Genomic DNA, 72,089 nt, shown 5'->3' with positions numbered 1-72,089 from the left:
CGCTGGTGACGTAGCATTTTTAAGGTTCCCCGTCCTTTGACCTTGAATTTGACCTTGACGTTTGACCTTGATGAAAATGGTTTTCGATGTGCGGCTAGAACTTTGCACGTGCTACATTTTGGTGCCAAAATTTTGAAAATCGGACAATATTTAGTGGCACTTTTTCAGTTCCCCGTCCTTTGACCTTGAATTTGACCTTGAAGTTTGACCTTGATGAAAATGGTTTTCGATGTGCGGCTAGAACTTTGCACGCGCTACATTTTGGTGCCAAAATTTTGAAAATCGGACAATATTTAGTGGCACTTTTTCAGTTCCCCGTCCTTTGACCTTGAATTTGACCTTGAAGTTTGACCTTGATGAAAATGGTTTTCGATGTGCGGCTAGAACTTTGCACGCGCTACATTTTGGTGCCGAAATTTTGAAAATCGGACAATATTTAGTGGCACTTTTTCAGTTCCCCGTCCTTTGACCTTGAATTTGACCTTGAAGTTTGACCTTGATGAAAATGGTTTTCGATGTGCGGCTAGAACTTTGCACGCGCTACATTTTGGTCCCAAAATTTTGAAAATCGGACAATATTTAGTGGCACTTTTTCAGTTCCCCGTCCTTTGACCTTGAATTTGACCTTGAAGTTTGACCTTGATGAAAATGGTTTTCGATGTGCGACTAGAACTTTGCACGCGCTACATTTTGGTGCCAAAATTTTGAAAATCGGACAATATTTAGTGGCACTTTTTCAGTTCCCCGTCCTTTGACCTTGAATTTGACCTTGAATTTTGACCTTGATGAAAATGGTTTTCGTTGTGCGGCTAGAACTTTGCACGCGCTACATTTTGGTGGCAAAATTTTGAAAATCGGACAATATTTAGTGGCACTTTTTCAGTTCCCCGTCCTTTGACCTTGAATTTGACCTTGAAGTTTGACCTTGTTGAAAATGGTTTTCGATGTGCGGCTAGAACTTTGCACGCGCTACATTTTGGTGCCAAAATTTTGAAAATCGGACAATATTTAGTGGCACTTTTTCAGTTCCCCGTCCTTTGACCTTGAATTTGACCTTGAAGTTTGACCTTGATGAAAATGGTTTTCGATGTGCGGCTAGAACTTTGCACGCGCTACATTTTGGTGCCAAAATTTTGAAAATCGGACAATATTTAGTGGCACTTTTTCAGTTCCCCGTCCTTTGACCTTGAATTTGACCTTGAAGGTCAAGGTTTAGGGGTGAATAGGTTCGATTTTCGTGATCCTCATGGTCCAATTGACCCTGGACGAGGTTTTGGCTAAAATCGGTGCTCGTCGCTGGAAAAGTCGCTGGTGACGTAGCATTTTTAAGGTTCCCCGTCCTTTGACCTTGAATTTGACCTTGACGTTTGACCTTGATGAAAATGGTTTTCGATGTGCGGCTAGAACTTTGCACGTGCTACATTTTGGTGCCAAAATTTTGAAAATCGGACAATATTTAGTGGCACTTTTTCAGTTCCCCGTCCTTTGACCTTGAATTTGACCTTGAAGTTTGACCTTGATGAAAATGGTTTTCGATGTGCGGCTAGAACTTTGCACGCGCTACATTTTGGTGCCAAAATTTTGAAAATCGGACAATATTTAGTGGCACTTTTTCAGTTCCCCGTCCTTTGACCTTGAATTTGACCTTGAAGTTTGACCTTGATGAAAATGGTTTTCGATGTGCGGCTAGAACTTTGCACGCGCTACATTTTGGTGCCAAAATTTTGAAAATCGGACAATATTTAGTGGCACTTTTTCAGTTCCCCGTCCTTTGACCTTGAATTTGACCTTGAAGTTTGACCTTGATGAAAATGGTTTTCGATATGCGGCTAGAACTTTGCACGCGCTACATTTTGGTGCCAAAATTTTGAAAATCGGACAATATTTAGTGGCACTTTTTCAGTTCCCCGTCCTTTGACCTTGAATTTGACCTTGAAGTTTGACCTTGATGAAAATGGTTTTCGATGTGCGGCTAGAACTTTGCACGCGCTACATTTTGGTGCCAAAATTTTGAAAATCGGACAATATTTAGTAGCACTTTTTCAGTTCCCCGTCCTTTGACCTTGAATTTGACCTTGAAGTTTGACCTTGATGAAAATGGTTTTCGATGTGCGGCTAGAACTTTGCACGCGCTACATTTTGGTGCCAAAATTTTGAAAATCGGACAATATTTAGTGGCACTTTTTCAGTTCCCCGTCCTTTGACCTTGAATTTGACCTTGAAGTTTGACCTTGATGAAAATGGTTTTTGATATGCGGCTAGAACTTTGCACGCGCTACATTTTGGTGCCAAAATTTTGAAAATCGGACAATATTTAGTGGCACTTTTTCAGTTCCCGTCCTTTGACCTTGAATTTGACCTTGAAGTTTGACCTTGATGAAAATGGTTTTCGATGTGCGGCTAGAACTTTGCACGCGCTACATTTTGGTGCCAAAATTTTGAAAATCGGACAATATTTAGTGGCACTTTTTCAGTTCCCCGTCCTTTGACCTTGAATTTGACCTTGAAGTTTGACCTTGATGAAAATGGTTTTCGATATGCGGCTAGAACTTTGCACGCGCTACATTTTGGTCCCAAAATTTTGAAAATCGGACAATATTTAGTGGCACTTTTTCAGTTCCCCGTCCTTTGACCTTGAATTTGACCTTGAAGTTTGACCTTGATGAAAATGGTTTTCGATGTGCGGCTAGAACTTTGCACGCGCTACATTTTGGTGCCAGAATTTTGAAAATCGGACAATATTTAGTGGCACTTTTTCAGTTCCCCGTCCTTTGACCTTGAATTTGACCTTGAAGTTTGACCTTGATGAAAATGGTTTCCGATGTGCGGCTAGAACTTTGCACGCGCTACATTTTGGTGCCAAAATTTTGAAAATCGGACAATATTTAGTGGCACTTTTTCAGTTCCCCGTCCTTTGACCTTGAATTTGACCTTGAAGTTTGACCTTGATGAAAATGGTTTTCGATGTGCGGCTAGAACTTTGCACGCGCTACATTTTGGTGCCAAAATTTTGAAAATCGGACAATATTTAGTGGCACTTTTTCAGTTCCCCGTCCTTTGACCTTGAATTTGACCTTGAAGTTTGACCTTGATGAAAATGGTTTTCGATGTGCGGCTAGAACTTTGCACGCGCTACATTTTGGTGCCAAAATTTTGAAAATCGGACAATATTTAGTGGCACTTTTTCAGTTCCCCGTCCTTTGACCTTGAATTTGACCTTGAAGTTTGACCTTGATGAAAATGGTTTTCGATGTGCGGCTAGAACTTTGCACGCGCTACATTTTGGTGCCAAAATTTTGAAAATCGGACAATATTTAGTGGCACTTTTTCAGTTCCCCGTCCTTTGACCTTGAATTTGACCTTGAAGTTTGACCTTGATGAAAATGGTTTTCGATATGCGGCTAGAACTTTGCACGCGCTACATTTTGGTGCCAAAATTTTGAAAATCGGACAATATTTAGTGGCACTTTTTCAGTTCCCCGTCCTTTGACCTTGAATTTGACCTTGAAGTTTGACCTTGATGAAAATGGTTTTCGATGTGCGGCTAGAACTTTGCACGCGCTACATTTTGGTGCCAAAATTTTGAAAATCGGACAATATTTAGTAGCACTTTTTCAGTTCCCCGTCCTTTGACCTTGAATTTGACCTTGAAGTTTGACCTTGATGAAAATGGTTTTCGATGTGCGGCTAGAACTTTGCACGCGCTACATTTTGGTGCCAAAATTTTGAAAATCGGACAATATTTAGTGGCACTTTTTCAGTTCCCCGTCCTTTGACCTTGAATTTGACCTTGAAGTTTGACCTTGATGAAAATGGTTTTTGATATGCGGCTAGAACTTTGCACGCGCTACATTTTGGTGCCAAAATTTTGAAAATCGGACAATATTTAGTGGCACTTTTTCAGTTCCCGTCCTTTGACCTTGAATTTGACCTTGAAGTTTGACCTTGATGAAAATGGTTTTCGATGTGCGGCTAGAACTTTGCACGCGCTACATTTTGGTGCCAAAATTTTGAAAATCGGACAATATTTAGTGGCACTTTTTCAGTTCCCCGTCCTTTGACCTTGAATTTGACCTTGAAGTTTGACCTTGATGAAAATGGTTTTCGATATGCGGCTAGAACTTTGCACGCGCTACATTTTGGTCCCAAAATTTTGAAAATCGGACAATATTTAGTGGCACTTTTTCAGTTCCCCGTCCTTTGACCTTGAATTTGACCTTGAAGTTTGACCTTGATGAAAATGGTTTTCGATGTGCGGCTAGAACTTTGCACGCGCTACATTTTGGTGCCAGAATTTTGAAAATCGGACAATATTTAGTGGCACTTTTTCAGTTCCCCGTCCTTTGACCTTGAATTTGACCTTGAAGTTTGACCTTGATGAAAATGGTTTCCGATGTGCGGCTAGAACTTTGCACGCGCTACATTTTGGTGCCAAAATTTTGAAAATCGGACAATATTTAGTGGCACTTTTTCAGTTCCCCGTCCTTTGACCTTGAATTTGACCTTGAAGTTTGACCTTGATGAAAATGGTTTTCGATGTGCGGCTAGAACTTTGCACGCGCTACATTTTGGTGCCAAAATTTTGAAAATCGGACAATATTTAGTGGCACTTTTTCAGTTCCCCGTCCTTTGACCTTGAATTTGACCTTGAAGTTTGACCTTGATGAAAATGGTTTTCGATGTGCGGCTAGAACTTTGCACGCGCTACATTTTGGTGCCAAAATTTTGAAAATCGGACAATATTTAGTGGCACTTTTTCAGTTCCCCGTCCTTTGACCTTGAATTTGACCTTGAAGTTTGACCTTGATGAAAATGGTTTTCGATGTGCGGCTAGAACTTTGCACGCGCTACATTTTGGTGCCAAAATTTTGAAAATCGGACAATATTTAGTGGCACTTTTTCAGTTCCCCGTCCTTTGACCTTGAATTTGACCTTGAAGGTCAAGGTTTAGGGGTGAATAGGTTCGATTTTCGTGATCCTCATGGTCCATTTGACCTTGGACGAGGTTTTGGCTAAAATCGGTGCTCGTCGCTGGAAAAGTCGCTGGCGACGTCGCCAACTTCACGGACATCCTCAGAGGTCAGTGTGGGGCCCTAAAAGGCCGGCATGGGCCGGCGTTGGACACCAGAGACCAGCGGCGGAGGGCCCTCAAAGGCCAAGATGGGCCCCCAGAGGCCGATGCGGGCTCTTAGAGGCCGGCATCGGGTCTTCAGAATCCAGTGCGGGGCCCTCAGAGACACTTAAAGTCTAGTCTTGGGGACTCGAGAGACAGAAATGAGGCCACCAGAGGCCGGTGTGAGGCTCTCAGACGCCGGTTGGGCCCTTGAGGCCGGTGTAGGGGCCCTCAAAGGCCAGTGGAGGGCCCTCAGAGGTCAATGTGGGGCCTCAGCGGTCAATGTGGACGCTTGACCGCCACTGAAGGGCCCTCAGAGGTCAGTGTAGGACCCTCAAAGACTGGTATGGGAGCTGTTAATAACTGGCGTGGGTTTCTCGAGCCTCGTGACAATCGAATACGGGCCAGGGCCCCATACGGCCATGGGGGCCCATCGGTTGTTTGGGGGGGGGGCCAAATGATATGATGGCCCCCCCTGATTTGGCTTTGGGGGGGGGCCATGGCCCTGATGGCCCCCCCCCTGCGACCGCCACTGAGGCACTCAGAGTTGGGGGTGTGAAACCCTCAGAGACACCGGTGTGGGCCCTTATAGGCGCCGACGAGGGCCCCACAGTTGCCGTTATGGGGCCCTCAGAAAAATAAGTGTGGGACCATCACAGGCGGGAAATGCCCCTAGAATTGGCCTCTCATAAGCCAGTAAGACCTCTCAGAGGCCAGTAACGGGCCTTTGGAGACCACCGAGGTGCCCTTAAAAGCCGCAAGAGGCCCTCAGAAGCTGGCGTGGGACCCTTATGGAGATCTTAGTGTGGTTATTTAGGGCCCATGAGGTGATCTAACGAGCTCCATGGGCCCTTCTGAGTAGTAATATGGCCATCGTTAACCTTCAGCGGTCAAATGGCGCCGCAGGGCCCCTCGGACCCGAGGGTCCCTTTGAACCCGATGGGGGGGGGGGGTACGTGTCCCCCTAGACCCCTAGCTATGCCACTGTTTCATATGCATCATGTCAGGTATTTTAGGCTCGCCCCCCAACTTCAAAATCGTTCCCGGGCCCCTGCCTCGAATGACCTTTGGTTGACTTTGACACATGAAAAGTCCTTTGTGATGATTTCGTAGCCGCTGATAACGATTCTGGCATCCATTTTGCTCGAAGCATTCATTTAAGAGCCTCAGGATGGGAAAACATGTCTTAATTACTAGATGCCGGCAGCGCTCTTGCGTTGCCTTGGGCCAGAATTGGATGAACGGAACTGAGGGCACACACCGGGCAAAACCACCGAAACCCAGACTGAGCTCGGACTGAACCTGAAACCAACCGAAGCATCCCAAAAATGCTTAAAAGCACGTGAGATTGGTGTGGATATCTACAGGGTGTCCCATAAGTTCGTTTTCACCTAAATTTTACGTTTATAGGCTCTCTTGTTTAAAGGCACGCTGAAATTAGTTCGTAACTGAGCTTACGTGGTTGCCATGGCTGGTAGCAATATGCTCCACAGTAACTAATTTCTGTAGACAAAATAGCTTTTGCTAGAGAGCCCGCTTCCTACAGAGACGGCTAACGCCGCAACATAGAGGTCTCCGATACGGGTACGTCTTAGTATTTAGTCAGCACGTGACCATTCTCGACGATTAAGGGTGATTGAGGCCTACCAGTCTGTAGCCAATGTCCATCGCTAACTGGACGCACAGCCAGCAAGTGACGGCGATGATTTGTCGGGAGTCAATCACGGTGAATGAACATGAGTAGGAGAATGAGTGGGAATAGGAGATATGCGACAGACGGTCCGAGAACGAACGTTTTGCTGATGCTTTTGATACGGGGACCGTCAAAAACAGGCGTACTATAACCGCTTATCATGAATGTTGCACTGCTCTTCTGTTCCCTTTTCAACATCAGCCAAATTTTGTGGGGGCAAAAACATAGTCTTGCCCCCACGGCCTCCTGCCAGTGGGGGCAGTCTGCCCCCACTGCCCCCACGGTGGCGCCGCCCTTGCCACCCATTAGAGCTAGAGCGCTAAAAATGGCACCAATAGACTCGAAATATATTTTTATGACGAAATTTATGACGAAAATATTTTTCCCCCCCACCGCCTCAGGCGATGGGGGTAAAACTCTTGTGGCACCTCCCAGCCCTCCCAGTCGTTTGGCCACAACCGAGAATTTCGGCTTCCCCGTAGTTCGACATTGCCCCACTTTCCCCTACCTGCCGATGACGTACTGACATAGAAATAAACGAACCTACCTGTACTAGTACTTAGTACCTTGACCTATACCTAAACAATAAAAAATTTAATTAAAAATTGCAAAGAAATAATTTTGTGTCGGAAATTTGATTGGTTAAAATTTGGCATGCTCAAAGTTTTTTTTTGTCATTTGTGTTTGCGACAATACTTACACAAATATGACGCGTCAAACACGTGCGAGACACATATGCGCGTGCGCACGCGCAATACCGCGCGAGACGAATTTTGTGGTGCTTGGGTGATGCTGTGTTGCTGAGGCTTTGCTACGCGCCGTACGCGCCCTAACCCACGAAGAAGAAGATGTGTTGCTGAGCTAGGAAAAGTACCTACCTACCTACCTAATTCAGTTTGCATTGCTAGTTACCGTGCTAGTTGAATATAAGTCAAGGCCCTACATGGATAAGCATGGAGTGGAGCTCTTCTGACAATCTATCTCAATCTTGATCTTGATCAGAGTTGAGCCGAGCTGAACGACAGGGCATCACAAGGTCAGTTTTTTGCTGTTTTTCCTGACTCAGTTTTTGGCAAACCTGGAATTGGTGAACAGTGAATGGTAATTGATAATATCTGAGATGATAAGGTGACTTAATGAATACATTTACTGGTAGTCACTAGTTATCTGTGATTAAGTAGGCTTCACACTTGTTTTGCAATCAAAAGAGGTGCTTCACCTCAACCTGGGCCCTGTTTCACCGGTGATAGCAGCATGCTGCTTTTACAGTATTACACGTGTCAAATTGGATTTCCATGGAAACATCAACAAACCATGACAACAACATCATCAAACCGTGCGATGTCATCAAATATTCCTGCTAACATCTTGACGGCTATGCGATCAAACAAATGTATCAAACGCCATTCAACGAGAGCAACTCTGTTGACTGTTCCAAACGTAGCTATGAAAAAGCTCACAGATTACATGAAACATCATTATTGTGACATCACATTATGTCAGCTCGCGCAATTTGATACCAGCGTGCTGCTATCATCAGTGAAACAGGGCCCTGAAGGCAGTAGATGTAGGTTGCGGGTTTGTGAGGGTAGGTTGAGGCTAGGCAAAAGTTTTCATTAAGTCAGTATGACTTCAAAGTTAAATTTTGCATATTAAATTTTGCATATTATATTTTAGAGCTTTATTCGACATCCTGAATCAAAAAATGATGCATTTCCTAAAAGAGAACACCTGAACTAAAACCTGTGTCATGCCTCAACAGACGTCATGCCCCACGTTATCAACCGATGAACAAGACAAATGGAAAAGATTGCTGGTGTAGTGCTGCCATATGTGGAAAAATGATAGGATTCTCGGAAAAACGTTTGCTGTTATTTCTTCGTTACAGTTAGGTTACCAATACTGTACGGTAGGTTACCGTAAAGTGGGGCTATTTGAGACAGTGGGGCTATTTGAGACAGTATTTAAAATCGCTATAAAATGAAGAGCGTTTGATTTTTATGTGATATTTTTGCTCAGGAAGGTGTGGAATCGAGCAGTAAATCGCCTTAGCAAAAATTAAGCATAAATTTCCAACAGTTTTTACTTTATAACAATTTTAAATACTGTCTCAAATAGCCCCACTGCCTCAAATAGCCCCACCTTACGGTATAGGTTGAAGGTTGGGTCATGTTAGGTTAGTTTTGGTTCGGTTAGAAAGAAGCATTTCTGGATATAGCACCGCTTTATGGTTGCCAAAACAAGTGCGACGCCTGTTTTATGTCTACCCATTTACCTTTCTAAATAAAGGTACATTTTCTATTGTCTGGACATTTTTGTTCATTGTTCATGCCATATAACTTGAAAATGTTAAAATAGATTGTGCTACTGTATGCATGTACTGGTAGCCATGATTTAGGCATCATACTTGCTTTTGCAACCAAGGAAAGGTGCTATACCCAGAGATGCTTCTTTCTAACCAAGCTAAAACTAACCTAACCTGACCTAACATGCAAACTATAGTTGTCATTTGTCAGCCTACCACCTACAACCATCTTCCAGGTATAGTGCCTCTCCTTGGTTGCAAAAAGAAGTGTGATGCCTGCTTTATGAATACCCATGCATGTATGCATGTGTGTATGATGCATGTATGCATTTATGTACACATGTATGTTTTCAGGTATCAGGCACGTACCCAGGATTTCGACCAGGAGGGGGCCACCTGCTTTCGAAGGGGCCCCCCACAGTGTATAGGGCCCCCCAGGTTCCCCGGGGGCCCCCGGGAGTCATGAAGAACCTTTCGATGGTGGGGGGGGGGGGGGCATAGTGGGTCCGGTCTCTCCTGCAGACGTAGGTGAGAAAACGCCACGTGTGTGGGAAAACGCAATTCAGTTCTTTACAACCTTATGTAGCATTTGGTTGTGATTTCTCGCTTTCAACTTCATCAAAGTCAATTAAAACGGTCTCTGTAACGGTCTAAGCCTTGAGAAAATGTGGAAAATTGGAAAGTAAAAATATCTTTGCTTGAGGAGTGTGCATGAAACGCACGGCATTTTATGAGCGAGCGCCTCAATTACTGAACATCCTCCAATGCCGGATATGTAGGTACCTATATAATATAATAGTGGGGAATAGATGTCTCGCTATCGGAATTCCACTATCTGGCAACTAGCCCTATGTAAACGCGGCTATTATATGTTTCACTAGGAATCGAGCGCAATTGTACTTTTAGCCAGAAAATAAATGCTTGGGTAATTCTGGGACACTCTGTATTAATTGGAGGAATAGGACTTAGGAGGAAATGCGATCGCAAATCGACCCACATCCCTGTGTTAGCCAATGACGCCTTTGGGGCCAAGGTTGGGGGGTATTCAGTTTAGCCTTTTTGTTTTTCTGTGATATCTCCGGCACCGTGAAAGATATTGGCTCCTTCAGATGAGTGCCTACTCCAGTCACTACTTATATCCAGTAGCCAGTAGCCACTCAGATGATTTGGGATCAATCAGGTGATAAGCGTACTTTCAGACGACCAGGGGCCCCCAGTCGACCAGGGGTTCCCAGGCGACCAGGTCCTCCAGATGACTAGGGGCCCCACTGCCCCAGGCGACCAGGGCCCTCCAGGCGACCTAGGGCCAATGCGATCAGGTCCCCAAAGCGATCAGGGGCCCCCAGGCGACCAGGGGGCCCCCAGGCGACCAGGGGGCCCCATGCGATCAGGGGCCCCCAGGTGACCAGGGGCCCTCTAGGTGACCAGCGGCCCTCAGGCGATCAGGGGCCCCCAGGCGACCAGGGGATCCCAGGCTTCCAGGGGCCCAAGGCGACCAGGGTCCCCCAGGCGACTAGGGGCGACCGGGGGCCCCAGGCAACCAGGGGCCCCATGCGACCAGGCCCCCCCGGCTACCAGGGGCCCCCTGGGCGACTAGGTACCCCCAGGCGATCAGGGGCCTCAATATCATGCAACCAGAGGCCCCCATGCGACTAGGGCCCCCTAGGCGACTAGGGGCCACAGACTATCAGGGGCCCATACGACCGGGTCCCCGGCTATCAGGGCCCCCTAGGCAACTAGGGGCCCCCAGTCGATTAGGGGCCTCATGCGACCAGAGGCCCCCCATGCGACCAGGGCCCCCTAGGCGACTAGGGGCCACAGGCTATCAGGGGCCCCCATGAGACCAGGCCCCCGGCTACCAGAGGCCCCCTAGGCGACCAGGGGCCCAGGAAACTGGGGGCCCTTGGATGACTGCAGGAGCCCCTCGGGTACCCAGGGCACATAAATGAAACTTTAATATCAATGTTTCTTCCGAGTAAAAGACGTTTTATCCAGTGTTTAAAAAATATCCTGGGGCCTGAGGGGCCCCCTGAGCGCCGAAGGCGCTCAGGGGGGGGGGGGCCTTGGCCCCCGTGGCCCCCCCCCTTGGGTACGTCACTGTCAGGTATGTAGACATGTATCGCAAGTATGGACATTAGACAAATCCACTCATGGTGTGGCAATTGCTTCCAATGAAATGGAAAGAGACACGAGATCCTACTTTGATGTTTGTGTTGGATATGCATTAACCCTCGCCCGTAAACGGTGTTTTGCCACCTTCGCCCATGCAGGGGGCGAAGGTTGGTGCGACCCCCCCTGGCGTTTGAAAACGGAGCGTCGTAGAGCTTAGCGGAAAAGACCAACGGATTGCTCTCAACGAGATCTCGCGATTGGTGGTATATTTTTTGGTCGTAGGTGAACATTTGACCTACTTATGACCGGTCAAATGTCAAATTTTCGGAGAAATCTAACTTTTCCAGATTTCCGCGCCGATTGCGGCAAAACGGTAAGAGATATCGACTGGAAACCTTCACTATCGTGATCCTTGATCAATTCTCTATCGTTTGGTGTGTATTTCGATGTCATAACTAAAAATGATGCGTTGGGAGCATCGGAAGTCTGCAAGGTCATTTGTGCATTGGGTCACGTCAGGCGTGTGACGTCACTGACCTGACCCTGACCCAAAACAAAATGAACTACAAGAAACAACCGACGATGCCTGAAATGGATAGCAAACTCGAATTCAGGGCATCAAAATACCCCGAAAAGGCATATAAGTGCAAGACGTCATTACAGGTCAACCGAGGTCACTGACCTTACCTTGACCTTTAGTAACCTTCAAAATGTCAACGGACATTGTGCCAATGTCAAATCAGCCAGTTGTGATTCTAAAACAATCCATCAGTGTGTCAGGTCAGTCGGCATTTATACCAATGTGAAGCACTCTCCAATTTAGCGTAAATCTGGCCGGAGGTTGTTCCCTTTATGACGTCATAACTCTGTGACCTGACATGACCGTGACAAAAAAATAAAAATACCAAAAGTTGCGCAAAGGATGCCCCAAAGGGTACTGAAAATTTGAGCAGGCTATCCGAAACGGTTCGGCGTGTAGCTAAGAAAAACCTCGGGGGGGGGGGGGGGGTTGCACCAACCCCCCCCCCCCTACATGGGCGAGGGTTAAAGGAAATAGGTACCTACATCACAATAAGCAAACCTCAAATTTATACCTTAATTTGCTGTGAAATATGCAGATAAAGGTCTCAATTGGAAAAGTGGGAGGGGACGCTCACCATTAGGTGCCTTACCTGCAAGTTCCCACTTTTTACTTTGAGTTTGGGGCCATGACTCTAGCATGCATGCGTCCAATTCCTACCTACTGTGGACTTATTAAAACTGATTTACTGGGAACAGAGCATAAAAATGTTGATTCCACATATGGTCGGCCAGCTACCAGTTATTTTATTCTGCCGTCATTGACAGCACTGAGCAATGAGAATGTTGATTAAATTTGGGCATGCAATTATAGTGAGGTCACAGATGGATTTTGCAACACCTTTCTCAGGGGCGTCGCCGCGGATTCTTGACGGAGGGGGGGGGGGGGTCGCCGACTTAAAAAAAAAACCAATGTTAGGTACAGTCCACAGCAGAAGTAATGTGCGGTTTCAGTAATGGGTGTGTTCTGCTTCTGAAGCTTAGGAACGATTAGCCAGACTACTATGAAACTTGGAATGTTGCTTGCATGTAGGTATCGTCACCCTTGGTCAGATTCATTTTGACACGGTTACCCGCGCCCTGATGGGAGGGGGGATTTTGGCCCCCCCCTGTGGTTTTTCTTGAATAGAGAGAAAAGCTCGACCAAATTTTAAGTACCTTCCTGGGTACCAATTTGACACCTTTACACAAAATTTCAAGTCACAGACTCACAGGTCACCTTAGATCAGGATTTATTGAGGTCAAACTGAGGTCATCTTCGAGCAAAAATGAGCAAAAAACATGACATCTTGAAACGCTCACAAAATCTACAGTTAACAAGCAATTTCAAAGTTCTTTATGTGGTCGTGTAGAGAAATGAACGGCGCTACAAAACTGCTATGTCGTATTTTCAAAACTGGGATTTTAACCCCCAATTTAGATTTTTTTTTAGAGAAAATCTAAGAATTCCTAACATTTTTTCGAATTTTGAAAAAAAACTTGAATGTATGAGTCCCTGCCCTCTTCTATCTACATACCAAATGTAAGATCGATACCTCCTTTTTTGGCCAAGTTATAGCGAAAAAAAACTTCAAAATTGATGACGTAAATTTTTTGAACTCAATTTTAACCATTTAGACCAAGTAGCGTAAAACAAAGACCACCATTAGACTCCCTGTGACGAGCTGAATCGAATCGATGCCTTTTTATGCAAAAATATTTAGTTTTAAATTTGACCTTTTTTGACCTGATCTTGACCTGACCTTCACCAGAATATGATCTAAACTGGCCCCTAAGGCTGCCTGACCCACATAATCGCATTTGTCATGTAAAATGGACCATAAAACATCCGGAATATATGTGATAGAACGCATGCTTATGACTCACTCTAGCAAGTTTTAGCCAGATGTCTTAGGCCAGGCCAAGTTATACGCAATATAGCAAATATTTCACAATTATAAATTTTTCAAATCAATTTTCAGTGCGCATTTGACATCGTACACCAATAGAAATAGCACCATCGTGTTTCTGAGCTCAAACTGCGCCTGATAGACACCTTTTTTTGTTGTTGAAAAACCAACTTGAAAATTTGACATTTTTTGACCTAAAAGTGGCCTGACCTAAGCTAAATTCAACTCAAAATGAACTCGAAAGACATCAATGACATCGAATTAGAAATCTATGGCCTAAAAGGATCATAAAACATGTGTCACGTGACCGATGCATGATAAAAGATTTCCGTGACCGGTGATGACTTGACCCTGACCTGAAAATCAAAGTACAAGTTTGGTACTCTCAGGGTATCTAACGCAGCTGTTCACGAGTGTGTAAACCAAAAATGAGCCTGATCTGACTTGTAGGACGGCGGCCAGAGCCCAAGATGTGAACAAGCCAAACAACGATAATTTTTTATTTGATCTGACCTGTGACGTCATCGGTGACCTCGAGGTCAATGAAATTAGGTTTTACTCGACAGTTTTTTCCGGGGCTATCAGACGCTCTTAGAATTTTGACGATCGGCCCAGTAGTTTCGGAGTTAGAAGGGTGGGGCCGGAGGGTCTATGAATAGCCCCCCCCCCCCTTAGTAGGGCTTGTTAACCGCGCCGGGCCGGTGCTCCGAGATTCCGCGCCGGGCCGGGTGGGGGAGGTGTCTGAACATCCCCCTTCTAACTCGGTTCCTGGGCCACGTAGCGACACGTGGTAAGTGGCAATAGAAAGAACGTCCAAGATAAGGACGAAAACACTCGGTCATTTTTGGGTCAGGTCAAAGGTCAGGTCACCAGAGGTCACCAAAGGTAAAATGTTGACTATTTCAACATTTTGGAAACTGCCGACGGCTATCTCGGGAACCGATAGAGCTACAGCGCCGCGGAAAAGCGCATTCGATAGCCCTTTTACAGGCCTTTCTGAGTAATGTTCTCAGATTTGAACTCAGGTCAACGGTTTAGCCTCCAGAGGGCAACTCTAAAAATAGCCGTTTTACGAAAGGCGTTTTTCGGCAATAACTTTTGACTTAAAAGAGCCATGACTACTTTTGCCAGCATCGTGTTCCTCTCGTCGAGACGCGTCGAATGAACTATAATTTGATCTTGAAAGGTCAACTTGAAAACTTGACCTCAGGTCAAGGTCATGACCTGACCGGAAAAGGTCATGTTGCATATCACTCGATCTGCAACGTCGAGCCGAACACATGTAAGGCGTTTTCAGCGCTCTAGCACACCTCTATCAGAAGCGAAAAACTGTTAGATTCTGTTTGTGACCTGAGATGACCTCGGGGACATAACGAGGGGTCACAGTTGCCATTTTCCGGTTCAGTGTGTTAATTTTACCTACATCTCGATGTTTGAGAGTGTCTAGAATAGCGTTCGTGCAAAACAGACGCTTTTCAATTTTCTTCCCTTGACTTATAATGGAGAGGCCGCAAAATTGACTTGGGTCAATTTTGCTTGGGTCACCGATATCAAAATTCCGAGATATACATTTTATAGATAATGTTGCTGTTATCAACCGCTGAAAGTTTTAAGGCAATCGTTCAGTCGGTGTAGCTATGACGAGCATTCTTATTTGCTTTTTTTCTGAGGTGAGGTCACTTGGCGTGACCTGGTGACCTGACCTTAGGCGACCTGGGTCTGAAATTTTCACAACATGTGCGGAAAAGATGCACGAACAGGTGTGCCAATAACGGCGCCGCCGCCGTTTTTGAGATATCTGCGAAAAACCGCAGGGCTCAAACACCCCTTGCCCCCCCCCCCCCCCGGCCGCGTATTCGCCAATTGTATTACACGAATCGGCCAACCAATAGCTTGCCTCCTGAGTGATGTCAGCGTGGCGTCATACTTTCGGTCCTCGCCCTGGTGGCGTCTATTAAAGCTAGGTTTTAAGTTATTGACATTTAAGCAACATGGGGTACATTATCGCCGTGGCGAAGTGGTTAGAGTATGGGACTGGTGATTCAGAGGTAGGTGGTTCGAATCCACTCGGCGACTTCGATTTTCGTGTCATCTGTCATTGTGCGTTTTTTATACATTTGTAACGGCGTGCACCTAAGAAATCAGACGTAGGCATTCTTCTAACGAATATGTTGCATAAGATAGATATTTGCAGTCCAACCGATTGGTTCGGTTTCGGTATTTTCCAATGGTCTTTGTTTGTATTTGGTTTGGTAGCGGTGTTCTGATTTTCTGTGATTGACATCACTAATGCATAGTGCATACTATGCGAACGTAGCCAATGGAAAGACAAATGGTGCTGGGCGATGGCCATTCATTGATCAATATTTCTCACTGCCAATGGGTGATAGCACGCAGCATTGACAGGGGCGGCGCTGACCTTTTGAAAGTAGGTGGGCACTTGGCAAGGTAAAGTACCTAAAAGTAGCGAAACCTAAGATAAAAAGTAAAAATCGCACGCTGGTAAGCAGGCTATTAGATAGCTTTTCGTGTAAGAATCACCATGCACAAAAAAAGTTCGGCATAGCTGTTAGCGTAATCACGGGACGAGACAATCAGCCGTCAGAGCGTCATCTATAGGAGCTATGCCCTAACCTTAACTTTTACATTTCAGCCGCCAGGGGGATACCTAAGTCCTCTTACTTGGAATCTAGTTAAAGTCAAAAGATTTATATTAGACGTTTATGAAGATAACTTGGGACTGGTTGTTAAGTTGCATGCTCACGGCGGGCTGTCGTCAATTTATCTCTATACATGTCTTATCTGATCGATGAAATAATACAGGAATCCGTTGTCATTCGAGTGTGTTTCATAATAGCTCTTCCGACTTTGACGAATATCGACAGTGCCGTAACAAAATTGGTAGCTCAGGTATAGACTGCAACTGCAGTTCTTTTGCAACTTATTCCTTAATCAGATGAACACTTGTCAGAGATTTATTGGGCGTACGATATTGGCGTGCGAACGTAGGGGCCAAAAATGCGCGTCTACGACCGACTTCTTTTTAAGAGAAAAGAACCGCTGAAGCAAGAATCGATCCACCGACCTGTCGTCCATCACACCCAGACTCTAACCACTCGGCTACGGCGACACATACATGTCTGATAGCCATATACAATGCAAAACCTCAACTCAAATCTAGCCTCAATGCATGCATTGTCGCGGCGGATGGCTATGACGTCGCACTAGAGATGTCGCTAGTTGATGGGCCGATTCGTGTAATACAATTGGCGAATACGCCCCCCGGCCCGGTGCGGGTTAAACGCAGACCCCAGTGGGGCGCGGGTTAAAGGGAGATAATGAGCTTTCTTTTTTCTTAAATAAAAATTACTCGACATCTATACTATTTCTACTGTAGTTTCTATAAAATATGAAAATTTCCTAGCACATTTTGGTATGTGAAAAAGGTTTTTATTTTTGCAAAAAATAAGCAGTACTTGCAGTACTTGTAACACCCACCGAAATGCGTTGTCCTTCTCTATAAAAAAGTCGCAGTATATGGCGCTTTTGTTTCAAACAGCGAAGCTTGGGTTTTTGTTTATGTTATCGCCTTGTCGTTGCTTGGTTGTAAGGATTCTAATTTGAATTAGAGTTAATTCGGTTTAGAATTAATTTGATTCTAATTCGGGGGTACATAGTGCCTACTCTTCTTTGTTTCCAAGTATTATTTTGCGCCACAAATGAACGGCATGCGCCAGAAACGCAGCCAAATCTTGCGATTGCGACTACGAAATTCATTATTTTGGCGTCAGAGCCTGAAGCGAAAAATACAAGCATATTTATTTCAAAAAGACTTCAGGTTTGTCGAACGGTGTTATGAGAATTTTGATAACAGTACTGCATAAGTTTTTCAGTGATGCCGCAAAAGTGTTGTATCTATCTTCTTTTATTGTGCAGTCGGCGGGACCGATTCAAAATTGAGTCGTTGCTACTAAAATAGCAGCATATGGCGTCAGATGATGAACAGGAAAAATAGTTGCGTAAATTTAGACATAAACCACCCCCAAACCATGAATATCTTTTGAAGGTACTATAGACGACCATTAACTAACTAGATGTGATGAAGATCAAATGTAAGGAATACGCTCATTTTACAAAATTACATGCAAGTACCAAAAAGTGATGTAAGTACAGCCCACCGCTAAAGTAATGTAGGGTTTTACCAATCTCAACGGTTGGCTTTGACTGGCGATTGTTTAATGCGGAGTGATCGAAAAGAAGATGTCAATAGCTAAAGTTGCAGCTGCAAGGGTGACGATACATATAAGCTACATTCAAAGTTTCATTGTAGTCTGGTTAACCGTTCCTAAGCTTCAGAAGCAGAACATACCCATGACTGAAACCCCACATTACTTCTGCTGTGGACTGTACTTATTCAACGGTCATTTGCAGCGCTCCCCGCTAACGTGACTTCAAGTTGAGATATTTGCGGCAAGGTACCGAATTGAGCAAAATGGTTTTAATTTACATTATAACTTGTTGTGTTTTGTCAGAAAATGGTCCTAACTCAGATTTTGTGGAAAAAGGTCATTATCTCCCTTTAACCCTCGCCCGCACATGCCATTTTCCCATCCTAGAATGCACATGAGAGGAGGGGGGGGGGGGGGGTTGCCACCCCCCGGCGCCATTTCGTTCCTGTTGGAGATAGAGCTTCGCTGTAAAGACCAAAAAAATTCTTTGGGAAGAGACGAATCCAATGATATCCAGTTTTACCTTCTCAGATCAGTCATTGACCTTTCAGGTCAGGTCAAACTAAAATAATGTTGCTGTTTTGGGTCACCGTTGGATATCAAGTGCGCTGCTTATCACATACCGATGACGATGCCGTTTTCTGGTGCCAAGCCAGCTAGAACCTCTTTGTCACACTACCCGACCAGTTTTTTGCTGCTGAGGTCATTTCAGGTCAAGTTAGGTCAAGGTCAATAATATGTGTTTGTATGTCTGTGTGTATACTGATGTGTGCACCGATTGTTTGTGTCTATATTACATGAAATCATGATCTGAGAAGCTTTTACCAAAAATGCAGTCAAAAAACTTCACGAAAAGTAACTTCAGCTTGCCTAAAACGCAATTATTTTCGATGACCTAGGTTGACCTTGACCCTGACCTTGACATCTGTACATCGTCGAAAAACATGTTTCATGATAGGTGGGAGGTAACACTGGCAAAAAAGGCCGAAATCAAGGTTTCAAAAGCTCACAAGGCCCATAGCCAACGCAAGATGTTGAGAATTGGTCATTTGGGTCATGACAGAACCTGAAAAACAAGGTCATATCTCCGAAACTAAAAACCACAGAAACTCGAAATTTTTCAGTGGACATCAAGAAAGGATAGAGGAGCAGCTTTACGAAAAATCAGGCTCTAAAAAATGTTGAGTGCGGAGCAGAAAGACTACCTGGGGTGGCAACCCCCCATGTGCGGGCGAGGGTTAATGGTTGATGCCCATGTGGATTGATAGGTAAACTGTTTTTACTTGTGTTATATGTTGTGGAACGCTGAAAACTCATTTTATGGATGGACCATATGATAAAAAAAGATAAACCTTTTAAAGGTAGTATGCCACCTTCCAATGATTTCCCATTTTATTTTTCCTAGGATAAGAAGCTTCTGTTTTTACCTAATATCGCAAAAAAATCAAAAATGGGCCTAAAATAGTGTTTTTTTTCGCCTAAAAGTTTATCGGTTTTTCGATATGTATAACAACTGTAGTGGGCTGACCTGCAAACAGGCGTCGGCAACAATCGCGAATGCGTCGCACATGTGACAATAAGCAAAGGTCATTATAGAGTTACGACGTAGGGGAATGAGTTATCAGCTGTCTAATCGTAGACAACACAATGTCGAATTTAAACTGTAAGCCTGTATTGGTATTGTTTCTTTAATTTGGCTGTCGAACATTAATTTATGGTTTGAAATATTATTTTATGTAAAATAATGGATATGAAACAGCCGTCTCTAAAGTTATGACCCCATCTCACCACATGAAAGTGGCAGAAATGACAATGATCAGCTGACGCATTTTTCTTGGCCGAAGTCGGAGCGCGCGGCCCGACGCACCACCACCGCACCACAAAGTATGAGCAGAAGCCACCTGCGGTAGACCGCGCCCAAAGCCAGGGCCCCGGTAACGTGAGGTAGCCGAGTCGGGGCAGCGTGCGCTGACCCAAGCCGGGGCCGCGGCTTTGGGCGCGGTCTACCGCATCCCCGGGCAGCCCCGGGCTATCACATGACACCGGGAGGACGCGCGGCCCCGGCTTGGGTCAGCGCACGCTGCCCCGACTCGGCTACCTCACGTTACCGGGGCCCTGGCTTTGGGCGCGGTCTACCGCACCACCTAACAGGCGTGTTCGAAACCGCAGGAGATGATGATGAACGGGTTTATCGAAACTTGATTGGATGAGCCTATCGGTAATAGCGATTTCAGTGTGTGCATTTATTGTTCATAGTGGTGTGAAATGTGGTTGGGGTACGACCGACAACCCGTCGTGGCGAATTTCGCACTGGGGTACTCAAAATTTGAAGAATTTGAGTCGTTTCCATGAGTTTTGAAGGCATGGATAAGTTCTAAAAATCCGGTTCTCCTTATTTGGGCCATTAACTCCATAGGGGAAGTTGGGGCAATGCCGGAGTTGGGGCAAAGCCGAAATTCGAGATATTTCGAAAACCGTAAGACATGGATGCCACCTGTCAGTGATGCTCTGAAGCTTAAGTGACTACAATTATCGTATGTTTGTTACGAGTCGTCATTCGGAATACTTCGACTGTGAGGGCGCCAAGAGCGTTTTCAAGGTACGTTTCCCTTGTACTACATGCGCCTTTGAAGCTGCATTTTTTACTCATTATGCTACCGTTTGTCTGGCCAATTCGGTCAAGTAATCTTTAGCATGTCTTTGCATAAGTGTGCTGCCTATTTGAAATTTATACAGCACGTTGAAAAGTTATGGGCCTGCAAATGAAAGTATGGCTGGCTGGGGTAATGCCGAAAACGTGCGATTACGCACGTGTTAAAAGCACGCTACGTGGACTTTACTGCTGTAGAATAGCAACGCGTATTTTTAGTCACACAAATTACACTTTCAACCGACACAACGGCCTGTTACCTATAAGGAATGATTTACCTGGCATTTTCTTATTATATCACACAATTATAACTTCCAGTGTGCACCGCGTCCTCAAGCTCTTGAAACGTGTGTCAGCTTTGATGAATTCTGGATAAAGTTTGAGATAAAATGGCAAAACATCAATAGTCGTGTTTACATAGGGTTCCCTTAATCTTCCCCTATTTCTCCCCTATTTTCAGATCGAATTTTAGGCATCATAGCGCTCGCGTGTAACGTTGCTATGGACGCTATTGTTGTTAGAAGCATACTAAGCATCGTTTATGCTGTAAACAATATAAATTGGGCTTATTTAATACTCGAAATTCAACAATTCATATTTTGAAGTAATTTTATCCTGCCCTTCAATTCCCTCTTTAAGCGACAAATAGGGGAGGATTTGGTAGCGTAGCGCCTTTCCAAAAGCTGCTACGCTACCATATCCAGTGGTTCTCAAACTATCACATCACAAAAGCGGCGTGCTGATTGGCCGGCATTTCCGAATCGTCCGAATGGTGGTCCCCGACTCGACAAGCGCACGTGCGCCGACTGAGGATTTTTAAGTGGCATTAAAGGAAATAGTTCACTTTCACGAAATTATTTTTTTTTTGCAATGGATTTATGATTTTTTATGTTCAAAATGATCAGCAAAGAAAATAAAACCTATTTATAACAAAAGATTATTTTCTATATTTTGATAATAAGAAGAACTTTTCAGCTTCTGTAAGGCACAGGCGATCCAGTATGAAAAGAGCATGGGTCCCGAAAATTCTTTAGAAACTAGAGAAATGATATAGTTCTTCTGAATGCTTGAGACGAGGTGTTAGTATCACTGATGTTAGTTGTCGGACTTTCGTCCCCGTCTTGAGTTGAGATGTTAGTTTCACAACGTTTCGGCCAGTTACTTCTCCGGCCGTCGTCAGGTGTTCTTTGGCCCTTAGAAGGACCTGGATGTTGGTGGCGTTGCGCCGTACGCGTCATACCGTTCGAAAGCTCCTGTAGTCAGCGGGAATCGAACTCGGGTTTCCCCGGTGATAGTCCACGGTTCTAACCACTCCACTATCGAGGCAGACATCGTTATGGAGCTGGAAACTTGGTGTCATTTATCCCCCAGATGTTTTTGTGATTTCCTTAGTAGTGGGAGCCATATTGGGCTGATGTCAACGCTTGGCTTGCTGATGGGGTTGCTAGCCAGCGCCATGTGTGCGGCTTCCTTGATTTTTCTGATTTTCCAGTGTGGCTCCTTGTCGATGATGGTGGTATCATCCCAAGCAGGTCTGTGATCTCCTTCAGACCATGCATGCTCCGCCACACCGGATTTCAGTGTTTCGCCTCGGATGGTGGCCTTCCTGTGTTCTTCGAGCCTGACCGCCAGTGGGCGGCCAGTCTCGCCCTTGTATGACCTGCCGCAGCTGCACGGGATGTCGTATATGCAGTTCTTTGTTTGCTCCTTGGTGGTTGGCGGTCTGACCTTTGTGAGTGACCTGCGGAGGGTGGTGGTACTTCTGAACACCGTCCTGATGTTGTATGCTCCGCAGATTCGCCTTAGCTTCTCTGACAGTCCTCTGTTGTATGGGAGGGATACTGTCGCGATTGGCTTATCCCTTGGTTGTTGTTGGGATGCTTCCTTGGGTTTGTGTTTCATGAAGCTCGTTGGGTATCCGTTTCTCCTGAAGGTGCTGGTAAGGCGTGACATTTCCATCTTTCTGGCTGCTTCGTCTCCACAGATGTTGGTGGCTCGGGTCTGCAGGCATCTTACGATACCTTTCTTGACTGTGTCTGGGTGGTGTGACTTGAAGTTGAGGTAGCGGTCGGTCGCTGTTGGTTTGCGGTAGACCGATGTTCTGAATGCTTCCTCAGATTTCTCCACTTGGACGTCAAGGAATGGTAGTTTGTTGTCGACTTCTGTTTCCATTGTGAATTGGATGGAGGGTCGGAGGCTGTTGAGGTGGTCTAGGAACGGTGTTATGTCCTCGCGATGGTCCCACAGGACGAATGTGTCGTCGACATATCGCAGCCACAGGGATGGTTTCAGTGGTGCTGTTTGTAAGGCCAGTTCCTCGAAGTGTTCCATGTAGATGTTGGCGATCACCGGTGACAGGGGTGAACCCATGGCCATTCCTTCAGTTTGTTGGTAGTAGTCATCGCCCAGTTGGAAGGCGGTGGTGGTGACACAGAATGTCAGGAGTTCCATGATGTCATCAGTCGGGATTGTCGTTCTTTCGGGCAGTGTATCGTCGCTCTCCAGTCTTGTCCTCACTATGCTCAGAGCTTCGGTAGTGGGCACATTGGTGAACAGACTCACCACATCGAAGCTTACCATTTGCATGTTCGGCGAAGGTCGCATGGCCTGAACCAGTGAGACGAAGTGGGCTGAGTTCTTGACATATGTAGGTGTTTTGCCACTCAGTGGGTTGATGATCTTGACGAGGAACTGGCTCAGAGGATGGCAGGCTGAGCCACGGCAGCTTACTATTGGTCTTAGCGGTACATTGGTCTTGTGTACCTTTGGCAGCCCGTACATGTGTGGAAGTTTGCTGTGATGTTGGCTCAGCTTTCTGTACTGGGCGTCCGTGAGTTGTTCCTTGTCCTTGTTCTTCTTAAGGAGCTTTGTTAGTTTGCGTTCGCAGGCCGGGGTTGGGTCTTTCTTCAGTTTGGTGTACGATCCATCTGTCACAATGCTGTTCATCTTGTGGTCGTATTCCTTCTTGTCCATGACAACGGTGGTGTTTCCTTTGTCTGCTGGAAGTATGATGATGCTGCCGTCTTGTTTGAGGTTGTTGATTGCTGCCAGTTCCTCTTTGGTGGTATTGGCCTTTGGCGGTTTGGCCCTTTCCAATGCATGCCTGACTTTCCAGCGTAGTTCTTCTGCATGTTCTCTGTTAATGTGGGATGTTGCTTCCTCGATTGGGGCCACGATGTCCATGTTGTTTATCCGCTTGGTGGATGTTGCGAAGTTGAGTCCCTTGTTGAGTATGGTCTCTTCAGATGCCGACAGTTGTCGCTTGCTGAGGTTCACTACAGCTCTGATGGGCTGTAACGGAGTCCTGGTAGGTGCGATCTTCTTCAGTTTTTCGAGTTTTGTCATATGCTGCTTCTTTGTGGCATGGTCCACGATGGTATGTGACCTGATGACTGATGATTTGATGCGGTTGAAGTCGTCGGAGCATGTTACTTTTGATCGGATGGTTTCTTCGATGGCAGATATTGATTGTTCGAGTTTCGCTTTGCTGTGTCGATGGAAGGCGATCCTTTCTCTTATGAGAGCTCGGCTGGCTTTCTCTCCGATTCGTCTCGCTTGTTTGGTGTACACAGGTGTCTTTAGTCTCAGTCCATTAGGGATGATGTCGTTATCCCGGCATCTGCACATGAATGTCAGATGGTTCTTCTCTTTTGCTAGCTTGATGTTCAGCTTCTCCCATTTTCGCCAGTTGTTCACTGTTTCGGGTCCGTACCGATCAGATATAGTTCTTCTGAATGCTTGAGACGAGGTGTTAGTATCACTGATGTTAGTTGTCGGACTTGCGTCCCCGTCTTGAGTTGAGATGTTAGTTTCACAACGTTTCGGCCAGTTACTTCTCCGGCCGTCGTCAGGTGTTCTTTGGCCCTTAGAAGGACCTGGATGTTGGTGGCGTTGCGCCGTACGCGTCATACCGTTCGAAAGCTCCTGTAGTCAGCGGGAATCGAACTCGGGTTTCCCCGGTGATAGTCCACGGTTCTAACCACTCCACTATCGAGGCAGACATCGTTATGGAGCTGGAAACTTGGTGTCATTTATCCCCCAGATGTTTTTGTGATTTCCTTAGTAGTGGGAGCCATATTGGGCTGATGTCAACGCTTGGCTTGCTGATGGGGTTGCTAGCCAGCGCCATGTGTGCGGCTTCCTTGATTTTTCTGATTTTGTCTGTCTCGATAGTGGAGTGGTTAGAACCGTGGACTATCACCGGGGAAACCCGAGTTCGATTCCCGCTGACTACAGGAGCTTTCGAACGGTATGACGCGTACGGCGCAACGCCACCAACATCCATGTCCTTCTAAGGGCCAAAGAACACCTGACGACGGCCGGAGAAGTAACTGGCCGAAACGTTGTGAAACTAACATCTCAACTCAAGACGGGGACGAAAGTCCGACAACTAACATCAGTGATAGAGAAATGATCGCGGCCACCGGCATTTGGGCGATCTGCTGCTGCTGAATGTCCTTATTGATCAGTACGAGAATTTCTCTAGAGTTCTCGTAGATAATTTCTCTAGTTTCTGAAGAATTTTCGGTACCCATGCTCTTTTCATACTGGATGCGAATATATGCAAGGCACACATCCTCAACGCAAGACACCTTTTTCGGGACGAGAAATAGAATATCTTTGCCTAGGGTGATCGTTGGGCTGTAAAAGCTCCTGATTTATGCTCGTCTCAGCCCAGGCTACGGAACTGCTATTCCAGTTCAAAACCCATGTTAAAAAGTGAACTATTTCCTTTAACGCATAAACGGCAGAAAGTCAAGGCGGAAATTCGACAGGTGCAGTGTTCTGATATTGCCGTGGATGTGATTATACCTACTTGAATAATAGCTCAGCCGTTTAAAGTATGTTAAATGCCAGATAGTTTTCTGATTTTTCTTGCTTTGAGCTTTCATGTGCTATCACTTTTACCTCAGAGTCTAGTCTGGAAGCTATTTGGGAGAGCCCTAAAGGTAAGTAACAATTGCAAACTGCTTCTAGAATGACTTAGTTGCGCCATATTTGTAGTGAAGCGAGGTAAAGGAGACAGAGGATTCCTTTATAAGGGACATTTAAGAGACAAATAGGGGAAGATTAAGGGAACCCTATGTAAACACGGTTAATGTCGGCATTCCCCGTAGATCATTTCTCCCATTTTCGGCTTTCCCCGCAGTCCGGGGCAACGCCGAAAAAGTCACTTTTTTGATATTTTTAGTTTGTGCGCTTAACGGTATGCGAATTCATCAAATGCGCCTGGTATGTTTGAAAGGCAAAAGACTGGCCTCTCGAATGACGCCAACAAGAATAGCGTATGTTGTCTACCTTGCGTGCTACGGGCGTCAGAAAAAAAGTCTTCGGCGTTCCCCCAACTTCCCCTACGGTCCAGGAAAGCTGGCACACTACCTTTAATCACAAACTATAGTTGGACCATTCACCCAAGGCTAATTAAATCTTTGTCTTTTTCAGGCCCTGCAATGGCCAGATTTGTCTGCTTTCATCGCTGAAGGTAAGTTATGTGAATCCGTTTTCTAATGGTTTACTAATTTGTCCCAAACTTGCAAGAGTGTGTAACTAGTTTTTTTTTGTCCAAAAGTGGTTTGGCACCAAACACAGATTTTGACTTACCACTTGCTTTAGTCAGCAAGAGCAAACAAACACTGAAACTGAGAAAAATGAACATTGCTTAATCTTAAGGCCTGGACCTCGCATGCGGGTTGCGAGTTTTCGGGTTTTCGGGTTTCTTCCAAATTGAATAATACACTTTATGTTAGTGACCCACACCACCATGCAACCAGCGAGTCTGCTTGTTTTTAGCATGCGAGCCACCTTGCATCGCATTCCAAAAGTTGATTTTGAGTCAACTTTCGATTTTCCTCGCGGCGAGGGCTGCGAGTTTTGGTGTGTTTTGTTGAAGTAGAATTTTGGTTCGTTGTGCTGTTATTACGACGGGCTATGTCTTGTGGGTCCATGTGTTAGCTGGGCATGGCCGAAGGCTTGCATTAGCAGCCAGTCAGCTTTTTTCATTTATACTGGAGAACGATTCACAATTTGTTCGCGATGCAAATACCCTCCGTTCATCCCAGTAGTAAGAGATTGAATGTGAAGTGGAAAACTAAATCGTCATCGTCAGAGGAAGCTGGCTAAACGGGCTCGCCATGAAGACAGACTCAAAACCGGAGGACTGGTTCCTTTGATTTACGTGTCCAAGAAGTAGGCAACCATGCACTGCTTCCAGACACCTGGCAAGCATTTTCACTGCCAGGTATGTCATTTGTTGTCATATATTGACATATACCGCCAAGTATGGTAGCTGAGTGCCACTGAACAAAAAGGATTTATACTAAAACATGGATACTGATCATAAGAATAAAAGTTAGAGTGCGGCATTGTGTATGCTCACCTCCATATGAGGTCAATGAACATTGTGCAAGCTGCTGCCGATCGGTTATTGGTACACAGTGACCTGTACGGTGTACCTTTGTTGTCTGACGCGTACAACGGTTACTGCACTGCAGAGTGCGCGGCTGTTGTACTAACGCCGATGACATCAGGACCGCACGACCAGTCAAAGTGCTAACTGACGATTCACAGGCTGAGAGTTTCAGTCACCAGAGATTGTTCGGCTATCTATCGTGAAGATAAACCAACATCGTCTGTTGCCGCCCTAGATCGTGTTCTTCCGACACGCGTCTTGTCCTCTCGTTTAAACGTATATTCTAAACAAAACTAAATGAAACGAGACGAAACGAAACGGTTTCTGAAAATCAACACAAACTGGTCACACACAAGTAAACTTAACAAAATACGACAAAAAAAGGATAATGAAAACGTTCACAACCATAAAACATTAGAAACAAGAACATTTTATCCAAACGAATACAATATCAGCAAAAAGGTAACATACCGGATAGTTTCCTCCTAGGCACCTGGGTACCTACACGGCAACCGCCGGAGCTCTTCGCGGCCTGGCTCCAGCGACAACAGTGCCGCGGCGCCAGCACGCCCCGCTCGGCCGGAGCGCCGGCCATGACCCAATCCGCCGCGGGGCACGAGCGGGCAGAGGCGCATACAGGCGCACAGGCAGGGCTGGCGCGTCACAAAACTGCGTATAGGTACGCGACGGCGACGACGTCGAGGTACACGACGGCGGCAACAACGCCTTGAACCCTCTCGGTGTTCAACCTGAATATGACTGAGCCATCTCGAGGACACATAACACACAACACAAAGTCCATTCCGAGGACTGAACATAATCGCAAGCATACTAAATGATTTCAACTGAAGCACTTATGTCGAAAGCACTTATGCCGAAAGCACTTATGCCGAAAGCACTTATGCTGAAAGCGCCTTGCTGAAGCGGGCTCCTCCTCCGCTAGATCCCAGATCGCCCCCGAGGACGCTGCTCCTGTAGCGGGGCGTGGCTGCAAGATATTTTATTTGTTTGAGATTTGCGAGGCTGGTCAGTCACTGGGGCATATAGGCTGCTACACTGTTCGGTGATGGGTCATTGGGTTATGGACATTCAAAGAGGATAATTTACTCAGGTTGGTTGCCTGAGGCTCTCTCAACCCGGTTGGGACCCCTCTTAAAATACGTTTACTTAAAACAGAAGAAACGACACTTCACATCACACATCCCGGCCACTGCACGGAGGGGTACCTCCCACTGGATATACCACATTCACACTTCGACTCACTCAGGCCGGAACACAGCTCTTAGACTAACCTAACCTACCTAACCTAAAAACATAACCTAACTTAGCATAATCATGCACTCAAACACACATCTCACACACATGCAAAACGCCAGACTATCAGTCCGCTCCCTCCCTCTTTACCTAACTCTTCCCCAGTGGTGCACAGTGACAAGTTAATGCAAGCTTATTAGATGTCATTTCCCTGCCAATGTAAAACGTAGCTGGTGTATTAGGCTGCGGATCCCCCTGCCGCCAAGATAGGACACATAAACAGCCTGTTCCCAAAATAAAAAAACATAATGGTCATAATCTCCCCTTTCCCAAATAATTCCTAAATACCAGCACTGATCTTAACCTATCCTTACAATTTCACCAGCGTCTCGTTCAGTGGCGACATAAGTTTGACGATCGCAGGCACGACCTGACTTGTCTAATCTATCCCGTCTCCGATTTAAGCTAGTAAAAACGACAGCGGAGGCCTAAAACCTAACATCAAGGGAGAATCTAATGCCAGGCCGGATTTTCCCTGCTTTGTAGAGTCCAACTCTCCCCTCCCTTGATCTCTAGCCGTGACCGCGACACGGCTATTTATTTTGCCCGTCTTACGCCATAGAAACCGCCCGAGGCATCGAACAAGAACGACCATGCAAGAGCAAAACATGCTGCGCGCGTCGCCCGCGATCACCATTGTTGAGCCGTCGATTATCAACTTTCATAGAGAACCTAAAGTAAAACCTACATGGTGTTTCCCGCGCCCTCATGGCGTTTCCCGCGCCCTCATGGCGTTCCCGCGCCCTCATGGCGTTTCCCGCGCCCTCATGGCGTTTTCCGCGCCCTCATGGCGTTTCCCGCGCCCTCATGGCGTTCCCCGCGCCCTCATGGCGTTCCCCGCGCCCTCATGGCGTTTTCCTCTATAACCCAGCCGTTTTAACCTACCGTTCCGGAACAAACCAATCGCTAAAATTAACCCTCGCCCGTATAGGGGGGGGGGTCGAACGGACCCCCCCCATGGTTTTTCGCGAATAACTCGCGTTAAAAGCGGCCGATCGCGACGAAACTTTCAGTACCCTCGCGTTAATCAATTTTACACCTACCCTGAAAATTTCATGACCCTGACCCCAATGACCTTTGACCTGTGACCTGCTTTTCGAGACCATGTTTGGCCGGAATCGCGATTCGGCGTATGTCGGCTCGCATTAGCCGCGCGTTTGCAGTCTTTTCGTGGTTTCAAGCGTTGAAACATGTGATATGATGTTGCCCCTATGCATTAGGGTGGGTGTCAAGGTCACCTGAAGGTCAGGTCAGGTCATTGACCTTTGGTGACCTCGGTTCACTTTTTCGAGTTTTACATGTTTCTAGGCCAGTTTTTGGAGCTGAATTCGAATTTAGCAACCATATGAACGTTTACGAAGTAGTTTTGGTACCTTCGTAACATGTTACGAAGCTGTCAGAGGCGGTTGACACCTACTAGGAATACCCGGCAGGACCCCTACTGGTTGACCTGACCTGACCTGACCCGACCTGGACTAAATGCATAAAGACATCATCTGTGATCAAAACTAACATGATATTCGTGATCAGCGCCCCGAAAAACCCCATAGCAGCCACACTTTACGACGTTCTAACAGGTCCCGATTTTCCCGACTTTTGGGTCATTGACCTGACCTGCAAGGTCAACCAATGACCTAGGACCTTAAAATTAGGCATCATCGGCTTCCTCTCGTCACGGGCAGCACGCTCGTTTTTTCCGCGAAGCTCTAGCTCGATCAGGGGCGAAACGGCAAGGGGGGGGGGTCCAACGGACCCCCCCCCCCTTATACGTTCGCGGCTGGAAAAACACCAATACGGGCGAGGGTTAAGCACCTCTAAATCACCAACGTTAAACTCCCCTACCACTGATGCTTCCAATAATCCTACTTGCACGTTTAAAGTGAACTTAGGCCCGAATGCCACCCGATCAATCATAATTGCATATTCAATCGTTCATCCCAGACAATAACCCGTCCCTGTTTCCCATCACTCGAAAGTGTAGATAACCGTGTCGGTGAACATAACGTACACGGGGGTACGACACGCATAGATTGGCCTCGCAGCCCCGAATTATTCCCTAATATAGAACCTCTTAATTCGATACGATTTATCTTAATTCATTTCCTCGAGTTTTACCAATAAGCAGTTTGTAGTGTGATAAAAGACCGTGTTCTAATTTCGACAAACCGTGTAACTCTGACAAGCATTAACTCAACCCATTTGTAAAAAAAACATTGTCTGACTCCGCACGTAGGAAGCACGAATACAAAGGAATGATGGGGAATCCACCTATCACCGAGGGAGCCACCATAAGACTTACTCTCTTTGCTTGACTGATCTTTTTGTACACTCTGCTGTCAAGCATATTGTAGTACGTCCAGAACAAGGCCACGACGTACTGGGGAATGTACACGGTCGAAGAAGCGCATGCCGAGTGACAGTTTGCGAAGATATTGGCTACTCGAGAGTCGAGGCTGTCGAGAGTCATATCCTGTGTTCCGTGAATTTTCGCGCCCATGCGGAACACGTGCCCCAGTTCGACTCCCCTCACATAGATCTTCTTCGAAAAGACCATCACGCTCTCAGATGCGTAACTATCAGTTGCCTTTATCTTATAGCCGAAGTTCCTGCTTGCTGCTTCGCACACCTCAACCTTCAACTCCTCGACCTTGGCTGAAAAGGAGTCATCTGTGGGGCATAGAGACTCCGGCACCAGAACAGCTGCCCTGAAATCATCTCCCTTGCACAGTATGTGGAACTCCAAGCCTTGTCGCCTCAGCTCCCGAGCCATTTGCGGAATGTAGACTGCATCCCAGGTAAATTGGTGGAGACCCTGGATCCCTCCCAGCTGCCCCCAGTACACCATATTGTTCTGGTCCTCACTCGAGTAGAAGTGGGTTTGGCCGAAGCACTGTATGATCTTGGAGAAGGTATGAACTCCGTACACCCTGTCAAACACCTCCTTGCACGGGGGAACGGTCGGACCCTCCCTGAACGTGTAGCACCACCCTGAAGCATCAAAGTTTACGTAGGCCACACGATAGCCCGGCTTGACCGTCCGCCAGTTCTTGAATGCCTCAATTTTCCGAGCGTACTCCATGTCGCCACCACTGGTAAGGACTTGCTCGGGAATGTAATCCCGCAGGTAGGACTCCAGACTCCTTTCAATGGACCTCGGAATAGAACAATTTACATAGGTTTGAGATCCAAATATTCGGGGAGGTTCCTTCAGCTCCTTTTCCTTCTCCACCAAGTTCATGACAAAGTACTCGAAGGCCATGTCTGGATCCGTGTGCACCTGGTGAGATAATCTGTGAATGAGTTTCCCGATATCCAGTTCTGACAGAGGGGCATACAGGAAGTGGAGTAGCAAGGAACACTGGCGCCGGAACTCGGGCTGTCTGCATTTGGCTACCCAAGTCTCGAGACGCTCTCCACCCAGGGCTTCCAAATCCGAGAAGATCTCCCGACCGTACCTGGTCCTTAGCGCAGACATGGTGGGGCTCAGACTTTTGTCCTTGAGCTCTTCCAGATCAAGGTTTACAATCTCAAAGACCTTGTCCCGAGCAAGAGTCACGTGGGCGAAATCCTCGGTCCTCGGTTCAGTCTCGTCCTTGGGAAAACGGCGCACTATCTTGTTCCGCTGGTGTGCATCTGTCAGCCTACGAGGTGCACGCTCGCCCATTACCAGAGGGGGCCCACACTCCCCTCTTTTCCCTATAACGGACCACATAGTCATGTTTGACGATACTGACCACCTGGGCAATCACGTCGGGGTCGAGTGGAAGCTCCTCCATGGACCGGCCATATATCTTTGCCGCTCCCTCAATCGCTGAGACCAAAGGGTGCCCGGTTATTTTGGAACGGGTTGGTTTGGGGAGGGAAAATGAAACGCGCCAGCGTTACACTCCACCTCGCTGTTCCTTCTCCTTCTCCTCCTACCACTGCATATCAATGCCGTACAGCCGCTTGGCGTTTTTGCGAGTTTGCCGCTTCACGCAGTCTCTGTTGGTATCGTGTAGGTCGGCGAGAGCGCGTGTCACGTACTCTGACATCCCAGAGTGGGACCATCTTGTGCGGCCTCTGTGTTCCTGGGGCAAGAAGTGGGGGGCATCGGACTCTATGAGTATTCTGTCCAGAGGCAGCGCTTTAGCTACCATTCTGGCGTTGGAGGCGTTGACGTTGTAGATGAGTGGGGTAAACCCGAAGTAGCTGTTGTCGAACTTCTTCTGGCACATTCTGATCAGAGGCCACTGGCCGGTAACGCAGTGCCAGTGCATGGGATGCCCTCGTCGCTCACAAAGTGCAGCTGTCAGGACCTTCCGAACTGTTATGATCTGTCTCTCCCATATGCCTCCGAAGTGGGACGCACTCGGTGGATTGAAACTCCATTGGATGTTTTTCTGGCGCATTGCTTCACCAAGGTGTTCCTCGTTCCAGTTGTCGATGCATTCTCTGAGCTCGCGTTCTGCACCAACAAGGTTGGTTCCTCGGTCAGACCTCATGGATCTCACTTCTCCTCGGCGGGCGATGAAGCGTCTCAAGGCGTTGATGAAGGAATCCGTTGATAGTGAATCTGCGATCTCCAGATTGATGGCCCGTGATGCTAAGCACTGCGTATAGGTACGCGACGGCGACGACGTCGAGGTACTCGACGGCGGCAACATCGTCTTTGGCATTGATTCCGGTCCGTCGGCAGGCTGTCCAGCATTTTGCTTCACTTTAACCACTTACCGACCAACCGTAATGTCTTCATTTATATATCAAGTCTGTATAATGCATCTACGTTTGTGAAGTATGGCCCACATGTCTAAATCATGAAAAAAATTGCACAAGTGCAACGCGCTGTATCGTGGAAATTAAATGAATAGAAGGCACTCGTAAATAGATGCCTATGACTAGCGTTGTTCCCTAAGCACCGACTGAAAGGACATTTTGATACAAGGAGGATGCCAATGAAATGTTAAGGAAATGTTCTGATAAGTGGCGCACGGTAAAGGATTTCTTGTTTGCATTTTACACATTTTAACTGCCACTTCTATCTCTGAAATTTTCAATAACATATATCTTCTCATCTATGTCTTCACTTCCTTCTGAGTCGTCTGATACCTTTTGAAATAACCAAGTGGAATGCCCAATGTAAAAAATTATTTCTGAAATGTGAACTGCGAAAAATGTTTTGACTTTAGATTACGAACAAGGGACCCAAAATGAATCATATGTCACGAGGCGCTAATTTTAGGAACCGTGGAACTATGTGTGGGCATTAGAGGGTTAAATGGGGAGCACATTGAGGGGTCATAAATATATCAAAACGCAATATACTTGGTTTACATGCCAATATAATGTGAGAAGGAACTTATGGGACACCCGGCACATAGCTCCTTTCTGATGGATCCGTTACTCATCTCCGAGAAGGGCCGCCATCAGCTTCTCCCGCGTCACCGCCTCACGGCCATCCATCGGATTTCTGTCATCTTGTCCTTCGTCGCCTCCACCATCCTCCCCTCCTCCACTACAGCCATGTCCTCCCCTTCGTCTCCACCCTTCAGGCACATATTATGTAGGACACATGCGGCTATGATGGCTGGAATCGTATCAGGAATTCCCCACATCTTCAGGAATTTCAAGCGCCGGGAGCGCCCCTTCAGGATAGCAAAGGCCCGTTCCACGATCACTCGCCTGCTGCTCAGCTCCGTGTTGAAGCGCCGTTGCCTGCGAGTTAGCCTCCTGTTGTTCCTGAAGGGAGTCGGGAGCACGTTGCCCAGGGGGTAAGCACTGTCGCCGGCGATGAAGAACCCACCAGCGCAGAGCTCGGGAAGTCTGTCGTACAAAGGCGAGTTCCAGAAGACGCGTGCGCCGTGGACGGATCCGGGATATCCCGCAAACACGTCGATGAACGACATGTCTGACTGGCAGACGGCCTGCAAGACGATGGAGTGGAAGCCCTTGCGGTTGACGTAAGCTTCCTGCCGCACCACAGGCTGCGAGATGGGAATATGACTTCCATCTATGGCCCCCACCATGCTGATGGAGCCGGTTGGGTCCATTGCCCTCGCTGAAGCTGCGTTGTTTGGGCCACGTGATGTGCTTTTTCAGCAGCCCACCCACCAACACATCAACCAAGCGCCTGTTAAAACGGATGACAGTAGACTTGGTCACATCGAATCTATCAGCGATGCTCCTGATAGTGTCCTGGTTGGCCAGAGTCCACAGCAGCATGAGTGTCATGTGTGGCTGCGTCTGCTTGTACGGGCTCAGCTCCTCTGTACCCGTCTTCAGGGAAGGTCCCCTCGTCGCCAAGCTCCTCAATCAGAAAGTCTACCTGAGAGCTCGACATCCTGGTGTTGCGAACACGCCGGCGTCTCAGTGAGGAGTGTATTGCCGAACATGGCGCATAAGAGACATCCCGCCGTGCTCATCTAGCCGGTGCAACACCCATGCATTGAAGACGTTCGCGTCCGGCATCCAGGTGAATATCGGCCACCACCACTTCTTCCGGCACATGCGGATGCAGTAGAGCCCGATGCCCTGGTCGACGCGGCCCGTTCAGTTCAATGTATTTCGAATCATTCCATTGCATGGTTTAGTATTTGATTCGATCACACACACAAAAGACATGGTACACCTAGCCCGTCCCCCCCCACACACACGTACACGCACACATGCACAAACACTGCCGCAGTAGACTGATGAGTGCAGAGCGGCCAGCGCGTCACAATTTTCACGGATATGACAGAAGGCAAAAGCGCTAGGCAGCAAGGTGGCGAAGAAACTCAGCGTGTGTTCCAGAGCTAGTGGTGGTGGGTGGGAGGTGGTTCCAGGAGGTTGCCGCTCGGTAGGAAAAAGCTCGTCTCGACATTGATAAGCGATAATTTGGTAACTCTAATGCACCCGACAGCGTGGAGCGTGTGGCGCGCGCAGACACAGCCGCCCGTGTTGTGAACAAAGTGCGTAATGCCGCGGGAGCGAGCGGGTCCTTCAGCGCTCTGAAAACACGAATGTTGTCGCGATAGGTGACTAAATCCGTGATTTTGGGCCAGCCCAGTGCAGACAACACGGGGGAAATGTGATCACGGTGTTTCGCCCCAGATACGATTCTAGCTGCGAAATTAATGACTTTCTGCACCCGCTTGAGGTGACAACCTACAGCCACGCCCCAGACTGAGAGGCAGTAAATGATGTGGGGGAAGACATGACATTGAATGAGAAGTTTCAAAGCATCAGCTGAGAGGTGATGTCGAATTTTGTAGAGAGAAATAAGGACGGCATTGCATTTTTTGACGACACTGGAAATGTGCTTTTCCCAGGATAGGCTGGGATCAATGGTTACACCTAGCATCTTCACTTGAGAAGATGGCTTGAGTACATGTCCCGGTAGGTTTAAATGGAAAGCTGAGGCTTTCTTCAGGTTCTGGGGGGTGCTAGAAATGAGAAGGCTAGTCTTCGATGGGTTCATTTTCAAAGAGTTTGACGTGAAGTAGTTGAGAACAGCACTGAGGCTTTCCTCCTGTCTCGCTTTTAGGGTAGACAGAGATGCGGGGTCGGTGGAATCTAGTAACTGTGTGTCGTCGGCATAAGAAACCAAGCGTCCGTGGGGAACATATGCTGGAAGGTCATTTGTGAAGATGCTGAAGAGGATGGGACCAACTAAGGAGCCCTGTGGAACACCGTGAGACAGAGGCAAAGATAGAGACCCGCCTCTCACTACCTGTTGCCGACCAGACAGGTAGCTTCAGAACCAATTCGGATCTATTCCATACCAGCAGAGTTTCGTAAGGAGGACGTCGTGATCAACGCTATCAAAAGCGCGTCTCAAGTCAATTGAAGTTACAGCTACGATGTCACCCTCGTCGATGCGCCGCGTCATCCACTCGACAGCATCGGTCAAAGCATCCTCCGTCGAGTGAGCAGCTCTATATGCATATTGCGAATTGACCAACAGGTGATTAGTAGCAAGAAAGGACGACAGCTGCATACAAACAACTTTTTCACATAACTTCGAGAGCACCGACAGGAGAGAGATGGGCCGGAAATTACTCGGGTTATCTATGTCGCCGGACTTATGAAGTGGTACGACGGTCGCGAGTTTCCATGATAATGGAAAATGACATGATATTATCGATGCATTCACGATATGCAGCAAGTGTGGACCAATCACAGGAAAACATGCTCTGATTGCGTGTAGTGGCACACCGTCATGCCCCACTGCTCTAGATGCAGACAACTTTCGCAACGCCAAAGACAGTTCTGATAGTGTAGCCGGCTTCAGGCGCAGACCCGCTGACGTCACACGCGGCGGCCTTGGCGGGAGCCGAGAGGGACCGCTGACGGCCAGCTCCGCAGCAATTTTCGATCCGACGGTGGCGAAATGACGATTGAACTCATCTGCCTGTTCTGTCGGCATCCCACATATGCCTTTTTTACCCCCACACGCAGGACGCACCGCAAATTCAGATATGTTGCGCCAAAAAGATCGTCGATCAGATAACAAGTGAGCTGACAAAAAGTCGCGTTTACTTTTTAATAGATGCCCTTTCACAAGGTTCCGCAATCTCCGGTACACATCTCTATCATCGACGGATCGAGAACGTTGCCATGTACGGAAAGCCGTATCTCTTTCACGCATGAGTTGTTTAAGCTCTTCATTATCCTCTATCCAGGGGCACCGTGGTCGACGAGGGGTTACAGTTTTTAGGGGGCAGTGAGTGTCCACAACCTTCCACCACAGATTTAGAAAAGCGTCTAATTTCTTGTCCACGCTATCCGCGCTGTACATTTCACCCCAGTCTGATAGTAGCAAAGATAGGCAAACGGCATCCCAATTAACTTTCCGCCAGGGACGTGCCTTGAACGGGGACGGCCGACGGCTCTGACGACGGAGCTGTGCTCGAACGATGATGGTGAGGTGATCGGCGATTTGGTCAGATGATGTTAGGACTGAAGCGTTTTGATCCGGAACATTGCTGATGATGTGATCGATGAGTGAAGTAGAGGGTTCTAGATGTGTTGGCTCGGTGACTAGTTGAGTTAGACCCAGTTCGTTCAAGGCGGCTTTGTACTGACGTACTCCAGGAGCGTCATGTTGCAATAAATTTACATTTGTGTCGCCCAAGCAAAAAACTGGCTTTCCGTAGCCGAGCGCGTGTTTTAGCTGATCTTGGAGGTCGTCGACAGCGCTGGCCACCGATGTGGATGGTGCTCGGTACACCACGCCGACTGTGACCGAGCGAAGACCCCTGCCGCTGATGCTGAGCCAGAGAGTCTCGCAAGGCCCGGCTGCAGGGATTGGCAGAACACTAGTAGTCAGCTCCTCACGATGTATGATAGCCACACCACCTCCACGAGCAGTACCTCTCTGCCCCGTTTCGGGTTGGGATAGCCGATCTCTTCTTATGATCTGATATCCGGGGAAAGCTAAGATTCTGCTCTGAACGGGTTTTGAGAGCCATGTTTCCGTCACGCATAAAACGTCCAAATCTTGTTGCGTTAACAGTTGATTGATTTCATTAAGCTTCGGTACGATAGAGCGAACGTTTGAATGACCGATATTCAGAGTGTGCCGGGGTGGACGTCGGTTGGTTTCTCCCAGTGAAGGGTGGCGCTCTACACGCAGTGTCAGAAAAGTGGTTTGGGGATCTAAGTTCGCAGACTAAAATTTTGAAAAGGTCGCAGAACAAAGTTGGAGCTTAGCTATGGTTCTAAATTTTCAATGAAGCTATCATCATCATCATCATCATTTATTTCGTTTGGAACTCCATATTCACGGCTATTCTGTCCAAGTGTCAATACATAAATACATATACGCTGAATGGTAAAGATGTTAAAGGAAAAAAAGTACAGCACGTATGACGTGGTATCACACATTATAAGAGCCTAAAGCGCCCTCCTAAAGCGCCTGCGACACCCAGCAGACGTTTTACTGTCACGCACATCCAGGGCCAGTGAGTTCCAGCGTGCAACGGCGCGGTACCGGAAGAACCGCCGCGCCTGCTCGGTGCGGGGTTTCGGCAGCTGGAGCAGGTCGCTCTCAGTGGCACGAGTCTCCCTACTAGAGACGTCACTGCGGCGCTCGAGCCGCTCCGAGAGACACCTCGGCGCACTGGTATTGTTAACCAAGTAGTGAACAACACCGCAGTCACTCTCCGCCACAAGCTCGTCTATCTGGGGCCACCCGAGCTCCTCCAACAGCGGAGTCACGTGAGCTGAGCGGCGCGCTCCCATAACCACCTGTGCGCAGTGATTAATAACTCGCTGCACGCGGCGACGCTGAACAACGCCACAGCCCGACCAGACCGACAAACAGTAGCGGATGTGGGGGAAGATCAGCATCTCAACGATCAGTTTCTTCACTTCTTTCGGTAAGCATCGCGAAGATTTACACAGTCCTCCTAATGTGGCGTAGCATCGGCGAATCACCTCCGTCACATGTGGCTCAAAGGTCAAGCCAGAGTCGACAATTACACCCAATACCTTAATGCTAGCGGAAGTTTGAATAACATCATCTCCAAACTGTACATTAAAATCAAAGTCAAGCTGCCTCCTACGTGATTTTACAACTAACAGTTCGGTCTTTTTAGGGTTGATTTTTAGGCAGTTTTGAACAAACCAATGACTCGCAATGTCTAAAGTACATTCGGTATCTGTCTTGAGCTCTGAAATTCGCTTCGGTGATGCTAGATGTAAAAACTGAACGTCATCGGCGTACATCACTATTTTGGAGTCGACATAGGACGCAAGATCGTTTGAAAATAGCAAAAATAAGATCGGTCCCAAAAGTGATCCCTGTATCACGCCGTGGGTGATTGGCTTCACCTCCTCACCACCCCGCACCATCTGGCACCTGTCACTCAGCCAGTCACGGAACCAGTGTGCGCTAATGCCGTACCAGCCCAGCTTTTCCAGGAGCCGGGGATGCTGGACACTGTCAAAAGCCTTGCTAGTGTCGGCGGTCGTGAGAGAACCGATGAGACCGTCATCCAGACCATCCATGAGAAAACTGACAGTATCCAGCATCGCCGACTCCGTGGATCGGCCGGGCCGGAAGCCGTGCTGCACCTCGGAGAGAATATTGTGCGTGAGCAGGTAAGTCATCAGCTGACCGCAAACAACACTCTCAGCGACCTTAGCAACAGTTGACAGGAGCGACAGCGGACGATAGTTAGACGGGTCATCCATCGAGCCTGACTTATGCAACGGTATGACATGAGCCACTTTCCAGTCGGCGGGTAACTTTCCAGACACCAGCGACGAGTTAATGACCTTTAACAGATGCGGGCCTATCACTGGGAAAGTCATGCGCAGCATACCTATCGTGATACCGTCACCACCACTCGCATTAGACGCTGACATACGTTTCACGGCAGCTGACAGCTCTGACAGTGTCACGGGGTGGACGCGGAAAGCGCCGCTGACCACGCGAGGCGGCCGCGGCGGCAGCGGCTCGGTCACGCGCTGCGCCTCCTCCAGCGCGGCGGCCACGCTCGGGCCGACCGACGCGAAGTACTCGTTTAGTCTGTCAGCCCAGCGAGGGCCACTCGGAGAAGAAGACGCAGAAGACGCTCCGCTCCTCCAGCTACTGCATTATATCAGTTTCTTTTTAGCATAATGGGCAGATTGTTGAAATGCAGCACATATCAAAGTGAAACACCTGCACATGACCAGCATGCAATGGTAATCATTAAGCAGGCACCTCACAAGATGCCAGATCTGTCTACGATAGCAATGTAGGTTGTAGGTTGTAGGTGTTAGGCTTGTAGGTTGTAGGCTAGTAGGTAAGGTTAGATCAGGTTAGATTATGTTTCAGATCTGGCATCTCGTGAGACGCCTGCTTAATGAATCCCCATGCAATCTTGTATCTACTTAATAGGCAGGTAGCCTACATTGCCATTGCTCAAGTATAATGATGCATACCTATATAAATATTAATATTCACATTTGCCTAATTTTAACAAGGGAAATCCAAGAACATATCATAACTAAATGCAAGAAAACAATCTGAACCCACCAGAAGGCTACTAATGTGAAAGCAGCTACCCTTGGATATCACTTTCTTAGCCTAGGTAGAAGTGAAGGTAGGTATAATCAAGAAGGGGAGAAGTTAAGACAAACTGAAACACATGGTTTATGTTAAGTATTACCATTACCTGAGCTTGTTACAAAAATAGACATCAACATGAACAATCCCACCTCAGATTCCTTGAACGAAGATGGTCGAAGTCGAATGAGTCTCAGTATCTCAGCCTTTAAACAAAAATCATATTGTTGAGTATGAAAAACGAGAAAAATTGCACATAAACATTTAACTATTAAATTACCCCACGAAATTATACTTCTTTACAATAACTCACGCAAATTGCGAGACTAACCCGGCGCAGTCACTCGCGGAAAAGCGCGCCAGACAGCGCTGCCTAGTCTGAGAATGTATTTATTTTTTAAAAAGTATTTGTTGCTAGTTAAGCTCATTGCCGAATGACAAAAACGATTTTGATGTTCAATTTATTTTAATACAAAATTTAATGAATAATATGCAGCACAAAATAATGCCTTCTGTCGATTTATTACAAGTTAAGATATCTTACTGCCATGAGTTCGAGAAAAATAAAAGTCATTTTTTTGTGTAATTCAGATGGGAAAAGGGCATCAAAAAGACAATAACTGTTTATTTTGTTCATTTTAATATCATTCACAAAAAAAATTTGCCATAAATTCGTCCAAGTTCTCTTATGCCGGCACCAAAAAGGTGATACCTCAAAAGACGCTGTCACTTATTATCCCCATACGCATTTTTTTGCTCATTTTTACGAAACAAAAACTATTCTATAACTTTTTCCAATCAATTTCCATTCTAGCCATACCTTGTTTTGCAATGAATGATGTCTAGGTGTCTTAAACGATCCAAGTGAAGCTGACCTTAGCAGGCACGGAACGACCCCGCAGACTATCGTAAAATATGGGCATCACACGTTATAAAATTGCTAAATTTTGACATTTTTGAAAAGAAAAATCTTTTTTACATCTACTGATATCATTTTTTCATACTTTACTGCAATTGGGAACTTTTACCAGGGGATAGTCTGCCACCACGGAAACACCAAATATGTTCTGCGAGAACTCAGAAAAAGTTTGCGCCCGGTTGCGTTATGAAGGGAGCCGGGCGGGGAGCTAGCTTGTTGGTGCGGCGATGGCAGTGTTTTAGACGTCAAAAGGCCAAGGCTTATGACTCGTATCCCATGACTCGCGTGTTATTTTGGTGATTTGTTTGGTACCTTCGTTTGATTTGTGTGAGAATTGTGATTTTAAAGGTAGGATAGGTTGTGCTGATATATGTATTATGGGTAATATGCTTATCCAGTACCCATAATTTTCTGATAGCATTTAGGTACTACTCACTAGCTTGGTATATGTGTCATTTCTCAGAACAGTGTACATGTAAATTAATCAAGCTGCAGCTGAGCTTTTCAGGTTTATCTCACCTGACTACGTAAAGTTTGCATATCCATTTGGGGCATTGCCCATTTGCTACTCACTAGCTTGGTAGTGTTGTTGCTCAGACCAGTGTACGTGTAAATTAATCAAGCTTTTCAGGTTTATCTCACCTGACTACGTTATTAACTTGAACTGCTGTTGCCTGTCAGTTAATTTGTTTAAAGCATTCACTACTTTGTAGGCACTGCATGCTAATATGGATAATATGAAATCGAGCTTTTCAGGTTTATCTCACCTGATAACGTTAAGTTTACATATCCATTGGGGCATTGCCCATTTCCAGCTCCTGCATGCTGTGTAGTCCTTCATTCATATCATACGTGTTGAACCAGATGTTAAAAGAGTGACAAAATTTTCCAGATTAATTGTTATTGCACACACTGTGTGATCACAATTCACAGATCACCTGTTCATAACACATCACAGTTGATGGGCTTCAGGCTGCCGATCAAATACCAGTTATATCTATCAATCTAATACCAGTGAAAGTTTTGCCAACAACTGTCAGCTGGTGAACCAATAGTAGCAGGCGGTGCTGGTTCTTGGGAGTAGGTCAGTAGTTTGTACTGCATTCTTTTCAGGAGTCCAGGTCTTCATTCAGTAGCCATGGAGACTGGAGAGAGATGACTTAATCTGCTGAAGAAGAAAAATCAGTCAAAATGGGTAGGCAGTTGGGTTTTTATTAAGTGACCCATTGTGAAATGCTCCATCAAGCCTGAATTGATAATGCTGACATAGATGGGTAGAGGTACTTTGTTGCACAGAAATCATCTGTTTAGGGAACATTTGCTCACAGAACAAAAATTGCTTTTCTTTAGTCAAGACTTTTCGCAGAACAAATCTTCCGAGTTCAAGAAAACTTAGAAACGGGCCACTTTTCTGACACTGTCTACACGGCGGGCCCCACTGGCCCCAACGCCTTCCTGCCGGCTGCTGTCCGCTGGCAGGCCCGGCCCAGCCCGGGGTTCAGCCGTCCGGTCTCGTCCTGCATGGACGAGTCCGGGGCTGCCTGTTAGGGGGATCAGGACACGGCCGCGGCTCGGGCGCCGCTCGTGCTCTATGGCACGTCTGCGGCGCGCCTGGACGTGGCGGCCGGCCCGTCTCCCCCTGCAGTGCCTCCTTACTCCGCCGCTGGGTGAGAGATTAATGGGTCTGTCCATGAGGGATTCTCCCCTGGTCCGAGTGTCCGACGACCGTCGGAGTCGACGGCGCTGGAACGTGCGGCGGTAGACGACGACCGAGCCGTGTGATTGGCTGGTGGAGCTCTTCTAAAACCGGTAGAATTTTGCCCGTGCCGCTCATGCTGCGGTTGTACAGCTGGACAACAAATGACTGGTCAACTGCCACCTTCTTCCTCTCCTTTACTGACCAGCGTGACGCCTTCCGCAGAGGATGCTTGGCGGCGAGGCTGGAGGCGATGTTGACCACGGCGTTATCCTTCCACCGAGTGAGCGCGATCTTGTTCGTCGTGAAATGCTGCTATGAAAGGCTGCCTCGACTTTTTGCTTCATGGCCTTCTCTACTTCTCTTCGCATCGTGTCGTCGATGGTGACTTGTTGGAGGCGCCTGTAGCGCGGATTGAGCGCTAGAGCGAGGTACTGGTCCAGCCCGACCTTGCCGCCGTACTCCGGGCCCGTTACGTGCTAGAGGAGGCTCTCCTTCAGGCGCTTCGCCAGATGTGTGTCGGTCGGAGCTGGCCCCAGGTGGCGCTTGGCGTTCCCCACCTCCAGGGGAACCAGATATCACCATCACCAAGCGCTGTTGCACTGTTGGCGCTGGCACTGTTATTACTCATGACGAGTGATCCCTCATCTGCTTTCGGACGATGACTTGTTTTTTTTTTCGTCGACGAATCTGGGGATTTTCTGTACCGCCAGATCAGTAGCCTCGTCCTTTTCACTCATTTTTAGAGCAAAGCGAGTGAGCTCATCTGGAGAAAAAAAAAATAACGGCCCTAGTGGTGTGGAGAACTTGGGCGCAAAATTTCCGTTGTAATCGACGCGTCATAAGGAGCCAATAAACAGACAATGGTTTGGGGAGCGTAGGTCAGGAGCAATGGAAGCACAGTAGTACATGAATTGAAACTAGATACGAAAATGTTTAGTAAAACATGTCCCCCTACCGGTCACCCTTAAACATTTCACAGCGCATGAGAGGGCTGGTTGGAACTACCGTTTCCTAAACTACCGTTTTCCTGCAGAAATAAGCAATCAGAATAGCTAATGAGTAGGGAGACAAAGCCCGTCTGTATAAACAGTCAGTAGACTGGATAGTGGACAGAGTTGTCCACTATCTAGCTGTCCACTGTCCACCTAACTCTAGGTTGTGTCACCATATAATTAAGAATGGCTGTAAAAAGGAACGAATTATATGACTGAAAATATGTCACGTGACAGCCTACCATCAGAAACGGAATATGAGGTTGTAGTCAACCGTGCGTTTATATTCGCCACTGACAACCCCAATAATTTATTGGGCACTCAGAGCTTCCTGGGCGTCAGTGGAGGTTTGGCCGCCATTTGGAAGCGATTGGACCTCCCGCCCTTCACAGAGTGAGAGGCCAGTCCATCCGTTCCCCCAATGGCGGTCACCAGAGCCTTCACAAATCTTGACTCGTTCGGCTGGGACTGGATGCGTTCCATTACGTCAGGCCGCAAGTTTAGGCTGAACTGTGGGAAAACATGTAAATGGAACTTGCATATCGACTTAAGCCACATAAAAAAGGTCCTTTGCCATTCCTTTGTTAAACGAAGATCACTCCTGCGGGCATCCAACCTGTCACCCCAGCCCTCGAGATGTCGATCTCCTCTTTTGTGCGCAATAGGTGCATGAACAGATCACAGACATACTTCTTAATAGATCTGGCTCCTCTGTTAGTTGCTCCTCATGTGATCTGCCCGGTTACACAATCCTCTACAGAGACTGATATGTTGGTGAGCTCCTCATATCTGATGAGAAACTACTTCACGAAGTTGATGGACGGTGACATCGTCCTGCTCTAGAGAGCTTGCCAGAGTGCGAAGCTCCCCAACGTATCGGCTGAGGGACTCGCGGTCGATTGTGAAACGAGCTAGGGGACTTTCCAGCTTCTCTTTAAGATCCCTCGCCTCGTAGCGTTGTCAGCGTGGCCACGGACCTTTTTGGTATGTTCTGGCGTTACCCTTTTTCCATTGAAAAAACGTACAAATTTGAAGTTTACTTGAACCCAAATAAAACTGGCGCAATGTGTACCGCCACCTTCAGCCTCAAAACGTTCCTTGTTTCAAGCTCTATCAATGTCAGTCGGCTAATCGTGCATTTCTTAAAAACTGAGGTGGTATCTGGGGGGTAGAAGCACCCAAAGTCGGGTCTCTTTAACATTGGGTTGGTGGTGAAATTCTATGATTTGGGACTTAGCTGGCTTCCTCGTCCTATATTATGTCAGTGGGTACGCCACCTTCAAGCTATACTGATACAGCTATCAATTCTAAAACTACTAGTACTTGTTTCGGCATCATTCGACAAATACTCAACTGGTACCTTGGGGGTAAAAAAACTTCCGACTGGAAAATATAGAGGAAGGTCATGGGTTCAAATCTCATCGCCGACGGAGTTTTTGCGTGTTCGGGTATTAACCCGCGCGGGGCTGGGGGGGGTAAATTTTACCCCCCCTCGAGAATTTTTACGATATCTCAAAAACGGCGGCGCGCAGCGCCGCCAAACTTTCAGTACCTTTTCTTACATCAATTTGACACGTTCCCTGAAAATTTGAGCGAAATCCGTCGGAAATTTTTTGAGAAATTGACGTTTTAGTGACGTCATGTTCGCCATTTTCGCCTCAAAAACGGCAAAAGTTCAAACGCCGCTAACATCTTCATTTTTAAAGGAATCAAGACGTAACAAAAAAGGTTATACGTAATTTTACTTTGTCTATCAAATGGCTATCTCGGTTTTTTGAAAATTTTGGATTTTGGCCTACATTTTTTCAAAAAACTGACTTTTTTGGGAAAATCATTATAAAATCCAAAATTTTGAGTCTATCGAAAAAACCGGAATATATGTCAGAGAAGTGGTCTATGTGCACCTACATACCAAATTTTAGAAGAATCGGTTAAAAAATGTGGGAGTTATTCAAAATTTTATGACGTCACGACACACAAATTTTTTGAAAAATGACTTTTTTGGAAGTTCTAGACCTCGTACGGCAACAAAAATAGCACCATTCGATTCGCCGTGAAAAACTGCATCAGATAGACACCTTTTTAGGCCTTAACTACCAACTTCAAAATTTGACCTCACTTGACCTGACCTTGACCTGACCTCGACCTGAAATTCATCCAGAGGTGGTCCATATCACTTATTGAGTGTGCCTATTGAATTCTATGAGTAAAATGACCCATAAAACATGTGTCGCACATGCCCTTTTCTATATTTTGTTTTTTTGGTGACCTGACCTGACCTGACCTTGACCTTGACCTCTGAATGATATTGTATGCAACGAATATTGTCTTGGTAGCCTAAGAACACGTTTTGGGCGATCAGTCTCAGTCCATGACTCCATTCTTCGGCAACTACGGTGCAAGGCCGTTACTGTAGAAACTTGCAATTTGTACCCTTGACCTGACCTTGACCTTGACCTCAAATTTTAAATTAAGTACATGTTTTTAGTAGTTCGTGATGAGAGCTTTCGATTGGCGTTTGAATTTTCCAAATCGGACCATTAGTTCGGGAGATAACAGGGGGGGGGGTAAAATTTACCCCCCCCCCCCCCAGCCCCGCGCGTTCGGCTGGAGACCCCAGCCCCGCGCGGGTTAATATGACCGAACGTGTTTACCACCGATATCTCAACCCTCGCCCGTATTGGTGTTTTTTCCAGCCGCGAACGTATAAGGGGGGGGGGGTCCGTTGGACCCCCCCTTGCCGTTTCGCCCCTGATCGAGCTAGAGCTTCGCGGAAAAAACGAGCGTGTTGCCCGTGACGAGAGGAAGCCGATGATACCTAATTTTAGGGTCCTAGGTCATTGGTTGACCTTGCAGGTCAGGTCAATGACCCAAAAGTCGGAAAATCGGGACCTGTTAAAACGTCGTAAAGTGTGGCTGCTATGGGGGTTTTCGGGGCGCTGATCACGAATATCGTGTTAGTTTTGATCACAGATGATGTCTTTATGCATTTAGTCCAGGTCGGGTCAGGTCAGGTCAACCAGTAGGGGTCCTGCCGGGTATTCCTAGTAGGTGTCAACCGCCTCTGACAGCTTCGTAACATGTTACGAAGGCACCAAAACTACTTCGTAAATGTTCATATGGTTGCTAAATTCGAATTCAGCTCCAAAAACTGGCCCAGAAACATGTAAAACTCGAAAAAGTGAACCGAGGTCGCCAAAGGTCAATGGCCTGACCTGACCTTCAGGTGATCTTGACACCCACCCTAATGCATGGGGGCAACATCATATCACATGTTTGAACGCTTGAAACCACGAAAAAGAAAAGAAAAAAGATATATATATATATATATATATATATATATATATATATATATATATATATATATATATATATATATGCTACGTACTTGAGATCGAATGCGTCAACATGCTATTACAGATGGCCTACCGAGTGCGACCCAACGCAATAGTACTTTTACGATACACAGAACAACCGCACATGAGAAGAAAACAAATGACACAAACCAGATCTACATTACACGTTCAGTTGCACGGTGCACAACACGCCGCACGGTGGATGCACGCCCACTCAGGGTGCATAGTACAGGGACCGGTTCACAGCCTGCACTGCCTGGGTGTGGGTCATCTGGGTGGATCCCGGTCTCGTTACAGACCGCGCCTTTACGTTGAGCGTATGGCTGAGAGCCTCAACTCTTTGCTGCTGAAACGCTCGCAGCGACCCGAAGTGTCGCACAAGCAGCGGCGTGTGGCACTGCAGATGGACGTAGTTGGGCACTTCATCGGACGCGAAAGATTTCCGGAACTGGCGTGTGAAAGCCATCACTGATGCGTGAAGTTTTTCCGGATCGGGTGAGTCACAGTTGATGTGCTCTCGTCAAACTTTTTCATGATTTCTATCTCTCCCACACAATGATAGTCCACACAATAATGCATATGCATGAACATTACGCAACGTAACTATGCAACTAAGAGTAACTACGCAACGAAATGAAGCAAACACATTGACGGCTCACGTCCTGAATGACACCCATCCGAGGCAGAGACATTGCCGCGACCGTTTGACTAGGTTCCACTGAGACACTAACGATAAAGGGTCTCAGTAACGATTCAGATTGTCTTCTTCCGCCATAAAGTTGTTAAGGCTTAGTATACTCGAAAGTGCAATCCGAGAATGCTACTTCTGTTGCTATTTCTATTCTACATTCTATGCTATTTCTCTAAGCAGCATAAAGCCCCTCGCCAAACGTTCACCGTATGTTGGGGTGCTAGTTGCTAATCATGGAGCGTTTAGGTACTTAATGCTTTCTCCCGAACACTGACATAGTAGTACAAGAGACTCAATGACAAGCTCGTTCAACTTTGTACCTCCGGATTAAATAAGCACAAATGTACATCTGCACAAGAAGCACAGCAGCCGCGTCATGCTCTGTCGATCAGCTGCTGGTGCTTTGGGCTGAGGCAGTGGCTTGGCAGCGGGAACTCGGACGCAGACACAGGCGCTGGCCGAGCGAACTCTTGAGTTGGAGTTGGAGCGGCACCGTGTATCCGTTTGTCCAGACAAAACGGCGATTGAGAGGCTCCCATTGGTGCGCTTCGTCATCACAGCTTTCACAAGTGAATGTCTTGTCACAGTCCAGGCACAAGCTCGCGAATACACCTCATTGACGAACTCTATAACCATCCAGTACACTTATTTGCTTGACCTTGGGCCTTATAACATGTTTTGTACGCAAAGGTGCACATAGGTGGACTCTAGGTTCTCGGCCTTGAGGTCCAGGATCTCTGTGTGTGCAGGTGGTGTTCTTGATGCGCTTTTCGAGCGGGTGGTGGCATATCCGCTTGTGTATCTCTGTGTGTAGGTGGCGCATCAATAATGCGCAACTCGAACGGGTGCTGGCGCCGCCGTTTGTGTGTCTGTTGGCGAGTAGGTGGCGCTCTTGATGCCCCACTCGAGCAAGTGCTCGTTGTCGGCCTATGACCGCGAAAGAATGAATGTTGATTGAATTTGTGAAATATTATGAATGCGAAGGTTTTAACTCTAATAGAAAATCGGGAAATCCGTGAATCACGACTGTATCCCCTCCAGACTCGATTGTTCCACTCCGAACACGCGTCAAGAAGACTTATACTTTGTGCTATGCATTGCACTCTGTATTTTACTAGCACAGAAACACACACGGGGTCAATCTTCACCTCAATGCTCCAATGTTTCACTCGTTAAATGTTATTACCTAACACACTCGACTAACTTTAACTTTAACTTTACCACATATGGTGACTGACACCGGAAGCTTGACGTTCGCCGCCTCTTCTCCACCGAGTTAAGGCCAAGTAGATCTCGGCCAGTCTGTCACCGCGCCGACCGTGGTGCGTCTCTGCGAATACACAACGTGGCGACGTAAGCCCAACGGATTACAGGAACACTTATATGCATGCACGCACGTCATCGCATTTTTTTAGCACTAACGGGAAGGATGATTTAAGTTTTTTTGGCACTGTAGTGTAGTATGAACTGACGCTGGGCCGACGCGGCCGGCAGCCGGCGGTGGCCGGCTGGCCGTGGCCCGGCCGGGGGAGGACTGGTAGAGTCAGCGACGGACGCTCTCGCGTGGCCGAAAATGTGCAACTGCATTATCATTAGTTTAAGTTGTCCTGTGTTTATGTGAACAATATACAGCAGGCACGCACTACGGGTAGAAGTAATCTTGTCACGGGAGGTCAGGCAATATGCTTACTATCCTAAACCAAATGGGTTATTTACTCACATAGTGGCACGTCCTTGAAGCCCGTGTAACTCCCCCGACGGACTCGGGTACTTGGTCCTGATGGCCGTCACGGCGCAGGCCGGCAGGGCGCGCCGGTTCCCCCGACCGAGGGCTCCTCACCTGTGAAATACAATGAACAGGGATGTTAGCACGAAAAATGTCATGCTCATATAACGTAAAAACAATAGTTTCCAGCTAGCGTTCAATCAAAACCATTGTCACCCACGTCCAGGTAAGAACAGAAATAACAAGAAATGAGGACAACGCTTTTAATCTATAACGCATGTTTAGATTGAAAAGTTTGCGCGCAGGAAGTGCCACGTACTGCCAGAGCACGAAGTGCCGGTACGCTTGGTACCGGCACTGGCGGTGGGGGCCCTCCAGGTCGGCAGGATCCGGCGCCGCCTCGCCCCATCGGTCGCGGCGGTACTGCACTCCCAGGGTCAGGTGGAATGTGTCCTGGGTTGCCTTCACGAACTCCTGTCCTGTCGTCCAGTACACACATGCTTTGCAGGATACACGCGGTGCACGAGATATCAATGGCTTTTTGGACACTTGGTCTCCACCTAATGTTGCCTCCGAAGCTTGCCTTTAAGCCCTGCTCCACGACGACTCCCAGACAGTTTGTAGTTGAAGAGCCTCTTCTCTCGGGATGTTAACTCACCTGGATTCAACTCACCTGGATTCTGGTTGCTCAGCTTGTTTTCTTGAAAGGACGTGACAAGACACGTAGTGAGCTGGAAAGCTGCATCACCTAGGATCGGCCTGTGGCGGCTGAGAAGCGACATCAAGTACAAACTACGAAGCTATAGCTATTAACTGCATTATAAAAACGTTAAACTCTGCTACACCCGACACCGCAACACCGAAAGGACGCGGACAACCCTGAACATAACGCCAACTGAGCTCTTGATTAACATAGCACCTTTGAGCAAAAGCTGACAGGTTGATAACGTCCATATGGGAAACTGATCGGACAGCTAGACTGCTTACCGGAAGCTTCGCACAACACGCTGTACTTTGTCCCGATGTCATCGAGCTTATCAGGTGCCAGATGTCTAATAAGAGTACTGAGGTACTCGAGGAAGCGGGACACCCTGTCCTTTTCGGTGGCCTTTGCTTGCTTCCAGCAGTCCACTAGGTTTCTTTGCCAGGACTGCATCAGCGGCCACGCGCACATCATTGGAATCCTCCTCCTCAGGATGTCCCAGCTCGACCTCAACACGCTCCACATCCCACTCGTCGTCGTCCAGTACACACATGTTTTGCAGGACACACGCGGCGCACGAGATATCAATGGCTTTTTGGACACTTGGTCTCCACCTTAATGCTGCCTCCGAAGCTTGCCTACCGAACGCCTGCTCCACGACGACTTCCAGAAAGTTTGTAGTTGAAGAGGCTCTTCTCTCGGGATGTTAACTCACCTGGATTCAACTCACCTGGATTCTGGTTGCGCAGCTTGTTTTCTTGAAAGGACGTGACGAGACAGGTAGTGAGCTGGAAAGCTGCATCACCTAGGATCGGGCTGTGGCGGCTGAGAAGCGACATCAAGTACAAACTACGAAGCTATAGCTATTAACTGCATTATAAAAACGTTAAACTCTGCTACACCCGACACCGCAACACCGAAAGGACGCGGACAACCCTGAACATAACGCCAACTGAGCTCTTGATTAACATAGCACCTTTGAGCAAAAGCTGACAGGTTGATAACGTCCATATGGGAAACTGATCGGACAGCTAGACTGCTTACCGGAAGCTTCGCACAACACGCTGTACTTTATCCTCGATGTCATCGAGCTTATCAGGTGCCAGATGTCTAATAAGAGTACTGAGGTACTCGAGGAGGCGGGACGACACCCTGTCCTTTTCTGTGGCCTTTGCTTGCTTCCAGCAGTCCACTAGGTCTCTTTGCTAGGACTGCATCAGCGGCCACGCGCACATCATTGGAATCCTCATTCCTCCTCCTCCTCAGGATGTCCCAGCTCGACCTCAACACGCTCCACATCCCACTCGTCGTCGTCCAGTACACACATGTTTTGCAGGACACACGCGGCGCACGAGATATCAATGGCTTTTTGGACACTTGGTCTCCACCTTAATGCTGCCTCCGAAGCTTGCCTACCGAACGCCTGCTCCACGACGACTTCCAGAAAGTTTGTAGTTGAAGAGGCTCTTCTCTCGGAGTGTTGACTGACTTGGATTCTGGTTGCGCAGCTTGTTTTCTTGGAAGGACGTGACAAGATACGTAGTGAGCTGGAAAGCTGCATCACCTATGTTCGTGTGATTCGTGGTTGTTCACTCTGACCCAGCACGGCAGACCAAAGTGTTCGTGCAATCGTCCAGTTCACTAAGAATTGCGTAGCTGATCGTATCGTTCATTAACCGGAGGACCAAAAGAGTTCTTTGATGAATGTCTATTTCTGGATTACTCGTCACACACTGCACCTCAATCGAATCGTACGACGCCGGCGCCGTTGCGCCGGCGGAGCCGCGCCGTCGTCGTCGTATCGCCGCGAACTGCCGAGCCGGCCGGCGGCGGCCGGCCCGGCGCGTTGGGGCCGGTCAGCACACATATGTGCTCCAGATGACCCCTCAGGCCCTGAAGAGGACCACGTGGACGGTGGGGCTCGGCCGTGCCCGCCGCGCGCTGCCGTCGCTGTGCGGCACGGTACGTTTTCTCTCGAACAACCTAGGATAGGGCTGCCGGCTGTGGCGGCTGAGAAGCGACATCGAGTACAAACTACGATGCTGTTGCTATTAACTGCATAATAAAAAACCTTAAACTCTGCTACACCCTACACCGCAACACCGAAAGGACGCGGACCACCCTGAACATAACGCCAACTGAGCTCTTGATTAACATAGCACCTTTGAGCAAAAGCTGATAGGTTGATAACGCCCGGATGGGAACACTGATGGGACAGCTAGACTGCTTACCGGAAACTGCGCACAAAATGCAGTAGTGTTTCCTCTACTAGTATGTCATCGAGCTTATCAGGTGCCAGGTCTGGAGTAAGAGTACCATTGATTATACCATTGATAATAAGACATTGGTAATTTTTAGGCCACAGTCAGAACCTCTTCTGAGCTGATTGTGCCTCCACTAGCTTTTGGTACGCTTCCTGGCGCTCCCACAGAAGGAGCTGCACGTTTTGCAGTGCTCGGCTACACTCGGCAATAGACGTGTTGCGCTATGCAAAAATGCCACTTTTTCGCACGTAGGGGAGAGTGGGGCAATGGCGACACCATAAGCATTTTGCTCAATAGCTTAGCTATTTGAAGCTATTTTATGGTGATTTTGACTGTGGTTATAGCCAAAGGAATAGGCTTTCAGATAGCACCCAGTTTTAGTATCTCAGATCACTGATGACAGACTCAGAGCCTACGCGAAAATGTGGTGAAAAATGGAGGTGCAAAAAAGCGAGGGGTAATGCCGGCCACTAAGTGCAATAGCACAAAAGTCGAGATATCGTCACTGGTATTCATCCTTAAACCGTTCTTTCGATGGAAATTTAAGTGAGAATTAAGAAACAACAACTGTATTCAGCAGTTAACAATACACTGCACTGCAACACAACACTGCACTCGCTGCAACACAACAGCGCGGCGCCAACAGAGCAGCAAACTAACACAACCGTAAACACAGCAAGCAAACTAACACAGCCATAAACACAGCAACCCGAAACGTTGAGCTTTGGCGACAGAAGTCGGAAACAAAACCGCGTGGAGTTATTCCGGACACGTGTCCGGTATTACCCCGAGGTAAGTTTTATTTTAAGAAAGCAGGCAGCAGTCAAAGGCATTGCGCTGCAAACGCCTCACATCCAGCAGTCGCCTAAGAAAGGCTTAATTGAAGGTCATTGCAAAGCAGCACTTTTGAAAATGCGTTAACACATTTCACAATCAGCAAATAGATGCAACAAAAATTAAAAATCAGATACGAAAAACACATTTAACGCTTTAAAAATGAAAATAATGGAGCTACCGTGACAAACTTGCACCACGTGCTAGAATGGCGCTCAACTGAAATGTAAACAACATCAGTTGATTAGTGATGGACAAAGTACTCACTAGAGATGGGTGGCCGGCATTACCCACCGTCCGCCATTGCCCCACTCTCCCCTACTAGGTGCTATTTGATCTGAAAACTCCAACGGTGAAAAAATCATCTTGATTCATGAAGTTTAAATGCCTTAAAATCGGTTTAAATGTCAATTATTATCGCGTGACTAAATAACGAGCGTTGATTGGTCGTGACGTCACGATTCGTATCCAGCGAGCCTCGTGAAGGTTGGCTGCATTATGTTAGGAGCTGCGGCGGGGCGCGCCGATCCGCCGGCTGGAGCTGTGGCGGGGCGCGCCGATCCGCCGGCCGGAGCTGCGCCGACCGGAGCTGTGGCGGGGCGCGCTGATCCGCCGGCCGGAGCTGCGCCGACCGGAGCTGTGGCGGGGCGCGCCGATCCGCCGGCTGGAGCTGTGGCGGGGCGCGCCGATCCGCCGGCTGGAGCTGTGGCGGGGCGCGCCGATCCGCCGGCCGGAGCTGTGGCGGGGCGCGCCGATCCGCCGGCTGGAGCTGTGGCGGGGCGCGCCGATCCGCCGGCCGGAGTTGCGCCGACCGGAGCTGTGGCGGGGCACGCCGATCCGCCGGCTGGAGCTGTGGCGGGGCGCGCCGATCCGCCGGCTGGAGCTGTGGCGGGGCGCGCCGATCCGCCGGCCGGAGCTGCGCCGACCGGAGCTGTGGCGGGGCGCGCCGATCCACCGGCTGGAGCTGTGGCGGGGCGCGCCGATCCGCCGGCTGGAGCTGTGGCGGGGCGCGCCGATCCGCCGGCCGGAGCTGCGCCGACCGGAGCTGTGGCGGGGCGCGCCGATCCGCCGGCTGAAGCTGTGGCGGGGCGCGCCGATCCGCCGGCCGGAGCTGCGCCGACCGGAGCTGTGGCGGGGCGCGCCGATCCGCCGGCTGGAGCTGTGGCGGGGCGCGCCGATCCGCCGACCGGAGCTGCAGCGGGGAGCGCCGATCCACCGGCTGAAGCTGTGGCGGGGCGCGCTGAGACGTCGGCTGGAGCTGGCACAAGCTGTGCTATGGCGCTGGCATCGCCTTCAATGCCAGATACATTGATATTTACACGTGATTTAGATACAGACTTGAGAAAATTAGTTCTACACCTACCACCACGACTGGATGCCCTGTACGCTTTCTGCAGATGTGTTAATTTTACCCTGAGAAGTTCTCTTTCCCTGCCGGTAATAATTGGGTTGACACAGAAATGTTCAGCACAGTATTTACAGAGAGATATTACAGTCAGGTCACAGACAAATCCAGTTGTTTTGCATACGTTAACTAACCATTCCTTATTCACACTCAAAACGTTTTTCTGTGCTAAATATACGAGTACATTCCTACTGGGCATACAACACCACACACCAGCTCAACAATATCCTGAACAAGAAAAAGCAGACCTATACTAAAGATAAGTGATTACATTTTCACCGTTCTCTTTGTCCTGATGGTGGTACACTACATGGTGGCACGCTCACCCACACGCCTCGCCCTCACCACCTTCACCACCAGCTCCATTCCGTGATGACGGCGCACTTCCACGAACTCGCCACCACTTTGAACATAATGTTTGTCGGAGCGCAGCTTTCTGATGGTGACACGACTTGACACAACCATGTTGGCATCACCCTCCTCGGAAATGAAGCGGATGTTCCAGCTGTCATCATAGCTTGTGCAGTATGTTTTCAATATATCCTCAAGAGACTTGTTGTTGAGAAATGGTGCGTCCTTCTTGCGAATTTGGAGTCTGATGGTCTTGGTGGCTTTTTCTCTAACAGGAAAACGAAGCGATTTGAAAATACTAGTCTGTAGCTGGTCTGCAATTAATATGAGGCTCTGATTTGGGCACTTGTGTGACTTGTAGCGTCCATAAAACCGAGCAGGAGGTATCCCATTCATCTGAAAAGAAAACAAATGTGCACATTAAACCTCATAAAAATTGAAAGCGCCCCCTTCATGAGTATCCAATTGTCTCTGGAACTGCTATTTCTATTGAATTGACCATACCATACCACAGCACTGCTGTGTACTGTGCAGAGCAATTATTGGATGCATGAATGCTGTTTGATTGAGCAAACTGAGGAAAGACATCCAATAATTGACACAATATATAGGTATATATTGGTTTCTCAAGGCAGAGCCAGTGGAACACCCACATAGACATATACCTATAGATCCTCATTTAAACACAGGTTCCTAATGAATTGTTCAAAACAATAACAGAGTTGTTTAACGGGTTAACATGATTCTGGATAACAATATGTTTGGTGTCCCCTCAAACACACAAATACACCAAGAAACTGACATCATTTTACCTCATGTTATCATTTTTTTAGCAGGAGGTATCCCATTCATCTGAAAAGAAAACGAATGTGCACATTAAACCTCATAAAAATTGAAAGCGCCCCCTTCATGAGTATCCAATTGTCTCTGGAACTGCTATTTCTATTGAATTGACCATACCTCTGGGATATGTGTACTGTGCAGAGCAATTATTGGATGCATGAATGCTGTTTGATTGAGCAAACCGAGGAAAGACATCCAATAATTGACACAATATATAGGTATATATTGGTTTCTCAAGGCAGAGCCAGTGGAACACAACACCCACATAGACATATACTTATAGATCCTCATTTAAACACAGGTTCCTAATGAATTGTTCAAAACAATAACAGAGTTGTTTAACGGGTTAACATGATTCTGGATAACAATATGTTTGGTGTCCCCTCAAACACACAAATACACCAAGAAACTGACATCATTTTACCTGACACATCAATTAGGCATCTATTTAAAGAAGAAAATGGTTGAAAGTAAATGAAAAACAGATGTTTGATTCTGTGTGATTATGTAGCCCGTGTAATCTTTTTTTTTATTAAGAAATTTAGTACGAATGCTTGAATGGGTGGCTGTGGGCCCAGTGCCCGCTAATCAGAGCTTGTTGCGAAGCAACAAGAACCCACCACCCGACCACAACGTCCTCTCCAGTATCACAGTATCACTGATAGTCATGATCATGTGAATCCAATCATGTTTGAGAGGGGAGACAGCATGGAAGCAAACTTTTTTGCTGTACCTACCCAAATTTTCTCAGCAGCTTAATATAATACAACAAAAAAGACTAGGTACTTCGTCCATCAGACGTAACTAAAGCAAAAAAAAAAAAATGTAACACTCCTCTCATAGTTTAGAGATAATAATATTTGGTATGCTCTATATTCGAAATAATGTCAATGAACGCTTCAAACAGTGGGAAATATACGTACCGTTGAGCTTCAATCCATGTCCTCACTTAGTACCAAGGTAAATTAAAACAAAACCAGCACAAGTAGGTAATTTGAAATCAAGAAACGACTCAGACAGTTCTATCTTGTCGCCACACTCAACGAACTACTGTGAAAGTACGCAAAGTTCTTTTTAGAATATTGAGTTCATTTTTCCTGTAAAAATGAGCTATCTAAAATATTTATTTTTTATTGAAACCTTTTATGTTTAAGATTGAACAAAAAAAAACAAACATTGAAACTCAAAAATATAACAGCCAAAATGACTTTTGATCTACCTATATAAAAATTCGCGTACTACAGGCCATAGTTTTAGCGCGAAAACAATAATGCGCAAGAGATGTATCATGCGCGCCATTTACGTAGACACACCAAGGGTTTATTAACGCCCAAGAACATGGTGTTTTCTTCTTCGGTGCCCCAATGTCCGCTACTACATGGCCCGTTTACCGTAACGAAGTCATGCTTCTTGTCTAGGGATAAAGCGATGAGCGAATTCGACACTGATATGCACACACTCTTATATGCACACACATACACAAATGAAGCGATCAATCATTGTCCATGAAATACAAATATTTACGAGCGAGAAAGCAATGAGATTGATTATCGAAAAATATTGAAATATACATAATATAGAAAAATATTGAGTAAAATGAGTATTAACAGTGACTGTCCGGCTCGGTATCAAACGTTCTGGCCACGAAATATGTAGTCTACGACAGTCGTAGATGTCGTAGGTATGTGGGAACCACGGAATATGTATGTCGTAGACATATATTCCGTGGTTCTGCAGAGGCCTATATCTTTGCAGCCATTCATCCTGTTTAACAAACAGTTTTGTCTGCTGTGTAGCTTATCCATTCTTTCTCGAAATTACGCATTGTCGAAACATTTGGGTAGTCATCTCGGCACGCTCCACCAGTCACGTACTAAATCATCGGTGCCAAAGCTGTTCTGTGTACAATAACTCCTATTTGATGACTGAACACATTTTGATGAAACTGTGTGTCGTTGGGCACCCACTCCGCTTGGCAAAGCAATGCTTTTGTGGTTTGGGTGCTAGCACGTGCCTTGTATTTTTTTATATCTCAAAAACGGCTGGCTGCATTGTATACAGAATTGGGATATTGGTTGGAGAGGAATCTGATGAGTGGCTTATAACTTATTAGTTTGAACAATGACCTGGGGCATAATTTTGTACGAGCACTGGACAATTTTTGTACACGCACTGGACGGACGCGACTTGCAAGTCGGCAGTGCGCACTTTCGGCTTTGCTCCGCCACTTCTGGGCTGGGTCATTGGCAACTGCGCACAGGCGCGGTTTACCCGCTCTCTGAGCTCGAGTGACTCGGTGCCGCAAGCAGAGTTCGGGCCACCTTGCGTCGGAAGTCCAGCAGAGACATTCCGCCGTGCTCATCTAGCCGGTGCAACACCCATGCATTGAAGACGTTCGCGTCTGGCATCCAGGTGAATATCGGCCACCACCACTTCTTCCGGCACATGCGGATGCAGTAGAGCCCGATGCCCTGGTCGACGCGGCCCGTGCCGCTCATGCTGCGGTTGTACAGCTGGACAACAAATGACTGGTCAACTGCCACCTTCTTCCTCTCCTTTGCTGACCAGCGTGACGCCTTCCGCAGAGGATGCTCGGCGGCGAGGCTGGAGGCGATGGTGACCACGGCGTTATCCTTCCATCGAGTGAGCGCGATCTTGTTCGTCGTGAAAGGCTGCTATGAAAGGCTGCCTCGACTTTTTGCTTCATGGCCTTCTCCACTTCTCTTCGCATCGTGTCGTCGATGGTGACTTGTTGGAGGCGTCTGTAGCGCGGATTGAGCGCTAGAGCCAGGTACAGGTCCAGCCCGACCTTGCCGCCGTACTCCGGGCCCGTTACGTGCTGGAGGAGGCTCTCCTTCAGGCGCTTCGCCAGATGTGTGTCGGTCGGAGCTGGCCCCAGGTGGCGCTTGGCGTTCCCCACCTCCAGGGGAACCAGAAATCACCATCACCAAGCGCTGTTGCACTGTTGGCGCTGGCACTGTTGTTACTCATGACGAGTGATCCCTCATCTGCTTTCGGACGATGGCTTGTTTTTTTTCGTCGACGAATTTTGGGATTTTCTGTACCGCCAGATCAGTAGCCTCGTCCTTTTCACTCATTTTTAGAGCAAAGCGAGTGAGCTCATCTGGAAAAAAAATAACAGCCTTAGTGGTGGGGAGAACTTGGTCGCAAAATTTCCGTTGTAATCGATGCGTCATAAGGAGCCAACAAACAGACAATGGTTTGTGGAGGGTAGGTCAGGAGCAATGGAAGCACAGTAGTACATGAATTGAAAAATAAATACGAAAATGTTAAACATGTAAAACATGTCCCCCTACCGGTCACCCTTAAACATTTCACAGCGCATGAGAGGGCTGGTTGGAACTACCGTTTCCTAAACTACCGTTTTCCTGCAGAAATAAGCAATCAGAATAGCTAATGAGTAGGGAGACAAAGCCCGTCTGTATGAACAGTCAGTAGACTGGATAGTGGACAGAGCTGTCCACTATCTAGCTGTCCACTGTCCACCTAGCTCTAGGTTGTGTCACCATATAATTAAGAATGGCTGTAAAAAGGAACGAATTATATGACTGAAAATATGTCACGTGACAGCCTACCATCAGAAACGGAATATGATGTTGTAGTCAGCCGTGCGTTTATATTTGCCACCGACAACCCCAATAATTTATTGGGCACTCAGAGCTTCCTGGGCGTCAGTGGAGGTTTGGCCGCCATTTGGAAGCGATTGGACCTCCCGCCCTTCACAGAGTGAGAGGCCAGTCCATCCGTTCCCCAAATGGCGATCACCAGAGCCTTCACAAATCTTGACTCGTTCGGCTGGGACCGGATACGTTCTTACGTCAGGCCGCAAGTTTAGGCTGAACTGTGGGAAAACATGTAAATGGAACTTGCATATCGACTTAAGCCACATAAAAAAGGTCCTTTGCCATTCCTTTGTTAAACGAAGATCACTCCTGCGGGCATCCAACCTGTCACCCCAGCCCTCGAGATGTCGAGCTCCTCTTTTGTGCGCAATAGGTGCATGAACAGATCACAGACATACTTTTTGATAGATCTGGCTCCTCTGTTAGTTGCTCCTCATGTGACCTGCCCGGTTACACAATCCTCTACAGAGACTGATATGTTGGTGAGCTCCTCATATCTGATGAGAAACTGCTTCACGAAGTTGATGAACGGTGACATCGTCCTGCTCTAGAGAGCTTGCCAGAGTGCGAAGCTCCCCAACGTATCGGCTGAGGGACTCGCGGTCGATTATGAAACGAGCTAGGGGACTTTCCAGCTTCTCTTTAAGATCCCTCGCCTCGTAGTGTTGTCAGCGTGGCCACGGACCTTTTTGGTATGTTCTGGCGTTACCCTTTTTCCCTTGAAAAAAACGTACAAAATGGAAGTTTACTTGAACCCAAATAAAACTGGCGCAATGTGTACCGCCACCTTCAGCCTCAAAACGTTCCTTGTTTCAAGTTCTATCAATATCAGTCGGCTAATCGTGCATTTCTTAAAAACTGAGGTGGTACCTGGGGGTAGAAGCACCCAAAGTCGGGTCTCTAACCCGCGAGTTGCTGGGGGGGGGGGGGGGGCGTTAAACGCCCCCACTTTTTTCGCCGGGCCATAGCATAAAAACGGCGCGCCGCAGGCGCGCCAAATTTTGGGTACCTGTAGGGAATTGATTGAAGTTTATTGTGACAAAGTTTCAAAAAAATCGGTCGGAAAATTTTTGAGATATCGAGGTTTTAGTGACGTCATGATTTCTGAGTTTTCGACCAAAAACGGCATATGTTCAAAAAATCATATAAAATCACAGAATAGACATACAGACATGCCGTAAACGCCATTAGACTGCCAATACCATGGTTAATCAAATGGCTATCTTCGATTATTGATTATCATTCCGCATTTTCCATAATCTTGAACTGAATCTGGGCAATTTTTCGTGACTACTTCACGACCATGATACATGAATTTATTAAATTGAACTTTTTGAGCCAAACACGTACACATATGATAAAATGAATGTCACCATCGTGTTCTACGCCCCAAATTACCTATAAAACATGTGTCACAGGCTGCGAATATCAGTTTTGATTTTCGGGGATATGTGCCTACCCGGTTGACCTGACCTTGACCCTGACCTATGCTTGACTGACCCCTACATGGAGCTGACACTCTTGTAGGCCTTATAAGATGGATTGTGCACCGTTTTGACAGAGTTTATGGCGAGAGGCGCCCATTGCGAAGTCCTGAAGTCCATGCTACTGAAAGCCCGATTTCAGGTGTTTGACCTGACCTTGACCCGACCTGTGACCTCAAAATTCAACTTTAAAGTACTCATCTGAAGCGTCTCGTCGCGCTCTTTCGTTTGCCGCCTCGTGCGTTTCGCTGCGCCTATTGGTTCTCGAGTTATCGGCTGGGGGCGTTTAACGCCCCCCCCCCCCCAGCAAACGGTGGGTGGCGAAATACCCCAGCAACTGCCGGGTTAACATTGGGTTGGTGGTGAAATTCTATGATTTGGGACTTTGCTGGCTTCCTCGTCTTACATTATATCAGTGGGTACGCCACCTTCAAGCTATACTGATAGAGCTATCAATTCTAAAACTACTGGTGCTTGTTTCGGCATCATTCGACAAATACCCAACTGGTACCTTGGGGGTAAAAAAACTTCCGACTGGAAAAGACAGCTTTTATACACACGGGTACAACTATCAACTCCGTATACCTATACGAAAGGTACGGATACGCCTTCGCCTATATACGGCCTTGCGGAGACGGTGGCTCAAGTCCATTCAGCGGTAGTTCCATCTCGACGGAATTGACCCAAGACGTAGTTTACAGATATCACGAAATTGATGCGCGGTTGGCACGGTCTGTTATGTTGTCCCTCCCATGTCCCTCCAAGTGCTGAATGGGCGTAATTTTAACGGGTTCGGCACCAGGGCATCTGGACCAGGGCGCTCGACATCTAAATCGGCCATCCCCCGGTATCTGAAGACCTTACCATAAAGCTGAGGCTGCTAAACCTCAGGCTGCAACCCTGAATTTATACCGTCATCCAAAAGTGATGCAGCTGGATTTCGCCAAGACCAACCAAATCTGGACCATTCAGGACTAGAGATTCAGACTTTTTCAGTGATGAGGCGATATTAGAGCTTTTCTAAGTTACTAACCATCCTGACAACCAGTTCTGGGCCAACAGCAGCAGAGGCGCTGCACCGTCGAGACAGTGAAGCATCCACTGGTGATTCTCGTTTGGGGCATGATGGGCTACATAGGCCTCTTTGAGCTTCACCATGTGCCGCAGGGACAGACCACGTGGCCGCTGATAACTTGTCAGCGAGCTGCTGGAGAACACTGACGCAACTACGAGCAATCAATTTCGGGACACAAGTACAATATCCCGCAACAATTTTGTGACAACCTGTATTCGTGACACCCCTGTATTTGGGCTCAGGCTTAGTGGAACGTATATGGTCAACGCCTGAAGTCAACAAAAACGGTGGAATATATGGAAATTCAGGCATTTTGCAAAATGCCTGGCGGGTCAGGCATTTTGCAAAATGACTGGCGGGTCAGGCAGTTTGCAAACTGCCTAGGCATTTTGCAAAATGCTCGAGTTTTCACTTTGCCTGTAACATATATATATATATATATATATATATATATATATATATATATATATATATATATATATATATATATATATATATATATATATATATATATATATATATATATATATATATATATATATATATATATATAATACGTAGGTACTTGAGATCGAATGCATCAACGTGCTTTTACAGATGGCCTACCGAGTGCGACCCAACGCAATAGTACTTTTACGATACACAGCACAACCGCACATGAGAGGAAAACAAATGACACAAACCATCTACATTACACGTTCAGTTGCACGGTGCACAACACGCCGCACGGTGGATGCACGCCCACTCAGGGTGCATAGTACAGGGACCGGTTCACAGCCTGCACTGCCTGGGTCATCTGGGTGGATCCCGGTCTCGTTACAGACCGCGCCTTTACGTTGAGCGTATGGTTGTGAGCCTCAACTCTTTGCTGCTGAAACGCTCGCAGCGACCCGAAGTGTCGCACAAGCAGCGGCGTGTGGCACTGCAGATGGACGTAGTTGGGCACTTCATCGGACGCGAAAGATTTCCGGAACTGGCGTGTGAAAGCCACCACTGATGCGTGAAGTTTTTCCGGATCGGGTGAGTCACAGTTGATGTGCTCTCGGCAAACTTTTTCATGATTGCTATCTCTCTCCCACACAATGATAGTCCACACAATGATGCATATGCATGAACATTACGCAACGTAACTATGCAACTAAGAGTAACTACGCAACGAAATGAAGCAAACACATTGACGGCTCACGTCCTGAATGACACCCATCCGAGGCAGAGACATTGCCGCGACCGTTTGACTAGGTTCCACTGAGACACTAACGATAAAGGGTCTCAGTAACGATTCAGATTGTCTTCTTCAGCCATAAAGTTGTTAAGGCTTACTATACTCGAAAGTGCAATTCGAGAATGCTACTTCTGTTGCTATTTCTATTCTACATTCTACGCTATTTCTCTAAGCAGCATAAAGCCCCTCGCCAAACGTTCACCGTATGTTGGGGTGCTAGTTGCTAATCATGGAGCGTTTAGGTACTTAATGCTTTCTCCCGAACACTGACATAGTAGTACAAGAGACTCAATGACAAGCTCGTTCAACTTTGTACCTCCGGATTAAATAAGCACAAATGTACATCTGCACAAGAAGCACAGCAGCCGCGTCATGCTCTGTCGATCAGCTGCTGGTGCTTTGGGCTGAGGCAGTGGCTTGGCAGCGGGAACTCGGACGCGGACACAGGCGCTGGCCGAGCGAACTCTTGAGTTGGAGTTTGAGCGGCACCGTGTATCCGTTTGTCCAGACAAAACGGCGATTGAGAGGCTCCCATTGGTGCGCTTCGTCATCACAGCTTTCACAAGTGAATGTCTTGTCACAGTCCAGGCACAAGCTCGCGAATACACGTCACTGACGAACTCTATAACCATCCAGTACACTTATTTGCTTGACCTTGGGCCTTATAACATGTTTTGTACGCAAAGGTGCACATAGGTGGACTCTAGGTTCTCGGCCTTGAGGTCCAGGATCTCTGTGTGTGCAGGTGGTGTTCTTGATGCGCTTTTCGAGCGGGTGCTGGCATATCCGCTTGTGTATCTCTGTGTGTAGGTGGCGCATCGATAATGCGCAACTCGAACGGGTGCTGGCGCCGCCGTTTGTGTGTCTGTTGGCGAGTAGGTGGCGCTCTTGATGCCCCACTCGAGCAAGTGCTCGTTGTCGGCCTATGACCGCGAAAGAATGAATGTTGATTGAATTTGTGAAATATTATGAATGCGAAGGTTTTAACTCTAATAGAAAATCGGGAAATCCGTGAATCACGACTGTATCCCCTCCAGACTCGATTGTTCCACTCCGAACACGCGTCAAGAAGACTTAGTGTCAATTTGTGCTATGCATTGCACTCTGTATTTTATTAGCACAGAAACACACACGGGGTCAATCTTCACCTCAATGCTCCAATGTTTCACTCGTTAAATGTTATTACCTAACACACTCGACTAACTTTAACTTTAACTTTAATGGTGACTGACACCGGAAGCTTGACGTTCGCCGCCTCTTCTCCACCGAGTTAAGGCCAAGTAGATCTCGGCCAGTCTGTCACCGCGCCGACCGTGGTGCGTCTCTGCGAATACACAACGTGGCGACGTAAGCCCAACAGATTACAGGAACACTTATACCGGGTGGCCCAGAAAAAACGTTCCCAATTTTAAATCAATATTTCTCAGAAAGTGTTAAAGATACAACATTGAAACTTCCAATAGTCAATGCGGCATATATTTTCAGCAAATGGTATGATTTTTATGTTATTCGGTCGATAACTTTTCAAACGGTTCGTGTTTCTAGCATGCCATGTAAAAATCACTTTTTTGCTCAGATGTTTACTAAAAATGTGAGTGAACGGGCCACTTCCATCTCGGCACCACGGCCTGCAGCCATGACTGCTACTGGCAACTAGCCTCATTGATGGTTCAGGCCTCAGGGTGACACATTCCCTCTAGCTTTTTTTCCTTATTCGGTCGATTTACTATTTGATCTTCTTGAAGGGAGGGCGATCAGCAGTAGCCCATGCACCGTGCCGCTCCTTCTCTTCGAAACAGGACTTGTGTTGAAATGAATGACATCCATTAATGCAATTTTGGCTTAGCATTTGAATATTTGGCACATAAGTGGGGCAAAAATATTTAAAATAACAGCACACGTGCTGGTATCATTCACGTGTTCTATTTTTCTACTTTTTTCTAACATGGTACGTCTAAGCCAATCATTACTACCGTTCAACAACGGCAAAAAAAAGCAAAAACGTCTTACTTAATTCAACATAAGATTGCTGGCTTGAAAATGATGGTACAGTGTTATAATTTGGCATACTATTGCGCAAAGAAGTGACGCAAACTTGATGAAAATTTTGGCTCGTTATTTGCACTCGAATTTGAGATATAGGCCTCCAAAGTTCGGAACATTTTTTTTGGGCCACCCGGTATGCATGCACGCACGTCATCGCTTTTTTTAGCACTAACGGGAAGGATGATATAAGTTTTTTGGCACTGTAGTGTAGTATGAACTGACGCTGGGCCGACGTGGCCGACTGGCCGTGGCCCGGCCGGGGGAGGACTGGTAGAGTCAGCGACGGACGCTCTCGCGTGGCCGAAAATGTGCAACTGCATTATCATTAGTTTAAGTTGTCCTGTGTTTATGTGAACAATATACAGCAGGCACGCACTACGGGTAGAAGTAATCTTGTCACGGGAGGTCAGGCAATATGCTTACTATCCTAAACCAAATGGGTTATTTACTCACGTAGTGGCACGTCCTTGAAGCCCGTGTAACTCCCCCGACGGACTCGGGTACTTGGTCCTGATGGCCGTCACGGCGCAGGCCGGCAGGGCGCGCCGGTTCCCCCGACCGAGGGCTCCTCACCTGTGAAATACAATGAACAGGGATGTTGGCACGAAAAATGTCATGCTCATATAACGTAAAAACAATAGTTTCCAGCTAGCGTTCAATCAAAACCATTGTCACCCACGTCCAGGTAAGAACAGAAATAACAAGAAATGAGGACAACACTTTTAATCTATAACGCATGTTTAGATTGAAAAGTTTGCGCGCAGGAAGTGCCACGTACTGCCAGAGCACGAAGTGCCGGTACGCCTGGTACCGGCACTGGCGGTGGGGGCCCTCCAGTTCGGCAGGATCCGGCGCCGCCTCGCCCCATCGGTCGCGGTGGTACTGCACTCCCAGGGTCAGGTGGAATGTGTCCTGGGTTGCCTTCACGAACTCCTGTCCTGTCGTCCAGGACACACATGCTTTGCAGGATACACGCGGCGCACGAGATATCAATGGCTTTTTGGACACTTGGTCTCCACCTAATGTTGCCTCCGAAGCTTACCTTTAAGCTTACCGAACGCCTGCTCCACGATGACTCCCAGACAGTTTGTAGTTGAAGAGCCTCTTCTCTCGGGATGTTAACTCACCTGGATTCAACTCACCTGGATTCTGGTTGCGCAGCTTGTTTTCTTGAAAGGACGTGACAAGACACGTAGTGAGCTGGAAAGCTGCATCACCTAGGATCGGGCTGTGGCGGCTGAGAAGCGACATCGAGTACAAACTACGATGCTGTTGCTATTAACTGCATTATAAAAAAAAACCTTAAACTCTGCTACACCCTACACCGCAACACCGAAAGGACGCGGACAACCCTGAACATAACGCCAACTGAGCTCTTGATTAACATAGCACCTTTGAGCAAAAGCTGACAGGTTGATAACGCCCGGATGGGAACACTGATGGGACAGCTAGACTGCTTACCGGAAACTGCGCACAAAATGCAGTAGTGTATCCTCTACTAGTATGTCATCGAGCCTATCAGGTGCCAGATCTCGAGTAAGAGTACAATTGATTATACCATTGATTACGAGCGAGCGAGCGCAGCGAGCGAAGTGAGTCTTTTCAATATAACGGAAAAATCTCAGTATGAGCGGCCCGGCCCGGCCCGGCCCGGCCTGTAACGCTTTTGAGAGGCTTATATCTCAGCAACCGCTGGACCGATTGGCCTGCGGTCTTTTTTGTTGGGTAGCCCCATCCCTTCTACCCCGTAATTGACTACTTTTGATCCATCTCAGTGGCCGGCGTGGCACGTGCCACGTGAGAAGTCAAGGGTGTTCAAGCTGTTTTGCAAAAGTAGTGATTTTGAGAGGCTCATATCTCAGCAGCCGCTTGGGCGATTGGCTTGCGGTAACTTTTGTAGGGTAGCAGCATCCCTTCTACCAAAAAATAGGATACTCTCGATGCATGTGGGTCACCCCAGTGCACGTGCAAAATACAACAATAAGAGGTGTCAAATTTTTTCCCATTTTAATAACTCGGTAATTACTGGGGCGATTTTGCTGAAACTTGGCATACAGGTAGGCACCCATCAGACAATGCATTCCCATGTGTTGCGGTTAAGGTGCTACTGCACGTGCGCACGTGCAGGGGGCGCTTCCAGATCTCGAGAACGGCTGGGCCGATTGCGCTCAAATTTGGTACACGGTTGGGGACCAGTTAGTAGGGTGCCGTGCAAAAGTCAGTTTGGACCCCGTTTGCACGTGCGCACGTGCAGAATGCCGCTTCCAGAACTCAGGAATGGCTGGGCCGATTGCGTTCAAATTTGGTACACCGCTAGCGACCGGTTAGAAGGGTGCTTTGCGCAAGCCCGTTGGAAGTACCCTCTCGCCCTTTCGCACGTGCAGGGCTCACTATCTCGCTCGCTCGTTCTTCGCCCAAAAGGCGTTTTACTGGTAATAAGGCATTGGTAATTTTTAGGTTACAGTCAGAACCGCTGATTGTGCCTCCACTAGCTTTTGGTACGCTTCCTGGCGCTTCTACGGAAGGAGCTGCACGTTTTGCAGTGCTCGGCTACACTCGGCAATAGACGTGCTGCGCTATGCAAAAATGCCACTTTTTCGCACATACTAGGTGCTATTTGATCTGAAAACTCCAACGGTGAAAAAATCAGCTTGATTCATGAAGTTTAAATGCCTTAAAATCGGTTTAAACGTCAATTATTATCGCGTGACTAAATAACGAGCGTTGATTGGTCGTGACGTCACGATTCGTATCCAGCGAGCCCCGTGAAGGTTGGCTGCATTATGTTAGTGTTGGTCGGCGGACAAAGGTGAATCTTTGTGGAAGAAAGATGTAGGTACCTACAAAGCAAAATAAGTGGTGTATTACTCCAGGATGTACTAGTAGGAGCTTCATCCTCAACACCTGATAAAGTGTTTGTTAACCCGCGCACCGACGGGGGTTCGCGCCAACTTACAACCGACGGGGGGGGGGGTGGATGACCACACCCCCCCCCCCTGAGATCTCGAGAACGAAGCAAGATAGCGACAAGCAGTAAACGGCATGGGGTACGCACGGACAAGGTCTACAATTTTTACTAAGTCATTTTCAGGTCAGGTGAAAGATGACGTCACAGGGGTAAAAAAAGTCGAAATGGTGGCGCTACATATGGATAGTTTTCTCGAATAACTAACTAAGGGCACTATCGTGATCCTCTTGTCAATCGGCATCGAACCATATATATGTTGACCTCGAAAGGCCAAGGTCAAAGGTTGACCTCAGGTCACGTGACCTCGAGATCATCATGTACCTATATCATTCGATGTGCCTTGACAAGCTAAACACAATGAGACCATCCGCGCGGCTCTATCTCGTTTCTGTAAGGAGTCATTGGCAGAAAACCTTTGGTGACCTTCAATGACGTCACATGACCTTACAGCTGCCCAACAGCAAAACAGGCCTCAAGGTAGTGAAGGTTGATCATATATGAAGTCGTGTAAGGTATATGGGGCTATTCCGACGCGTTTTAGTGAGAAAAAACAACAACAGGGAGTTGATTTTTCCTCCATTGACTTATTATTGGTTGACTTAAAATAATATATTAACACTTCAGTCAAGGCGACGACGTGGAACCAGCTGGTAGCTACCGAGAACTTACTGCGTGCGCGCGCGGCGCAGTTCGACGTACACAGCCGCACGCCAAAACGCCTCATCCCTCGCTAATAGCCCTCGACAGTACATCTCGTCGTAATCAACACTTACGATCGTGACCTGCCTATTGGTTTCGAAGGACGGATCAGCCACACAGAAGTATGCCATTTTGCACTGCGCCTTCAGCATCAACAACTGGACCTGTGCCACATGTTTCTGCGCGTTGGTCTTTCTAGAATCATTGCTGTCGATGTACCTACGCAGTGTTTTGTCAGACGAGGGACACTTCACCCCGACTGTACTACCATTGGCAGTTACCTCGTCTGGCGAAGCACCGAACGCAGGATGTTCACCGCTGCTAAGAATGCTAGAGCTGGCGATCTTTTCGCCCAGATGCTTTTCTACTTCCCTTATCACTAAGGGCTCTAGCCTTCGGCCACGCGCCATCGCTGCAGTGTCCTTCACCTTTGCAGCACCGAGGATACCTAACGCCAAAGAGCCATTTTTCTTTTGGCAGTGAGCCACCCCGTGCGCTTTGGACGCCGTGATGCGGCCAAATGGCACAGCGTGCCACAGAGGACACTCCCCCTGCCCCTTGGTCGCCTCACGCACTGCAGCATACAGAGCCGGAGTCATCCTACTTCTACAGTAGTCTTGGAATCCATCACAGCTGTCAGCCCCCTCCGCACATCCTGCCAGTTGGGTGGGAAGAGGCTTTAAAAGTAGGCAGCTCCTACAATGCAAGGTTTAAACATGATGAAAACAGTTCAGCTCACCCAGGAATGGATGAATATGTCGAAGTCACAATAAAGACGATGCAAATTGCGAATTACCATGGCCCAATACGCGTCTTCAGTGCCGCCGTCCGGGAACGCTGCGCGCGCATACGAATCGTGACGTCACAGCCAGCATGGCCGTCGTTTTCGGCTGTCTGCTAATTGCGATTTTTATAAATGAAAATTAAATATGAAAACGTGAATTAAACTGAGTTTTCTTAATTCTTCGAATATGAAATCGCATATGAGGAATTCGTTTATGGTATTCTTGAAAATATAACAATCTGTCTATTACAGAGTAGACTCCCTGGAGTGTAACTAGCCGAGTGTTAAACTGCTTAGTGCTTATCAGTCGACAATCCAATTTGAACGAGTTGGTGTTTAAACTATCGGTTTATCGAGCGTTATCCACTAGAGCTAAAACAACAAATTGATTTAGCTACGCCTAAATAAAAGTGATGCCTAATAATGTTAAGGGAGCAACCTGATATTGACAGTGGCCTATATCAGACTTCATATGCAGCCATTTTTTACATTCCAAAGTTAATTCGATCCCATTCCTTTAAAAGGCATCTACAGGGATGCGGAGCCGTGGAAATTTCAAACGGCTCCGGCTCCGGCTCCGGCTCCGGAGAAAAAAATCGGCTCCGGCTCCGGCTCCGGCTCCGGGTGAAATGTTATGGCGGCTCCGGCTCCGGCTCCGGCTCCGAGTAAAATGGTCCGGCTCCGGCGGCTCCGGCTCCGGCGGCTCCGGCTCCGACTCAGTACATCCCCTATGCAATCAATTAAATACGGGTGGAAGAAAAATTGGATTGGTTATACGCGTTACCTACTCTTGCCATGACCGGCTCACCGCGTCCCCGCGCAAACGCACCTCGGAGAGAACTGGCAGAACAAAGGACTAGGAAGCGATGGCATTGGAAACGCAGTCGCCGCAAATCGGAGTTCACTGAACCATCGTAAGCTGACACCCATCTCGGCTGCATTGGGGGGTGGGGGGGGGGGTGGGAAGAGACGGTGCTGGGAGTCGCAGTCCACTGCACTGGCTTCAAAACAATGGCCGTCACCTGATGACCGGTCCTCATGTTCTGGGGATGCAATAGACGTGAGGGGGGGGAGGAGCAGACAGGAAGTTGATTGCGTACTGTGGGATACTGGGGATATTCGGCTTTTTCATTCACTTGATGGCCCATGACGTACTATTGGTCTCAAGATAAAGGCCCAGGCGACCTGTAGTTTTGATGCGGTGAATATCCTTACCCTCGCCACAACTCGGGCCGAGTGCACCCCTCCTCCCAGCCAGCGCCACCCCCACTCGCATTGTGGCGAGGATGAGGGTATTCACCGCATCAAAACTACAGGTCGCCTGGGCACTTATATTGAGACCAATAGTACGATATGTTTTACTGCCTTGTACCTACTGTCAAACCGAACTAGGTTAATTATTTTTTCCTCTTCAAAAAATAAAAAGGAGCCGGAGTCGCCCCCTTTTTTGGCGGCTCCGGCTCCGGCTCCGGCTCCGGGCTATATTGTTTCACGGCTCCGGCTCCGGCTCCGGCTCCGGGCAAAATATGCCGGCTCCGGCGGCTCCGGCTCCGACTCCGGCTCCGGCTCCGCATCCCTGCATCTAATCTTTACCACCTTCATCTCGGGCATGGTTGCACTTCAATGGTAATCAGAGAATGACAAATCTACTTAAGTTTCTGCTGAGTTTTCATACAGCTCTGAGCTCACAAGGCACAAATGGCACGAGAATCTCGATTAACCGGCCAGAAGCTGAATATTTTTTGATAGCTCGGACTGGAGACTTGTCTTGGTATCAGGAGCCATCAGCTGCGTCTCCATCGCCGCTTTCATCACCGCCAGGCTGTTGGTGAAGGATGTGATCACTGCAGCAGCGTATGGGGCGAACCTCGTATCAGAACATGATTTTGGACGATAGGTCTTCACTTCCAGCTCCACACCCGCATTATGCAGCCGCTCCCATCCCGAGGCCAGCGTGAACCGGTGCGAGATTCGGGATATGCTGTCTTTCACTTTGTTCAACAATGGCGCCTCCTTCTTGGCAGAAGACTCAGCCAGTTCTATGAGGTGCGCGCGGTCCCACATGACTGGGACTG

At 47.6% G+C, this 72,089-nt stretch overlaps 1 protein-coding gene and 2 long non-coding RNA genes across 3 annotated transcripts; 1 reads left to right on the top strand and 2 right to left on the bottom strand.

Annotated features, from left to right (window-relative positions):
• Positions 1 to 49,071: 49,071 nt before the first annotated feature.
• Positions 49,072 to 51,724, bottom strand: LOC122381620. Its single transcript, XR_006256559.1, has 3 exons — positions 50,012 to 51,724; positions 49,687 to 49,806; positions 49,072 to 49,296 (listed from the first exon to the last, which is right to left on the bottom strand). It is a non-coding gene; the product is annotated as an uncharacterized LOC122381620 (long non-coding RNA).
• A 549-nt stretch (positions 51,725 to 52,273) lies between these two features.
• LOC122381634 (protein PELPK1-like) lies at positions 52,274 to 58,552 on the top strand. Its single transcript, XM_043366032.1, has 3 exons — positions 52,274 to 52,357; positions 53,999 to 54,771; positions 58,399 to 58,552. The coding sequence occupies exons 1-3, from the start codon at positions 52,274 to 52,276 to the stop codon at positions 58,550 to 58,552; spliced, it is 1,011 nt and encodes a 336-aa protein (XP_043221967.1).
• Positions 58,553 to 64,648: 6,096 nt separating this feature from the next.
• LOC122381619 lies at positions 64,649 to 67,071 on the bottom strand. Its single transcript, XR_006256558.1, has 3 exons — positions 66,342 to 67,071; positions 66,017 to 66,136; positions 64,649 to 64,841 (listed from the first exon to the last, which is right to left on the bottom strand). It is a non-coding gene; the product is annotated as an uncharacterized LOC122381619 (long non-coding RNA).
• Between the last annotated feature and the right edge of the window lie 5,018 nt (positions 67,072 to 72,089).

This window comes from Amphibalanus amphitrite, unplaced genomic scaffold (genome assembly GCF_019059575.1).
Source record: "Amphibalanus amphitrite isolate SeventyFive unplaced genomic scaffold, NRLGWU_Aamphi_draft 000123F_arrow, whole genome shotgun sequence".
Taxonomy (NCBI): Eukaryota; Metazoa; Arthropoda; class Thecostraca; order Balanomorpha; family Balanidae; genus Amphibalanus; species Amphibalanus amphitrite.
This window is presented reverse-complemented; position numbering and strand designations above follow the sequence as displayed.

What these genes read in the sequence shown, in the direction of transcription:
- LOC122381634 (XM_043366032.1), top strand. Translation starts at nt 52,274, where the DNA reads ATGACCCCTCAGGCCCTGAAGAGGACCACGTGGACGGTGGGGCTCGGC. An exon ending in TGCCGTCGCTGTGCGGCACG is followed by an intron (nt 52,358 to 53,998) that starts GTACGTTTTCTC and finishes GCATTATGTTAG; the next exon opens with GAGCTGCGGCGGGGCGCGCC. An exon ending in CTGGCACAAGCTGTGCTATG is followed by an intron (nt 54,772 to 58,398) that starts GCGCTGGCATCG and finishes CGGTGCCGCAAG; the next exon opens with CAGAGTTCGGGCCACCTTGC.